At 45.2% G+C, this 72,089-nt stretch overlaps 1 protein-coding gene across 4 annotated transcripts; it reads right to left on the reverse strand.

Annotated features, from left to right (window-relative positions):
• Positions 1–9,225: 9,225 nt before the first annotated feature.
• RASSF2 (Ras association domain family member 2) lies at positions 9,226–58,391 on the reverse strand. Of its 4 annotated transcripts, none has more exons than XM_079944639.1 (11): positions 58,362–58,391; positions 37,222–37,311; positions 34,703–34,778; positions 31,946–32,097; positions 28,771–28,859; positions 19,171–19,331; positions 17,818–17,919; positions 16,306–16,357; positions 15,698–15,819; positions 14,391–14,488; positions 9,226–13,231 (listed from the first exon to the last, which is right to left on the reverse strand). In XM_079944639.1, the coding sequence occupies exons 2-11, from the start codon at positions 37,278–37,280 to the stop codon at positions 13,162–13,164; spliced, it is 981 nt and encodes a 326-aa protein (XP_079800765.1). In that variant the 5' UTR covers positions 37,281–37,311; positions 58,362–58,391; the 3' UTR covers positions 9,226–13,161. The 4 variants fall into 4 exon arrangements, with proteins under 4 accessions (XP_079800765.1, XP_079800764.1, XP_079800766.1 ...); XM_079944638.1 differs by lacking the exon at positions 58,362–58,391 and adding an exon at positions 58,087–58,339; XM_079944640.1 differs by lacking the exon at positions 58,362–58,391 and adding an exon at positions 57,089–57,131.
• Between the last annotated feature and the right edge of the window lie 13,698 nt (positions 58,392–72,089).

Consider the following 72,089-nt stretch of genomic DNA (forward strand, 5'->3'; position numbering starts at 1 on the left):
GCTCATGCAAATAGAAAAGATCAGTCATTAGTTCATTCAGTGCAACAGAGAAGGATGTCTTGACCATGAGGAATAACAGAAGTGAAGGAGACTGAAGAGAGCTCTGTTTTCTGGGAGCTTCCATTTTAGAGGGGGAGACAGACAACATACAAATAAACAAGAAATGTTCTACAGAGCTGAGTGAAGTTGATGAAACAGACAGATAACAAAGCACTGAGGAAAGGTTGTATCTTGATTTGGGATATTGCTACCTGGATGTATACATTTGCCAAAACTCTCTAAGCTGTACATTTAAGATAGGTACATTTCATTGTATGCAGATTTTATCTTAATAAAAAAAACTTTCTTAAATAATGAAAAGAGTGACTGGAGAAGGAAGACATTACTGGGGTGATCAGGATGGCCTCTTTGCAAGGAGACATCTGAGCTGAGACTTGAAAAATGAGAATGAGCTAGAATGAGAATGAGCTAGTTAGCTATGGTAACTATGCAGCCAAGACACTTCAGGAAGAGAAACCCATGTGTTCAAATGGCCCAAGTTGAGAATGTGTTGGTGGCATGAGAAGGAAAGTGTGAGCAAGGGGAGAAGGAGGACAGGTGTGTGAGATGAGCTTAAGGAGGTAGCCAAGGGCTGGTGATGAGGACCTTGAAGACTGTGTAGGAGTTCATTGTAAGTGCAGTTGGAAGCCAGTGGGGGACAGCTTAGAGGAAAGAGAGCTCCCAAGCCTGATGGGCCCCAGGGCCATCTCCAGGCAGAGTCTATGGAAGAAGGAGGAGGAAGCAGCCAAGACGAGAAGCTACCTGAGAACTAATGGTAGGAGTGGCCTGGACAGCAGGTAGGCAACTGGGATCCAAGTTGTCTAGGGTGGGCATTGTGGCCACAGGTGGAAAATACAGCAGGGAACATGCAGGACCTAGACAAGTCAGAAAGATCCAGGTTCACTTGGCGGGCTCTGCGGCCTGGAGTGTTCTACAAGTGGGCACCAATGTATGACCCCTGAAATGAGCCCCAGGAACAATTGAAAAAAGAGTCAGAAGAAAAAGGACAAGGCTGAATGTCACAGCAGGAAGGGCACTGCCCAACCACTGGCCTGAGCTCCCTATATGCCCCCTCCTAGGAGTCCACAAGCCATCTTGTGGACACAGCCTAGGAAGTCCAGTGTTCCAGGAAAGAAAAGCCTGGCTGGTCCCTATGGTGCATAAATTAGTCCCTGAGTCTGCAGAGCAAAGGATTTCTCTAATGTGGTTGGGTGACAGAAAACTCAGCAGTGTGTCCCCAAAATGCCTGCAGTCATTATTTCTGTCTGGCAGATACCTTTGTGTTGTCAGCTGTGTTCTTTGAGGAGAATGAAGGAAATCACCTCAAAGTTGCCCCCGAAAACCTAAATAACCTGGATTACTTAGAGAAAGAAAACCTAAGCTGAATATCTGAGATGGGGCCATCTGTTGTAATCTGAGAATGGAGGCAACCTCACCAGGGTGAAACAAGTTGGAGCTAACTGCTTGGGCCGGAGCAAGAAAATAGAAGGGCAATTTCAGCATTTCATTCAGGCTTGCAAAGAGAAGGGCTCCTCCCCTGGGACACACTGTCTTTCCAGAGATGAAAACACCCTCTTTCTCATCTCTCTGTGTCTGGGGTCTTAATTGATTCTAGTGTTAAATGAATGACAGAGGAAAAGAACCAAAGCTTCCTCAGTTCACTAATTGCTTTGGGAATTACCCATAATTTTTTGGTGGCCTTGAGATGGCCTAGAAGAAGGGAATGAGCTTTGAGACGTGTGGGTGCTGGGAGCTGGGGATCTGGGGTCAGCCTTGCCTTGGTCTTGTTTCTCTTATCTTTGTTTTTCATGGCTGGGCAGTGTTCCAGGCTTCAAAGTTATGCATTTTCTTGTCTGCTAAACAGGGTCATACAACCGACTGTGGGCATCATTTTTTTCTAACTTCACTTTTTCCAAAGCAGTCCAGGCTTTCCATAGTGTAGTAGGTTGAAAATTCCCCCCAAAATATAAGGTCCTGATCCCTGGAACCTATAAATGTTATCTTATATGGAAAAAAGATCTTTGCAAATGTGATTAAGTTAAGGATTTTGAAAGGGGGAAATTATGGTGAAATATTTATGTGGGCCCTAGATAAATTCCTGGAATGGAGGAGAAATGGATGCCCTTTCTATTTAGGGCATCCAGGAAATTGCAAGATGAAGAAATGCAGAAACAAGTTTACAAAAGTGTGGAATAGCTTAAATATTTACATCTAACAAATTGTCACTTTTTTCTTTTTTTTACCTTGAGAATAGGAAGCATGTATTTCTTTTTTTATTGGAGTACAATTGCTTTACAACGTTGTGTTAGTTTCTACTGTACAGTGAACTGAATCAGCTATATGCATACATATATCCCTACAACAACTTCATGTAGCAGACATTGTTCGTATCGCCTGCTATTTCTGTGTACATACACCTGACCACTAACAGCCAGCACCTGTGTCCCTTGGCCACCAGAGTCTGTTCTGCCTGTGTACACTGCAAGCCAGATATGCTGGGGAATTAATGGATCCCCCTCTCCCAAGAGCAGCCCCCTACCAATGCCTGATGAAAGTTGGTGTATAAATACCCCAGCTCTCTCACCCTTCAGTGGGAGAACTCTGAGGTGTGCTCTACCCTGGCTCCCAGAGGTCTGCTGTGGGATTGAGCTGTAGTTGCCCATAGTGGTAACTTAACTGATAACGCACCCTATATTGGCTTCCTTCCCTTCCCCACTCCACTTCCAGTCTTTCTTGGAATCACCTCCCAAATAAACTTCTAGTCCTCAAATCCAGGACTTAGAGTCGCCTTCTGGAGGAACCCAAGCTAAGACATTATTGTATATCATCTAGTGATAGTGTTAAAAGCGTATATTTAAGGCCCTGCATTAATTTGAGCATGAGCCAAATGGCCCTGCTGGTCCTGGTGGAAGCTCCAGATAGGAGGTAGAGCCTTAACTCTGGGTATGACAGGTCAAAGCAGACCCAAGCCATTGGTTTGAAGATACTAGAATGTGTAACCAGTATGGAAAGAGTCACTGGTGTGAAAAGGACCACATGGGCCTCTGGTCAGTCATGTAGCCAGATGCCTACAAGCATCTCTCTACAGATGCCTCTTGTAGAGAAGAGGCACTCCCCTGCTCAGGCCTCAGGAGAGAATGATGTTCTGCTTCCTCCCCACCTTCCAGGGCCCTGGGGCACCCAGGTGCCTAGCTGAGCGGGATGGGTTGTATCCTATTGGATAAGGACTTGCACTTCAGCCACCACAGCTGGAATGGTGGAGATGCAGGTGCAATGATAGTAGCAATGGGATGAATCATAACTTTATTCCAGGGAGGAGGTGAGTCATTGGGACTGGGGTAATCAGAGTCTGGAGAGGCCATCCATAAAGTGTCTGCTCCATTGCCTGTTAGGGTTTAGGATTGCTGACTCATTAATGTCAAGTTTATTAGAGTTGTTAGCATTAATGTCACTGAGACTGGGAAAGTCAGGCTCAATAGATCTAGGCTCCATTGAAACTGTTTCAGGTTAATTTGGGTTTGGGATAATTTTGGGTCAATTAGAATTGTTTAGGGAATCTGGAATTTAAGTGTATTTAGGATTTCTTGGGTTTTTTATGGCCTTTTGGACTGAAAGGGTTTAGAGTCATTTAAAGCAAATTTGGATTTTAAAGGTGCTATAGGGAGGTGTAAGGTTTAAAATCTTTTACAGTCTATTGTGATCCTTAGGGTCATGTAGAGCTGTTTGAGTTAGTTTAGGGTCACATGGGATAATTTGGGGCTTAGGATTTTAAGCATCATTTAAGAAACCTGAGGATGTTTAGTGCTGCTTAGGATTTAGGGTCTAGTTTTGTTTAGGATCTTTGAGGACATTTTAGAATGTAGGGTTGTTTTAGTTTTCTTAGGATCCTTTGGGGCCATCCAGGTTTATGTGACTTCTCTCCTTGTTGTTCAGAGTGTGATTTGTGAACCAGCAACAATGGCATCCCCTGAGAGTTTGATAGTAAGACAGGGTCTCAAGCCCCACCTCAGATCTACAGAATCAACATCTTAACAAGATTCCCTCAAGAAGGCCTCTCTTCTAGCACAGTGCAGGGTCATGTGGGACCATTGCCAGTCATTAGAGCTTTAGGGTTTTTAGACACATTAGCCATTGGGTCATTGAAATTATTGGATTCTTTAAAGTCCTTAGAATTAGGGTCATTTTCATCATTCAGGGTATTTTATGTATTTAGAGTTAGGATCATTTAGGAGGCAAAATATTGAAGGTCTTCTAGATATTTCCAGTGTTTAGCTTCTACTTGGATTGCTTAGAGTTTTGAAGGATGTTTTATATCATTTGGCATCATTTAAAGTCATTGACATTCACTTAGGGCTTAAGTCATTTTGAGTAATTTACTTCTCTTCAGGATCTTCAAGATTATTTGAAGTCTTAGGCCATTTCAGGTATTTAGGATCACCAAGGGTTTAGGATCATTTGCAGTAATTTATGGTCCATTTGCAGTGATTTGTGGCCCATCGGATAGTTTGGGATGTTCCAAAGTCATTTTAGGGAGTTCCCTAGTGGCCTAGTGCTTAGAATTCCAGGCTTTCACTGCCATGGCCATGAGGCACAGCCAGAAGCAAAGAAAAGAAAAGTCATTTTAAGAGGGATTATAGTGATTGTGATAAAGAATTTGGGTCAAGACCTTGAGGTTGTTAACCTTGGTGGTCTTCGCATTTTGAGGTCTTTGTGTTTGGGGTACATCTGGATATTCATTTGTTCATTGCACAAATATTATCAAGGTGCCTACCAAGAGTCATGTCCTACTCTGGGTGTTGAGGTTACCCTCATAGAGTTTGGGTTCTAGTGGAGAAAATAAATAAATCAACGATGCCACCTGAAGTTCAAAACCACTGGCATGGAATTTACAAGGATCTTCAGGATCCTCGAGTTTTTCTAGGGTGGGGAGATTCTAAGGGCATTTTAGGATCACTTAGGATCATTTGAGTTATTTTAGTATTATTTATTGTTGGAAGAGTGTGCATATGTTTTTAGGGTGCTGGTAGATACCTGATTAAATTTATCAATTTGTTTGATAATTATCTGAGTCACTCCAGGAAGAATCTTCAATGCCACTATCCCCAGACATTATCTTCCCTAAAGCCCTTGGGAAAAGTACTTTGAGGGAATGTAGGTCAAACTTCCTGGCTCAGACCTCCAGGTGCATGAGACAGGATCGGGAAATAGGGAGTGTCCTGTGTGCTAGAGTGGGGTGAAGCATACATTTATCCAGAATCTACCATAAAAGGCTTTGATTAGCCAAGCAGGCCTTGCTTCTGGTACCCAATTCTTAATAAAGAGAACTTCAGAATGTGAGAAACTGAAAGCAGAGCAATCTGATGGTATATTCTGGTGAACCTCAGGTTTCCAGAATTCATGATAGGCATTTTTTTTCTCCTTTTGAAAGCTTTTGCTTGTCCAGTTCCTGAAAGGAGCATTGAGAGTACAATTAGAAAGTGAGTTTGGTGTCCAGTGTGACTGAGACTAAACACAGGGAGCTCCTGAGTTTCTCACAAGGAGACTCCATCCTTCAGCACAGTCAAGACATCAGAGTGGCTGGTTTTCTCAAAGACCTTAGAACTATGGATGTGATCTTTCCATTCTGGTGTCTGTATGTGTGTGTGTGTGGTGCGTGTACATCGCACACACACACACACATATATGGTTTTGGCATATAGAGACTGCATTTCAGTTGCACGATGGGCCTCGTGTTACAATGGGATTTTGAAGTCTTGTGCTTAGAGAAAACTGACACTGGCGGGGAGATGAGAGCCTAGCTGGCTTTAATCCTCTGGCCATTGTTTTCATTGTTCTGTGTTTTTACATTTACATGTGCTTTTGGACACACTAAACAGGAAATTTTAATCCAAAAGCCAAAGTAGAGAATTCCCTGGCAGTCCAGTGGTGAGGACTCTGAGCTTCCACTACAGGGGGCACGGGTTGCATCCTTGGTAGGGGAACAGAGATCCCCCAAGCCATGTGCCGTCAAAAAAAAAAAAAAAAATCCAATAAAGAAAACATAATCTCACCACTCCAAGGTAACTTTTTCAATAGGCTTTTATATATAGGCCTGCAATCATACTGAACATGCAATTTTATTCACTTTATGTAATGTTTTCCAATGTTTCTAAATAAATGTATAATTATACTTTTAATGGCTGCATAATACCCATGTTTATGGTTTTTATTTTACCTGCAGCATTATCACAGAAGGAAAGAAGAAAGAAAGAAAAAGTCCTACTCGGCTTTGGCTGTTTTTTGATTGAGGTATACCTACTTGGTTTTTTATTGGGATTAATTAGATCAATTTGAAGAGAGTTGCTATCTTTCCAATTCATAAATGAAGTATACCTTTCCATTTTTAAATTTTATTTTATGATCTTTTATTGCTGATACATAGAAATAAAATTAATTTGTATATAGTCACATTGTTTTAGCAACTTTGTAAAATCAATTTATTGTTTCTAATAACTTCTCTCTAGATTATTATGACCACTTTAAATTCAACTTTTATTTGTTGGTTTCTTTTAATGGGTCATGGATGTTGTAGTTTGCTCTTTTTGCTTAGTTAACTTAAGGGTTTTGGCCAAACTACTTATATTAATTTTTGTGATGACTCATGTTATTGCCAAAATTTGGTGAAGGAACTTTTTAAGTTAAACAATACATTACATTTCTGTAAGTATGTCCCTTGCCTTTAAAAATCTTTCTTTGGGGTCATTTTGGATTCCAGGCTTTTTATGGCCCCAGACATTCAATATTGGCTATGTGTGGGAGTTCTCATCAGCATTTTGTTCCTGAAATTACACTCCAGACATCTCTGAGACATAATTATTCCCATTAGTAAGACAGCCCACGCTGTCCTGTTCCTTCTGATCCAAGCTTTGGCACAAGCTACCCTCCGGGAGCCCAGGTTTCTCTCAGTGGAGGATATTTTAAGAGACCCAAATATAGGTGCTGCTGATCCCTTAGATGGTTCTGCAGACACGGGTAGTGTGACATTCAAAGTCACAAGTTAGTGCTAATGTACCCAGTTTTAAAACTCCAAAAGAAAAATGGATTTTGCTCTAATGCAAGAACATTTAAATCAGCATTATCAAAACAGTGATATATAAAATATCCATATTATATTCTGCCTTCCACCGAAACATCGGTTTAGATTTCAGTTCTAGCCTAAAGCTTAAACTTAACATTTAAATTCCAAATTACAGCTTTTCTTAAAAATCTCACATATTAAAATTGTGATAAGCTGCCTTTTGGCCAATGCATAGAGTGACCATATATATCATCCACAATGGGACATTTTGAGAGCAAAAGGGGGTGCTATTAATAGTTACACTAGAGCAACAGACATAAATTGGAATTGTCCTGAGCAAACCAGGACTTACAGCCCCTACCAATGAGCCCATAGTTTTAAAACTTCTAAACTTATGTACTTAAAAAGTATATATTTATAAGGTATTATTTCTATAAAGTTAATTTACATAGTTATTGTTATATAATTACATACTTAAATAAAAGTAATCATTTTTATTTTGTTTGGTTGGGTTTTTTTCTCCCCTGCATTCCCCCCACCTCCTGTTTTTCTTGGTTTTAAAATGAAAAGAGCAATGTCAATTTTATCCAAGTTCAATTTTCAGTAGGTTTGCTTGCATCTAAAGCATTCCAGCAAAACCTACTCAAATGTATTCAGAACTTTAAAGTCTGGTGCTCACAGCAAACTCCATTCAGTAAGAGCTTCATTACCTAAAATGGATACCAATAAATTATTTCATAAAATCTGTTTTCATAAGGCAAGACAAAAACTGCCGACTCCTTTGGCAGCGGCTATTAGTATTTGTTGGGTGACTTCAGGCACTCTTAAATTCTATAAAGTTTACTGCCTGATTTGGGGTCTTGGTGGGGCCCCAAACAGACCATTTATCTTTTGTTTATGTTGCCTACATCCAAATACTGTACAGTACAAAAACCTCACTGCCTTGGAAGTGTTACCTTGGAAGTGTCTCCTCATCTATTTCACTTAGTTTAGTTAATTCAGCACCTAAAAAGCTACTGCTTGGAGTGAAAACTCTAAATGTAAGAAATCAAAACAACAATTAAAGGGGAACCACCATTATCCAAACTTTTCTCTCTTTTTAAGTACCTATAAGCATTGTTCGGCAGCATTGATAAAAATCTTGTCTTGGTTGCTACCTTTTTCTAGAGGCCAAATTATGTTGGTCACTCTTTATGCTCCATGGCCAGATTTCCTAGAAAGACAACTGTCAATCACATATTTAAATGTTATGAACCAGCCACACAACGTCTCTCTGTGTTTGTTAGAGTTCTCCAGAGAAACAGAACCAATAGGATGGAGAGAGATGATAGATAGATAGATGATAGATAGATAGATAGATAGATAGATGATAGGGATCTACTTTAAGGAACTGGTTCATGCAATTGTGAGAGCTGGGAAGTCCAAAATCTGAAGGGTAGGCTGGCAATCTGGAGGCCCAGAGAAGAGCCAATGTTGCAGCTGAAGACCAAAGGCAGACTGGAGGCAGAATTCCCTCTCCCTCAGGTGAGTCAGTGTTTTTCTGTTACAGCCTTCAATTGATTGGATGAGGCCCACCCACATTATGGAGGGTAATTTGCTTTACTCAAAGTCTATTGACTTAAATGTTACTCTCATCTAAAAACACCATCACAGCAACACCCAGACTAGTGTTTGACCAAATATCTGCGTACCATGACCTAGCCAAGTTGCACATAAAATTAACCATCACGCTTGTCTCACACCATAGCGTGGAACTTGGGCCCTGGTCTAAAGGTCTTAGGTTTGGCAACCCCTGGGGGGTTGTGCCTCCAACAGAGGCAAGCCCAGGTCCCCAAACCCTGACAGTGGCTTGGTCATTTTACAGATGAGGAAACCAAGTCCTAGAAAAAGGTTCAGTGAATTGGCCCCAACGAGCCAAGGGTAGAGTTAGGACAAAAATCCAGCCTCACTGAATAGCTGTCCGCAGCTGTTTCTACAATTCTTGGCTCCACCAGGGCCTGAACTCAAGATTCAAAGGGAATTTTCTCATTTCACTTCCTTTTTGGAACATTAGAACCAAGTCAGAGTGCCAGTCAAACCATAAACTCTGAAAAGAAAATCAAAGCGTCTCCTGGATGCACCTTCACTTTCCCATCCCCAACCCTCCTGTAATGCAGCGGACACGCACACACCTGTCCGCCGGGGACTTCTCTTTGAAAGTGCTTTATTCAACAAGATCTAAGTCAGGTGCTTTAAAACATATCAAAATGTTACAGAAATTCACAGCTCCCTACTGAGGACTTGCCAAGTTACATTAAGATACCTAAACACATCAGTTTATAACTTCAGAACCAAACATTGAACGAGGTCATGTACCATTGCTCGAAAAGCAAGTTATGATTAAGAAGAAAGATACTTCACAAAGCTAAATCAAGTGAGGAAACCCTTAAGAAACACTAGCAGTAACACACCAGGAACCATCAGCCTGGGAAACAGGTCTGCAATCGCCGGGGAGACTCCACAGGAAAACTGAGGCTCTCCTTTCACAGCTTGCCCATGTCTGGTGCCTGGCTATAACACAGGGGGCGCTGTGACCTCCCATGACAGGGTAAACACTGTCAATTCCCTCTGAAAGAAGGGGTGCCACATTTGTCTTTATTTTTACCTCTCTAGGAGATCATTCTTCATCTCATCTGCCTCCAACAAGACTTTGTGTAAAACAATTTTCAGAGGCTTGACTCGAGAATCTGTACTGCTGCAACAGGTGTTCAAGGAGATCTCTGCCTCCTACCTTGGCCCTCACATCATGGTTTTGTCACTATGAGGCACTGGAATTCCTTTGTTCATATAGGAATTTCTCTTGGAGATGTATCTATGGCACCATGTTCTCTGTGCTACAGAGCTTTGAAATAGTTTTATTTTTTAAAGAGAGCTTCTCTTTCCTTAAGAGAGCTTCCTGCTTTTCTCTGGTCCATTTCTCCTTCCAACCTCCTAACACTGAAATAACAGCCCAACTCCAAAGAAAAGAATTCTTGCCAAGACATGTTTGCATCTGAGAACAGAGTTTGTTTCTTGAGTGTTTTTGTTTGTTTGTTTTGGTCTTTATATCCTAAAGTCTTATCTACAGAGATAAAATGTCTTTATCTGGAGGTCCCTAGGACAGAGTATTGTTTTCTTTCTGGTAGAGAGGAGGGAAGGGTGAAAATATTTCTCCTTGAAGTCTCAGACCAAAACCTCAACCTCAGGGCTCAGCATTTGTCACAGGGGTAGGTGGCTAATCCGAGATTCTTCCACCTCAACCTCAACTCACAAAGTCCACAAGTCTGGAGACCAGTGTACACATTCCTCACCAGTTTGCACAGGCAAACCTATTGTTTGTGCTTTTCAATCCCTCCCCAAGGTAACCACTCCCCCCCACCACAAAATTTAACTCCTCACCTTCCCACTAATGTGATGACTAAGAATGTGACCTTGTGCTTAATTCCATCATCACCAGGGGGACTGGATCCCCTTCCCAACGATAAACTCAGGTTTTTCCTTCATTTGATCACCTTGTAACATAAGCCCCTGGAAAAAGACTCAGATGTGGCTATGCCGCTTTTCACAAGTGAGGAAAAACCCTGTAAATTGGCCTTTTTGTTCTTCGCACGATTTCAGGTTCATTGCACACAATTACATAAACCCACACAAATCAGTCCAGGAGTTCAAAGCTGCAAGGCCATGTGATACCAGTGAGAAAATCCAGCTCCACATCACAGCAGAGGGTCTCTATTTCAGTTGCTGCTATTTCAAAGAACCTTTCCAAAATTCCTGACTGGGTCATTAGTACGTGAGAAATGATTTCTAAACAGGGTGAGCCAAAATGGAAAAGTGCGGCCTGCATTAAGTGGAATGTATCATGTAAGATGCGATTTCCCCTCAATTCCATCCCAACCCCCCATCTTTAAAAAGCCAAGTCTACCTCAGTATCACTTTCTGAGAAAGTGATCTGGCAAATCTGACATTTTGCAACACTCCCATATTTACCACTATCATATTGCTAGTGCAAATTAAAGAGAACTTTGATAAACCAAAAATGGCTGTCCAATAAAAGTTAGCCATTAGTAATTTGCTTTGTGGAAAATTTTTTCCCTAGCCACTCAAGGAAGATTACTGGGGCCAACAAAGGCTTTGAACATTCAAAATAAAAATAACCGGAAGAAAATTTTCCAAGTCATTTCTCAAATGCAAAACTCAGGAAGTATGTTTGCATTCACAAAACTGCCCTTTCCCATCTGTAACAAAGGAAGCCTCTCCCCGGGCCCCCATTTTTTTCTGTGCATTTTGCAGAAGCCCACTGAGGTGTATGATTGAGGCTAAGGCCCTCCAGATTTCCAGTCCATCCCCCACAGGGCTGGTGGCTCTCCCCACAGAGGAGGTAAGCTTGCTAAGAGACCCTCAGCAAAATGCCAGGTAGCAGCATGCCATCCTTTTGAAAGTTAACAGTGAGACTACATGGAAGCCACAGGGGCAGGTAGGGGGCAAGGGTGCCTGGGCAGGAACAGCTCTGCTGCAAAGGTCCACTGTCCTTGCAGGCACGGATCAGTGGCTCTTCTTTCCTCAACTGCCCAGCTCTCCAAACCTTCTTTGGAGAAGAGGTGGAGAACAGATGGGGAGCTTCCCTACCACAACAAGGCTCAGTGTTAAGAGCTTCTGGCCTTGCTTGGTTGACCTCCACAGCCAGGCACCTGCTCCAAGCATCTATCTGTTGCTCTTCAAACAGTATCCGTTGTACTGGAGCTGAGCTACCTGGCGATCTTACCAATGGGGGCCCAGAAGGACAGACTCTTCCTGCCCTTCCCCCTCCATTGGAATCTCTCTAAAGATCACCCAGGTGGCTGCTCAGAGAAGCTGAGAGAGAAGCTCCATCCTATCTACACACTCTCATGGGGCAGCCCAAGAAGTATCCCTTAACCCCACACTTGGTCAGTAGCAGGACAAGTCTTCATTCTTAGAGTCCATCTCCACACACGACGTGAGGGCAACTTGCAAAAATCCAGTGGTTGTAAAGTATTAAGCCTTGACTTTGCAAACGCAGGGCCTCAGCTCCAAGTGCAAGAAGACCACTGGATATGAAAATGGGCTGGGTTTACAGGCACCTGTCATTCTGCGAGGAGCCTCCACATTTCTCTAAGGAGGGAAACTTCCCAGCCATACAAGACCAGGCGCCATGTACAAACCAGTGAGGCCTGTTTCATAAGATACTTCTTTCAACTCAGGGAGGCCCCAAAGAGTTGGGGTCATCAGCTTGGCATGCTGAGACAAACATCAGGCTCCCCTGTCTCCTAGAGGTAGCCAGGGAGGTGGGGGCGGAGGCAGAATCCATTCTTTACTGGCATCCACACAGACCATCACATATGTCCTTGTTATTTAAAACAATTGAAGTTTCCAGTGTAAAAACCTGTGGGCTTATTGCATCTACCCCACTGATGGTTTATCTTTTTCTTTCCATCAGAACTGCCCCAAGGGCATGGTTTGTTAATTAATTTGTTAACTGCCAAGGATCTCACACTTGCAGATCCTTCCTAGGGATACAGGGAGAGTATCTATTAACATAAAAATACCCCAAATGGTGAGTTTGCTGGGCCCACTTCCCCTTCTAAACACAAGCAGACATGTATGGCTGCTCCCTGGCACTTGAGGGGAGAAATCTTTTCTTCAACCTAAAACCCCTCAGATCGGTGACTCCTCCGATTTTCCTGCCCACAAGCAGAATATCTGCCAGCCTCATAGCACCTGTGCTGGCTGCTTGGAATTGAATTGCATGTGAATATATCATGTGGGCATGTGGATATGTACCATGTGCACACACACGTGCACACACACATTTTGGGTTCTTCTTATAATAAAAATGGAAAGTCCTCGTGAGTAAAGGAAAGGAGCAGGGAAAAAAGGGTCAGGGAGTTAGTTGTCTGCTGGCTTCTCCATGGTGGTTTGGGAGCTGGAAAGGTTTGCATTTAAACGTTTCCATGGAAGGCGCCCAGCTTCCTGTGAGTCTTCTCAGGTCAACAATGCCCTCCACGGCGTCTGGATCCCCTCCCTGTGGCTCAGATTGTTGCTGGGGTCTCGGCTATCTCCTCCAGCCTCTGCCGAATCATTAGCCGGAGCACGGTGTACCTGGGGACAGAACAGCTTCGGTGGAGAGCAGAAAGCAACACACTCCTTCTCATGACCCTCCCCCATCACTTGGGTCACAGTGTGGGCCAAGTGTCCCAACCCTTTGCTTCTCTCACTGGCCCACTCTTGAACCACTTCGTTACTTGTGTTCATTTCCACAACAGGATGAAAGGGACTGAAGAGGCTCACACCAAGCTAATTATTTTACTATGATTAAAAAGTCTGGGGAAGAAGAATGAGAAGGTGAAATAACAAGAACAGTAATAGGGATTCCCTTTGCTGAGTGTTTACTCTGCTCAAGGCACTATGCATAGAGTATCATATAATCCTCACCTAGGCTGGACCATATGAAATTGCCATTACTTTTACCACTTTGGGGGAGCCTACAAAAATGACAACTTCATAAGGTTCAATCTAATATCAGTATCTGCATTTTGCCAAAGACACTATAGCAACTACCAGGCATGGAGGTCCATGGCTTAGTGGTGAGTATGGTTTTTTCATCCCTTCCCTGAATTATGGTAATTCAGATACTGGAGTGGGCACTGTTAATGCAGGGCTAACGTGGCTTTGCACTGCACAGCAAAACTATTTTTAAAGTTTGGCACATAGTAAGTGTTCAATAAATGTTAACTGCTATCATATTATTATCATCAACACAGAAAATGTAGCATTGACTTTAGAGGCAAAAAAATCAATTTTTCTGCCATATCTATGAAACGCAGCTCTACTTTATGACTAAACATGACCAAAAAATAACAAAATCCTCCCCAGAACGAAGTTTTAGTACTGGACTTTTCAACCCAAATGCAATTTCCAGAAGAGAAATGTTAAAAAGGGAGAAAGGATGTGAGGAAGGGATTTTAGGGTTACTCTGCTTAAATTTCCACTGCCGAGACAACCTTCCTGAAATCCTTGGAACAATTTTATGTCCCACATCAAAATGAGAAGTTGAACGAGAAGCAGAACGACCAACACACCGATGTTTCAAGTCCCCACCTGAGATCTGAGATCTGGCATTGTCAATGGGAAGCCCCCTGAACACAGTCCCAGGCCCAGACGGCAGCTCCTCACAGCCCCTGCAAGGTTCCTGAACAGAGACTCTTCTCACTGAGGCCTCAGGAGAAACCCAACCAGCCACCCCAGGGGCTATGCTTACTTGCGCATCAGCTTCTTTACTTCCCGATCTTCTTCCTCTTGGAGCTTCTGAATGAAGCTTTTAAGGACAGGCATCTCAAACTTTATATACTGAGCCACCTGGGGAGAAAAAAGTAAGTCTGGGGTGCAAGACCCCTCCCAGCACTATTCTAATTTTTTTTGGCATCTCTCTCATATAAGGCACAAAGCCTTGGGAAATCTATTTCTGCACTAATCCGGGATTTCCTTAAAGGCAGGAGCCAAGCCTCATTCTTCTCAAGGCTGGTATAGAGTCTATGATGAAGATCACTTCATTTACATGATAACTTCATCTCATAACTTCTCATTTTTCATCTCATGTATCCAATCCATGAGAGGTGATGTCAAACATAGAAAAGCACTTTCTCTTGTCAGGCATGCGGAGAAGACTAGAACACATAATATTCAATAAACCTCTCTGCTCTCCCCTAAGAGAAATTAAGGAACCACGGCTCAGAATGATGATTTGTGCCTCAAGGCTCAAACAGGCATCCAAATGTGAACTGCCTCCTGAGAGGCTATAAGCCTGGGGGTGGCTCCCAGGTGAGCTGAAGTTAAGCAGCCACTCTTCCTCCCTCACCAGAACCCTCACCCTGTTCTACCAACTCTTCTCTGTGGGAGAAGTATGTTTCTTCACGCTGTTAATGGTGGGCTCAGCTATGTGACTTGCTCTGGCCAATGGAATGGGTGTGTGGATGTGATATACATAAAATCCAGGTGGGGGCTTCAAAGGAGCTTACATGGTTTCTTGCATTCCAGCCATCTGCCATGAGAAGCATACCTAGGTAGCCACTGCCTCTTACCCTCGGTCTCTGAATAAGACATGCAATGTCTACCTGAACTGAACCCATAATCTAAAGCAGAACCGCTGCTACCAGCCTACAGAATCTGGAGCAAGAAAGTAAATGTTTACTGTTGTAAGTGACTAAGACTTGGGGAAGTTTGTTCCTATAGCAAAAGCTATAAAATCACTGCTAACTCTTTGAAGTTGCTTGGAAAAGGTTTGCAGAAACTTTTCAGCCCTCTTAAGTACCCCAGAAAGCCTCAAGAAATTTATTCCTTCTATGGAAATCATTTTGTGCCTGAGCTTTCTTCCAGTTAACCCCCACAGGGCACACCCTCAACCTAGCTTCTGCATTCATTATTGTTTCAAGAAAACCTGGTGTTGAGAAATAGCAACAAAACAGGGCCTGATCATTGGTCAAAAAGCCAAGCTATACCCCAGTTGTAGTTTATCCAACCAAATCCCCCACCCTCCGGGGACAGACATCTGACTGAAAAGGGACTCACATCATAGGTGACTTCCTCCACCTGGTCCTTCTCCATAAGGAACACTTTGGAGACTTGCTCACATGGGCCCTGGAGGATCCGGGCAATCAGGGGGTAATCAGTGTTCTTCAGCTTCTGTTTCTCTGGAACCACACACAGCCAGGAGCAGCCCTGAGTTGCCTGAGGTCTTTCTCACCTTAAGTGGTTGTCAACTCAAGGGCCCAAATGGACCAGGCACCTCAGGAGATGTAGCCATACAAGTCAGGAGACTGATTTGTAAACGAACAATTCAACAGTTCAAAGCAACTGTTACCGCTCCCCTACCCCTCAACAATACTTCCATGCCTCAAGCCCTTTGGAAGATGCTGCATTAGAGAATCTGGTTTTCTCTGTGCTTTGAGAAAATCCAGTTCTTTTTTTAATAGGCAGTTATGTTTCAGGGTTAGTTTACTGACCGTATATGGCATTCCCCGGTGGACTCATCCAGCAAGCTCACCAGCCTTGGAGGCAAACAACATTTGGAAGTTTCCAAAACCCAAGCAACAAGCAAATGAGGCAGAGATTTTTTTTTTAACTTGCTATTTTGAGTTAATTAAAAGTTTTAAGTATACTGTGTTCTTTATACTTACCACCACTGGTATGGACCACATACAAAGCAAACTCTTCCGCTGAGTTCTCGATCTGAATCAGGAAGGAGCAAAAGATACTTGCTGAAAGCATATATTTACATATCCTAACTGTGGCCATTTCTTCTTCTTGAACACTGCAAAGCTAAATAAATGATAGGCTCTTTTGAGGGGAGGGCTATTTATCTACAGCATTTAAATGTGGTGAGGAAATGGGGTGGTAACATTATCAATAATAATAGGTAATAAGAGCTAACATTTATTGCACCATGCCAGGCACAGTTCTAACAAACTCTACATGTTTTAACTCATCTAACATGACAACCCAGTGAGAAATAAAATATTGCTTGCCATATCAGTAAGCAAAGGATGTCACAGTCATCAGCAATTGCAGCCACCTCCGATGGTGAGCTGGTGAGCCCTGAGACGACTCAGGAAAGAAACAAAGAATACCTGCCATCTTGCAGCCATCAGACTGCAGCCACTCCCAACGGTGAGCCCTGAAGAAACTCAGGGTGAGAAAACAGGATACTGGCCCCCAGTAGCTAAGGTGTGTATCAAAGGAATGATTTCAGTGAGCCCAGACTCTTGCATCTTTCCATATGTAGGAAAACGCTAAATTCCTTAACTTGAGATACCTGATTTTCTTTAATTAACAATAATCTTTTGACATTCAGACTACCTGCCCTTTGTGACAAAACTCCTATGTATCCTAGCTTCCCCTTCACCTCCTTGGAGCAGTCCTCTCAGGGTTACTTGAGATGCTGCCTTCTGGGTTTGAAGTCCTAAGAATATTCGCTGAATAAAACATAACTCTCAACTTTTAGGTTGTGCAATTTTTTTTCAGTTGACACCAGTAATGGGGTCCTGTTAACCTTATTTTACAGATGGTGAGGCAGAAGCACAGGGAGCTTAAGTCACTTGTCCAACTCCTCCAACCAGCAGGTGATAGATAGAGATTCAAACCCAGAGCCTATGCTTTAAACCACTAGGACACACTGGCTTCTGTTAGAAATAAGAATACCTGGTTTCCAAAAGACTTAGAAGGGTATTGTGGAAAACATACAGAGCAACAGGACTTCAAAAACACTCATGCACTATAATTTTCACATCTATTGAAGGCTCATCAAAGTAGGTTCCCCAAATGCACAGAAGTCGATATGTGCACGGAGCCCTGAACCAGTCATCAGGTCCAGGGTCCTTCTCTGGATGCCCATAAAGCACCTGAGGGCTTCAGTGGCACCAGAATCCCAGTAAGCCTTGTGGAACAGGTTCCCTGGTCTCATCTCCGAGTTTCCACTTCAGTGGGTCTGATCTGGGGCAGAGGGAGGCCTGAGAACCTACTTTTCTAACAAGCTCCCAGGTGATGCTGATGTCGTGGGGTCTAAAGAACCTAAACCCTCTCTGCCCTGTGCCCCCCTTACCACACACTCTCCATAGCCCCCACCTCTACACTTCTGGGGGCCCCAAGGCACACATGCCACTGTCTGAGGCCAGCCAGCAGAGGGAACTTGCCTTAAATTTGTTGAGCAGCAACTTCAGGACCTGTGGAGTGGTCATGGTGCTGTTGATGCGGACATTGGTGATGGAGCCATAGGCCGGCGTGAACACCGACGTCTGTCAATAGAGGGGTCCAGCTCAGAGTGGGTGTACAGACAAGGATGGGGCACTAAAACCCAGGTGTCCTGGCCCTGTTACCTGGGGTAAAGGGACAGGGACAATGGCACTCAACCTGTGCTCCCTGAGAGTCCTCTGTCCCTTACAACATAGAAGCACTGGGCTTTGATGTCAATAAAGAGCCCTGGGCTTTGCCTAGCTCAGGAGCTCGCGCCCACCCCACTGCAGGAGGCTTGAGGGATCTGAGCTTGCCAAACGGCAGCACTGAGGAGGGAAAGAGGACCAGATAAGGGAGGCACTCCCTCCAAATAAAACATGCACAAAGGCCCTTCTACTACGACTTCAACATGAGGAGGTCTGTGACCACTCTTCCATGATGCACTTGTTTCTGGGGCCAGATTCAAACCAAGCAGCAGGAAGGAAGAAGAGTCAACTAGCTTGGGGTGGGGTGGGTGATCTGAGTTCTGCAGCTCTGTTTCAGGGCAGCCCTTAACTCACAGAGAAGTCAGGCCACATAGCAGCTGGAGGCACATGGTGCAGAAAGAGAGTAACACGTGGATGGGGGGGTTTCTGATGAGGGCTGTTTGTGGGGTCATCTCGCATCTCACCCACTGAGCCAGGAAGAAAGGGGGCAGGGCACAACCATTAAAAGAATGACACAGCCATTAAGAACAGGATACCACAAAAACTGGTTAGAACCTACTAGGCCCAAGATGGCAGAAGATTTGACTTCCAGTAGACCTTCACCTCATTATACACTCATTGTAATACATTAGCATCTAAATGACACACCCACTGGTGCCATGACAGTTCCGAGGTCGACTATAGAAGGCCAAAAAGTGGGTGGTGGCCCAATTCATGGAAATCCCCACCCCTTCTCCAAGACAGAATACTCCTCCCACTTACTAGCCTATGAAATTACCCAGCCCATAAAAACTAATCACCCCCACAGCCCAGGGCTGCTCTCATATTCCCGAACGACCCATTGCCTTGGGGCCACCGGACTCACCTGAGACCTAGGACATGACCATCCTCTTGCACCCCATTTTTTCCTACAACACCATCATTTAGGAGGGCTCCTGATCAGGAGGCCCTTATCGCTCTCAGAGCCAGCAGAGCCTGCAGCCCACTCACGACCCAAAGACTGAGTGGCTTCCCAGGAGTCTGCAGCCCTGAGGTGGCAGCTGCCCAGGAAGGGGTTTTGCCCCCACTGGAGCTGGCGCTTGCCCCCTGCCACCCTATCGCCTCTACCTTGTGGTTGTAGAAATGGCCGTTGATGGAGAAGCGGTGGCGTCTGATTCGCCGCTGGTCGCTGGGTGTCCTCACATTGCCACGACGACGTACCCCAACATCACTGCGTGTGCGCATCAGTTGTGGGGTGTCTTCCTGCAGGGACTTCAGGGCCCTGGAGTCTGGGAAGGAAGGGGAAGATGAGTTCTGTCTGCTTGGACCTGGGATGTGGCAGTGTGCACAGAGTACCCTCTTCCGGACCTATGCTACAGCACCTAGAGCTTCCTCAAAAATATATTGTATAAAAACAGTATTTCCTGCTGGGGGAAAAACATGATGCATAATTTACCAAGAAGCAGTACAGTGACAAAGTTCAGAGCACAGACTCCTAGGTTCAAACCCCAGCTCCACCACTGTCATTGTAGGCGAGCAAAACTTGCTACCCCCGAATGTCTCTGGTATGCTGAAAACAATCAAGCCCCAAAAGACTGATAACTGAAACATAGCCTGCTATATCAGTAAACAAAGGATATCACGGTCATCAGAGATTGCAGCCACAGGCGATGGTGAGCTGGTTAGCTCTAAGGGGACTCAGGACGGAAAAGAACACCTGCCATCTAGCAGCCATTACACTGCAGCCACTCCCCACAGTGACCCCTGAGGAAACTCAGGAGGTGAAAACACAGGATACTGGCCCCAGATAGCTGAGGTTCCTATCAAAGTAATGATTTCAATGAGCCCAGACTCTTGCATCTTCCCATACACAGAAAAGAGCTAAATTCCTTAACCTGGGATACTGGTTTTCTTTAATTAACAATAATCTTTTGACATTCAAACTACCTGCCCTTTGTTGCAAAACTCCTATGTATCCTAGCTCCCCCTTTGCCATCTCAGAGCAGTTCTCTCAGGGTCACTTGAGATCCTACCTTCCAGGCTTGGAGTCCTAAGAATATTCGCTGAATAAAACATAACTCTAAACTTTTAGGTTGTGAACAATTTTTCAGTCAAAAACTCAGGAAGAAACTCTGCCTTTTCCCCTAACTGCCTAAAGAATTTAGATAGCGGGCTTATTACTGGACTAGAGTTATCACCAGAGACATCTGCAAAGAATATGGGCTAAATGTGGCGAGGGAAACTCTTAGAGATCAGAGTCCACCCTGTGTCACACTGTCTTTGCAGGCCCAGCAAACATTTGTTTACCAAACGTTTGTTTTCCATCTCCATGTGAATTGCCTTCCTCCCCTGAAGTCCCAAATCACTACCCCCAACATCCTCTTTTGTCTTTAGCTGAAGATGGCAGTTAAGGTGAGGGCATCATCAATCGGGAAGATGGCGGAAGAGTAAGACGCGGAGATCACCTTCCTCCCCACAGATACACCAGAAATACATCTACACGTGGAAAAACTCCTACAGAACACCTGAACGCTGGCAGAAGACCTCAGACCTCTCAAAAGGCAAGAAATTCCCCACGTACCTGGGTAGGGCAAAAGAAAAAAGAATAAACAGAGACAAAAGAATAGGGACGGGTCCTGCACCAGCTGGAGGGAGCTGTGAAGGAGGAAAGGTTACCACACACGCTAGGAAGCCCCTTCGCGGGCGGAGACTGCGGGTGGCGGAGGGGGAAAGCTTCGGAGCCACGGAGGAGAGCACAGCAACAGGGGTGCGGAGGGCAAAGCGGAGAGATTCCCGTACAGAGGATCGGTGCCGACCGGCACTCACCAGCCCAAGAGGCTTGTCTGCTCACCCCGCGGGGCGGGCGAGGCTGGGAGCTGAGGCTCGGACTTCGGAGGAGCGCAGGGAGAGGACTGGGGTTGGAGGTGTGAACACAGCCTGCAGGGGGTTAGTGCACCATGGATAGCCGGGAGGGAGTCTGGGGGAAAGTCTGGACCTGCCGAAGAGGCAAGAGACTTTTTCTTACCTCTTTGTTTTCCTGGTGCGTGAGGAGAGGGGATTAAGAGCGCTGCTTAAAGGAGCTCCAGAGACAGGAGCGAGCCGCGGCTAACAGCGCGGACCCCAGAAACGGGCATGAGACGCTAAGGCTGCTGCTGCCGCCACCAAGAAGCCTGTGTGCGAGCACAGGTCACTCTCCACACCTCCCTTCCGGGAAGCCTGTGCAGCCCGCCACTGCCTGGGTCCCAGGATCCAGGGACAACTTCCCCGGGAGAACGCACTGCGCACCTCAGGCTGGTGCAACGTCCCGGCAGCCTCTGCCGCCGCAGGCTCGCCCCGCATCCGCACCCCTCCCTCCCCCGGCCTGAGTGAGACAGAGCCCCCGAAGCAGCTGCTCCTTTAACCCCATCCTGTCTGAGCGAAGAACAGACGCCCTCAGGGGCCTACATGCAGAGGCGGGGCCAAATCCAAAGCTGAGCCCCAGGAGCTGTGCGAAGAAAGAAGAGAAAGGGAAATCTCTCCCAGCAACCTCAGAAGCATCAGATTAAAGCTCCACAGTCAACTTGATGTACCCTGCATCTGTGGAATACCTGAATAGACAACGAATCATCCCAAATTGAGGAGGTGGACATTGAGAGCAAGATTTATTATTTTTTCTCCGTTTCCTCTTTTTGTGAGTGTGTATGTGTATGCTTCTGTGTGAGATTTTGTCTGTATAGCTTTGCTGTCACCATTTGTCCTAGGGTTCTATCCGTCCTTTTTGTTTGTTTGTTTTTTCTTTAAAAACATTTTTCTTAATAATTATTTATTTTAATAACTTTATTTTGTTTTATCTTACTTTATTTTATTTTATCCTCTTTCTTGCTTTTCTTCCTTCCTTCCTTCCTTCCTTCTTTCTTTCTACTTTTTCTCCCTTTTATTCAGAGCCGTGTGGATGAAAGTCTCTTGGTGCTGCAGCCAGGAGTCAGTGCTGGGCCTCTGAGTGGGAGAGCCAACTTCAGGACACTGGTCCACAAGAGACCTCCCAGCTCCACATAATATCAAATGGCGAAAATCTCCCAGAGATCTCCATCTCAACACCAGCACCCAGCTTCACTCAACGACCAGCAAGCTTCAGTGCTGGACACCCTATGCCAAACAACTAGCAAGACAGAAACACAACCCCACCCATTAGCACAAAGGTTGCCTAAAATCATAATAAGTCCACAGACACCCCAAAATACACCACCAGACGTGGACCTGCCCACCAGAAAGACAAGATCCAGCCTCATCCACCAGAACACAGGCACTAGTCCCCTCCACCAGGAAGCCTACACAACCCACTGAACCAACCTTACCCACTGGGGACAGACACCAAAAACAACGGGAACTACAAACCTGCAGTCTGCAAAAAGGAGACCCCAAACACAGTAAGATAACCAAAATGAGAAGACAGAAAAACAAACAACAGATGAAGGAGCAAGATAAAAACCCACCAGACCTAACAAATGAAGAGGAAATAGGCAGTCTACCTGAAAAAGAATTCAGAGTAATGATAGTAAAGATGATCCAAAATCTTGGAAATAGAATAGACAAAATGCAAGAAACATTTAACAAGAAGAACTAAAGATGAAACAAGCAACGATGAACAACACAATAAATGAAATTAAAAATACTCTAGATGGGATCAATAGCAGAATAACCGAGGCAGAAGAACGGATCAGTAACCTGGAAGATAAAATAGTGGAAATAACTACTGCAGAGCAGACTAAAGAAAAAAGAATGAAAATAACTGAGGACAGTCTCAGAGACCTCTGGGACAACATTAAATGCACCAACATTCGAATTATAGGGGTTCCAGAAGAAGAAGAGAAAAAGAAAGGAACTGAGAAAATATTTGAAGAGATTATAGTTGAAAACTTCCCTAATATGGAAAAGGAAATAGTTAATCAAGTCCAGAAAGCATAGAGAGTCCCATACAGGGTAAATACAAGGAGAAACATGCCAAGACACATATTAATCAAACTGTCAAAAATTAAATACAGGGCTTCCCTGGTGGGGGCAGTGGTTGAGGGTCCGCCTGCCGATGCAGGGGACACGGGTTCGTGCCCTGGTCCGGGAGGATCCCAAATGCCGCAGAGCAGCCAGGCCTGTGGGCCATGGCCGCTGGGCCTGTGCGTCCGGAGCCTGTGCTCCCCGGTGGGAGAGGCTGCAGCAGTGAGAGGCCCGCATAGCACAAAAAAAAAAAAAAAATTAAAACAAAGAAAACATATTAAAAGCAGCAAGGGAAAAACAACAAATAACACACAAGGGAATCCCCATAAGGTTAACAGCTGATCTTTCAGCAGCAAGTCTGCAAGCCAGAAGGGACTGGCAGGACATATTTAAAGTGATGAAGGAGAAAAAGCTACAACCAAGATTACTCTACCCAGCAAGGATCTCATTCAGATTTGATGGAGAAATTAAAACCTTTACAGACAAGCAAAAGCTGAGAGAGTTCAGCACCACCAAACCAGCTTTACAACAAGTGCTACAGGAACTTCTCTAGGCAAGAAACACAAGAGAAGGAAAAGACCTACAATAACCCAAAACAATTTACAAAATGGGAATAGGAACATACATATCGATAATTACCTTAAATATAAATGAATTAAATGCTCCCACCAAAAGACACAGATTGGCTGAATGGATAGAAAAACAAGACTCATATATATGCTGTCTACAAGAGACCCAATTCAGACCTAGAGACACATACAGACTGAAAGTGAGGGGATGGAAAAAGATATTCCATGAAAATGGAAACCAAAAGAAAGCTGGAGTAGCAATTCTCATATCAGACAAAATAGACTTTAAAATAAAGATTATTAGAAGAGACAAAGAAGGACACTACATAATGATCAAGGGATCGATCCAAGAAGGAAAAATAACGATTGTAAATATTTATGCACCCAACAAAGGAGCACCTCAATACATAAGGCAAATACTAACAGCCATAAAAGGGGGAATCGACAGTAACACATTCATAGTAGGGGACTTTAACACCCCACTTTCACCAATGGACAGATCATCCAAAATGAAAACAAATAAGGAAACACAAGCTTTAAATGATACATTAAATAGACGGATTTAATTGATATTTATAGGACATTCCATCCAAAAACAACAGAATACACTATTTTCTCAAGTGCTCATGGAATATTCTCCAGGATAGATCATATCTTGGGTCATAAATCAAGCCTTGGTAAATTTAAGAAAATTGAAATTGTATCAAGTATCTTTTCCGACCACAACGCTATGAGAGTAGATATCAAATACAGGAAAAGATCTGTAAAAAATACAAACTATGGAGGCTAAACAATACACTACTTAATAACGAAGTGGTCACTGAAGAAATCAAAGAGAAAATAAAAAAATACCTAGAAACAAATGACAATGGACACACGATGACCCAAAACCTATGGGATGCAGCAAAAGCAGTTTAAGAGGGAAGTTTACAGCAATACAATCCTACCTTAAGAAACAGGAAACATCTCGAATGAACAACCTAACCTTGCACCTAAAGCAATTAGAGAAAGAAGAACAAAAAAACGCCAAAGTTAGCAGAAGGAAAGAAATCATAAAGATCAGATCAGAAATAAATGGAAAAGAAATGAAGGAAACGATAGCAAAGATCAATAAAACTAAAAGCTGGTTCTTTGAGAAGATAAACAAAATTGATAAACCATTAGCCAGACTCATCAAAAAAAAACGGGAGAAGACTCATATCAATAGAATTAGAAATGAAAAAGAAGTAACAAATGACACTGCAGAAATACAAAAGATCATGAGAGATTACTACAAGCAACTCTGCCAATAAAATGGACAACCTGGAAGAAATGGACAAATTCTTAGAAATGCACAACCTGCCTAGACTGAATCAGGAAGAAATAGAAAATATGAACAGACCAATCACAAGCACTGAAATTGAAACTGTGATTAAAAATCTTCCAACAAACAAAAGCTCAGGACCAGATGGCTTCACAGGCAAATTCTATCAAACATTTAGAGAAGAGCTAACACCTATCCTTCTCAAACTCTTCCAAAATATGGCAGAGAGAGGAACACTCCCAAACTCATTCTACAAGGCCACCATCACCCTGATACCAAAACCAGACAAATATGTCACAAAGAAAACTATAGGCCAATATCACTGATGAACATAGATGCAAAAATCCTCAACAAAATAGTAGCAAACAGAATCCAACAGCACATTAAAAGGATCATACACCATGATCAAGTGGGGTTTATTCCAGGAATGCAAGGATTCTTCAATATAGGCAAAGCAATCAATGTGATACACCATATTAACAAGTTGAAGGAGAAAAACCATATGATCATCTCAATAGATGCAGAGAAAGCTTTCGACAAAATTCAACACCTATTTATGATAAAAACCCTGCAGAAAGTAGGCATAGAGGGAACTTTCCTCAACATCATAAAGGCCATATATGACAAACCCAGAGCCAATATCATCCTGAATGGTGAAAAACTGAAAGCATTTCCACTAAGATCAGGAATAAGACAAGGTTGCCCACTCTCACCACTCTTATTCAACATAGTTTTGGAAGTTTTAGCCACAGCAATCAGAGAAGAAAAAGAAATAAAAGAATCCAAATCGGAAAAGAGAAGTAAAGCTGTCACTGTTTTGTAGATGACATGATACTGTACATAGAGAATCCTAAAGATGCTACCAGAAAACTCCTAGAGCTAATCAATGAATTTGGTAAAGTAGCAGGATACAAAATTAATGCACAGAAATCTCTTGCGTTCCTATACACTAATGATGAAAAATCTGAAAGTGAAATCAAGAAAGCACTCTCATTTACCATTGCAACAAAAAGAATAAATATCTGGAAATAAACCTACCTAAGGAGACAAAAGACCTGTATGCAGAAAATTATAAGACACTGATGAAAGAAATTAAAGATGATACAAATAGATGGAGAGATATACCATTTTCATGGATTGGAAGAATCAACACTGTGAAAATGACTCTACTACTCAAAGCAATCTACAGATTCAATGCAATCCCTATTAAACTACCACTGGAATGTTTCACAGACCCAGAACAAAAAATTTCACAATCTTTATGGAAACACAAAAGACCCCGAATAGTCAAAGCAATCTTGAGAACGAAAAATGGAGCTGGAGGAATCAGGCTCCCTGACTTCAGACTATACTACAAAGCTACAGTAATCAAGACAGTATAGTACTGGCACAAAAATAGAAATATAGATCAATGGAACAGGATAGAAAGCCCAGAGATAAACCCACGCACATATGGTCACCTTGTCTTTGATAAAGGAGGGAGTAATATGCAGTTGAGAAAGGGCAGCCTCTTCAATAAGTGGTGCTGGGAAAACTGGACAGGTACATATAAAAGTATGAGATTAGAACACTCCCTAACACCATACACAAAAATAAGCTCAAAATGGATTAAAGACCTAAATGTAAGGCTAGATACTATCAAACTCTTAGAGGAAAACATAGGCAGAACACTCTATGACATAAATCACAGCAAGATCCTTTTTGACCCACCTCCCAGAGAAATGGAAGTAAAAACAAAAATAAACAAATGGGACCTAATGAAACTTCAAGGCTTTTGCACAGCCAAGGAAACCATAAACAAGACCAAAAGACAACCCTCAGAATGGGAGAAAATATTTGCAAATGAAGCAACTGACAAAGGATTCATCTCCAAAATTTACAAGCAGCTCATGCAGCTCAGTAACAAAAAAACAAACAACCCAATCCAAAAATGGGCAGAAGACCTAAATAGACATTTCTCCAAAGAAGATATACAGACTGCCAATAAACACATGAAAGAATGCTCAACGTCATTAATCATTAGAGAAATGCAAATCAAAACTACAATGAGATATCATCTCACACCAGTCAGAATGGCAATCATCAAAAAATCTAGAAACAATAACTGCTGGAGAGGGTGTGGAGAAAAGGGAACACTCTTGCACTGCTGGTGGGAATGTGAATTGGTTCAGCCACTATGGAGAACAGTATGGAGGTTCCTTAAAAAACTACAAATAGAACTACCATGTGACCCAGCAATCCCACTACTGGGCATATACCCTGAGAAAACCATAATTCAAAAAGAGTCATGTACCAAAATGTTCATTGCAGCTCTATTTACAATAGCCAGGAGATGGAAACAACCTAAGTGTCCCTCATCGGATGAATGGGTAAAGAAGATGTGGCACATATATACAATGGAATATTACTCAGCCATAAAAAGAAACGAAACTGAGTTATTTGTAGTGAGGTGGATGGACCTAGAGTCTGTCATACAGAGTGAAGTAAGTCAGAAGGAGAAAGACAAATACTGTATGCTAACACATATACATGGAATTTAAGAAAAAAAAAATGTCATGAAGAACCTAGGGGTAAGATGGGAATAAAGACACAGACCTACTAGAGAATGGACTTGAGGATATGGGGAGGGGGAAGAGTAAGCTGTGACAAAGTGAGAGAGTGGCATAGACATATATACACTACCAAACGTAAAATAGCTAGTGGGAAGCAGCCGCATAGCACAGGGAGATCAGCTCGGTGCTTTGTGACCACCTGGATGGGTGGGATAGGGAGGGTGGGAGGGAGGGAGATGCAAGAGGGAGGAGATATGGCAACATATGTATATGTATAACTGATTCACTTTGTTATAAAGCAGAAACTAACACACCATTGTAAAGCAATTATACTCCAATAAAGATGTAAAAAAATAAAATAAATTTCAAACACAGACACAAAAATAGGTGAGGGCATCAGCCATTTTGGTGAGTTACTCAGTTTTTCTGAGTAACTCTCCCAAGTTTACATGTTATTAAACTTTTGTTTGATTTTCTCCTGTTAATCTGTCTCATGTCAATTTAATTCTTAGACCAGCCAGAAGAACCTAGAAGGTAGAGAAAACTGTCTTCCTTCCCAACACCATATATCACTAACTCTCTGTGCCTCAGTTTCCTCATCCATACAATGAGGATAACAATAGCACCCACCTCATGAGATTGTTGTGAGGGTTTAAATAAGTTAATTCATTTAAAGTGCTTAGAACAATGTCTGCACAGGATAAGCACGATATAAGGACTTGCAAGATAATGTCGACCTGACAATATCTAACAAAATTGCAAATGCACATAGCCTCAGATCCAGAAATTCGATTTCAAAGAATCCTACAGACACTGACAAATGTGTGAAATGAGACATGTATAAGGACACTCTACACTTTTGTTTGTCTAAGAGACTAAAGATTACTTAAATGTTTATCAATAGGGAGCAATTAAATTATCATTTTTTTCATACAATGTAATACAGCAGAGCTGTAAAGAATGCAGAAGTTCTCCATGGGTTTGTATGGAACAATCCTCAAGACAAACTAATAGAAAAGGGATGTGCAAAATGCAGCCACTTACATTAAAATGGGAAGAAAAGAAATGACATCCAACCATTAAGCTTTGTTGGTGTGTATTTCCTTGTGCTTGCAAAGAGTATCTTGGGAAGAATGCCTTCAGTTTGCTTCTAGGGAGGGAAACTCAGTGGGTGGATGAGATGGGAAACTTTCAATTCTTTTTTTAAATAAGTTTTGAATATTGAACCATGTGAATTTTGTTTTCAAAACATAAGTAACAGTGTACAACATTCATCACATCAGTCTTCACACAGTCGGCCCCAAACTAGAGGATCCTCCCACCATGCATGTACCTGTGGGACTTGATGTCTGATCATTCTCAGGCAGGGCATCCACCTCTGAGATTGGAATGTTGGGCATGGTGAGGGGCTTCAGGATAGTGCTGGTGAGCAGAAAACAAACAAAAGGTTCAGCCCCTGCAGAAGAACGCCCCCAGTCCCACCCCACCCCACTCGTACAAAGGGAGCACTTGGCCTGTGCAAGGCTGGGTACCAGCACACAGCAGGTGACAAAGGACATGGTAGGCTGTGCTGAGTGTCTCATGAGGCTGGTCCAGTTCCTGGGCTAAGCACTGGGCAGGGAAGGGGAGTTCTGGAGGGAGAAAATGCTTGTTCCCAGTATTTGCAGCAACATGAAGTCCAGGACAGAGAACAACAAAGAACACTTGTGTGGTGCCTGTGCTGAGTTTCTAAGCACGTACAAATTCTATAGCTTATTTAGAAAACCCTAATAATGGTCATTTACTTCTAGGGACAAGATTCTAGTTCAGACCAACTTCTGTTGGAGGAATAACTCAGAAATTGCTTCTACCATCTAGCAGGAATGGAAAGTAATAGGTTGGCTGCTACAAGAGTCAGGGCAGCTTTGGAAGTGGCCCTGATGGCAGTGTTCTCAGGGTTGCTGGAGAAAGGGTCACAAGCAGGCAATCTGAGTTGAGACCTGGTATTGCTATGATAGCTGGAAAATACTCCTCAAAGCCTAAAAGTACAGTGGCAGTTCAGAGAAACACATCGAAAATCAACAGAGGATTTGGCCAGAAAGGAGAATAATATTTAACCAATTAGGACCATCCCATGTTGAGAAGAATGCAGGTGCCCTGGTGAAACAAAGCAGGACCCTGTGGGGGCTTCCCAGGAACAGACCCCTGTATCCCGCTCCTCTTGTTTGTAAAAAAGCTTTAGCCTCCTAGGCCTTCCCTGAGTTCCAAAGAACAAATTTAATCAGAGAAGTGAGAAAATGCAGAAACTAAGGAAAACAGTCAAGCAAGACAAAATATTGATAATAACAGTTTAGCCAAAAAACAAAGTCAAGGACCTTTAGTTCCTCCTCAAGGGCTATAGATAGTATCCTGAGCCATGTCCATGAGTTGCTTTGCAAATATTAAAAGTATCTTCTTATACCAGGTGTAAGAAGTTAACTGCATTCTGACCACAAGCAGGTAAACCCCAAACCCCTTGGAACCAGATGATGTTGACTCCTGAAATACCACCCAATCACCTCACCAGCAATTAATCAGAAGAGCATCTACCACCCTGCGACCCTCTCCCCTCACCTTGCCTTTAAAAACTCTCCGATGAAAGCCATCGGAGAGTTCGGGATTTTGAGCATTAACTGCATGGACTCCTTGCTTGGACCTGCAATAAACGCAGCACTTTCCTTCACCACAACCTGGTGTCACTAAATTGGCTTTACTGCACGTAGATGAGCAGACCCAAGTGTGGTTTGGTAACACTGGGACTCAGCAGAGATAGGATAATTTTTTTTTTTTTTTGGTCACATCATGTGGCTTGTGGGATCTTAGTTCTGAGACCAGGGATTGAACCTGGGCCCTCTGCAATGAGAATGCAGAGTCCTAATCACTGGACACCAGGGAAATCCCAAGGGATGCTAATTTTAAGTGAAGACAATTTAAAATTGAAAATCTGAAAGAACTGCCTATTGTATTATAACCAGTGGGCTTCTGAGCCCCAGAATGAAACTGAGCAGAGCCTCTCAGGAATGGTGAACTTTTGGCACCCATAGCAGCCCCTTCCCACTCCCTTGTCCAAAGCACTCTTTATTGCCAAAGCAGAAACTGGTCTCAGCATGCTTCTTAACACAGTGGTTCAGGCATTCACTTTATTATAGCAGGCACTGGGACAACATTATTTACCATTCCTGAAAACTCTCTCAAAGTATTTGCAGGTTTCAAGAACCAACCAAGACCAGCTTGATGCCACACGGAATGGAAAAGAAATAAGTGTATAGCATGAAAGACCCCTTAGTAGGCCAGCCAAAGGCCACATGGTCAAGTGGAATTTTAAAAATCATTTCACTTAGGAAACAGAATGTAACACCCCAGGGCCTGGGCTGGCGCTGTGGAAAGGGTTTGGCCCACTCGAAACCAAATACAGTGAAAGTGCTGAAAACAAAGCAGAGTATAAAACCGTCAAAGTTAGATGAAACCAGAGAACCTTGACTGGACGCCCTGGCGCTGATGGGACAGGCAAAGATTTTCCTCCTTAAATTCCCTTGGAAAGAAACCAGATCAGTAATAGGCTTTGGCCACATTGTAGGTTTCTCTCAACTTTAGCAAAGAATAGATTTGGCTGTGGAGTTTAACAAAATGTTCAATGGGGTCAACAGAAAGGGCTTGGTTCTTATTTAAAACAGAAAAAACATCACTGTGGTTTGGCTGAACGGTTGGCGCACTCCACCCACGCTCTGGCCCCAAGGCATTCAGTATCAGCAAATTTTAGGATGGAACAAGGGATAGTCACTTGGTCCTAAAAACTGAAGCCCCAGAAAGACAGTAAAGAGGGTGTGCCTTACTAGAGGCATTGAACTACTCATTTGGCTACAGGGAGGAACAGGCTTAGTCTTCACAGACCTTCCAGTGGGAACCAAGGAGAGGGAACCTCTCAAGACCATCACGCCACCACCCAACTCCAGGTGTGGCCTGAAGCAGACCTTGCTTGGCTGGCTTGGACAGGGCCTGACATTCTTTTTCCTCTTCCAGGTTCCCCTCAGACACAGAGAGCTTTGCACAGAAGTTTTGAGCCCTAAATGTCTCTGGGGTGGGGTTGTTCTATAAGGAGTGGTCCCAGTGGGGAGGATGCTGGGGCATCAGGTGTCCTTTCAGAAATCTGCAGACTGGGCCTGGCTGGCCACTACGATACCCCTCAGAGACTAGGGGTCTCCACGCTGGGGAAGGCATGCTGCTCACCCAGGCCTTAGTGCTTCTCCTCTCTGACTCAGCATCTCCCCTCATCACTCTGACTCTCACTCAGTGATTGTGGTGACAGGCATGGAAGCCCAATAACACCAACATACACCCCTTTCTCCTCATCCCAAGTCGAAGGCAGGGGGCAGTGGGAATAGGAGCTGGGATCAAGGCTTGCTGGAAGAAGGTGGAATTTACCTGCTTGAGAATAGATGGAACCCCCAGATACCCCTGGTCACCCCCCAGTCCCATCTCTCTTCACTCACCCCTGAGCTCCTAAGTTACAGCCGGAGTGCCAAGAGGAAGAGGATGGAGGAGGGCGAATGCGTTCATTGTCATCCTGCATTTGTAGACGAATGGGCCGGCGCAGCCCCCAGGAGATGTTCAGCAGCCCCTCCACGATGAACTCATCTTCTTCCTGCCACAAAACAATTGGCAGGGTGAGCCCAGAAAAGCCTCAAGGAAGCCAGCACCATGTTGTTGGGGGTAACTGACAGCATCCATGATGTGTCCAGCTGGGTGCACCCAAGTTACAGTCACACCCCAGCTCCAAGACACTCTCTCCACTTGTAAACTACCCCTGAGGCTCTGAAGCTGACCTCAGAGGTCAGGGCAAAGTTGCCTCAAAATTCATAGACATGTGCAAATTATAACAATGTTTTTTTGTTGTTTTTATACTAATGACTTTAAAGAAATTAACTACATTTTTTTTTCTTTTTTAATTTATTTTTAGCTGTGTTGGGTCTTCGTTCCTGTGTGCGGGCTTTCTCTAGTTGCGGCGAGTGGGGGCTACTCTTCATTATGATGCATGGGCTTTTCATTGCGGTGGCTTCTCTTGTTGTGCAGCATGGGCTCTAGGCTTTAGTAGATGTGGCACACAGGCTCAGTAGTTGTGGCTCGCGGGCTCTAGAGCGCAGGCTCAGTAGTTGTGGCGCATGGACTTAGTTGCTCTGCAGCATGTGGGATCTTCCTAGACCAGGGCTTGAACCCGTGTCCCCTGCATTGGCAGGCAGATTCTGAACCACTGTGCCATCAGGGAAGTCCAATTACATTTCTTAAAGTATGTGAGACTAACCCTGCTAACAGAAGCAAGAGCTAAAACCTTAAACTAGCTACTTTCCCCTCCCCTACTATGGAAAGTGATGTGTCTTTAGCTATAACATGTTATATGTTAATCTGACCCACTGGTTGAAGGAGATTTAAAGTAATATTTCCTCAAGTTTGTTTAACAGAATACTAGCTCCTCTACCAGATCAATTGTTACCTTAAAAAGAGTATCGTGTGATCATGAGTTGGGAGATGATGTGTTAATCAGATTTCTTAACAGCAGAACTTCCCAGGCCAATAATTAGCTAATGTGCTACATAACAACTCTCCAAGAGGTGAATAAATCCTGTAAGAATTCCAACTTTATACTCAAGGGTTGTTGACTGATAAGAATTTAAATGTGAAACCCTTCTAAAAACATTTGCATGTTTTATCCCAAAGAAGTGGATCTCACTAATCACCATAAAACCTTTTAATCACCTATAGGACACCTCAGAAAAGCTGTTTAACGACCTTGCTAATGGTCCAGCCACTAATTAGTAGAGGGTTTGAGGACAATGCCTAAAGGGTCAGGTTTTCTTTCTAGAGTTTCAGAAAAACCTTTCTGAACCCATGTTTTTTTGTTTTTGTTTATTTATTTATTTATTTATTTATTTATTTATTTATGGCTGTGTTGGGTCTTTGTTTCTGTGTGAGGGCTTTCTCTAGTTGCAGCAAGCGGGGGCCACTCTTCATCGTGGTGCGCGGGCCTCTCACTGTCGCGGCCTCTCTTGTTATGGAGCACAGGCTCCAGACGCACAGGCTCAGTAATTGTGGCTCACGGGCCCAGTTGCTCCATGGCATGTGGGATCTTCCCAGACCAGGGCTCGAACCCGTGTCCCCTGCATGAACCCATATTTTATAAGCAGGGCCAAGACCTGATATCTGGGCTATGGTCACATCTTCAGGACAAGCCACATAAACGAAGATGATACTTGTTCACTGAACAACTAACCCGGGCCCCAGGATCATCCTTAGAGAGGGAGGGGGTAATAAAGAAGTTAGAAGAGTGCAGCAACTTTAGGGCATTTGGGGATCTTAGGGAGAAAAGCTTTATTGAAGCACAGGTCATATATGGCCTTCTAGCTGGTCAAGGTTGGCATCATTAGTTTATATCACATGATTGTAGGGCAGAATTTAACCCAAAGTAGGACTTTGCCTATGTGGTGTGGTTTGAGGCACATACAAAAAGCCACTACATAGTATTCCCAACCAGCCTGCCTTAGTAGCTGAAATTCTGCCATCTGGATATCCGTTTGTTTCTATGAATTAAATCCCCATGGCTTGACAACCTGAAAATATGTTTAGAAGGGTATTACACACAATTTCTTATCGGTCAAGGACATTTGAGTATATATTACTCCACCATCTATCTGAAACAGGCTTTACAGAAATGGATACAGTATGAATAAGCTTAGATTCAGGATGGGGGCTGGGGAAAGACAGATGGATAACAAAGAACACTCCAAGAAGGCACTCGAGGAAGGCTGCTGCAGTTGTGGGGAAGGGCCAAGAGTTACCACCCAGAGCTTATGTAACTTGTCCAGGTTGCTTCAGCAATAGGACATGGGCCCAGATGTGTCAACGTAGAGGACTGTGTGAAGTTCCTGAATTGCCCCAAAGGAGGAAGGCTGCTTGAGAGTTAGCTGAAAGAGTCATTTCATGAAAGGGAGGGTTCTTTTTTTGAGGCTGGCGCTAGCCCAGCCACACAGCCGCAGCAATGTCTCCAGAACAGAAAAGCTCATCCTTTTTAGAACAAATTTGGGCCTGGGGTCTCCTTCTGAAGAACTCTAGGGACTCCCAATAACATCACTAGCATCGAGAGGCTCCTCACTGTGGCAGGAGAGGCAGGGACTCTCAGACCAGGAGACATGGAGACAAAGACTGGGCTGGCCACCAGGGAAGGAGCCTCACAGATCTTCCTTGGGACTCCTTACCTCACGATGTCGGAGCTGCAAATTCTGGCCTTCATAGTACAAGTTGTAGGTCTTCAGATGCAGAAGAAGTTCGTTCCTTAAGGGAAAAATAAAAGAGGTGTCACAATCTCAGGTGAAGCCACTTATAATGCAGTTATTCCCTCTTTTTCTCACCTCTAAGCTGGCCTTCAGTCATTCCAGTCTGGGTGTTTGTCTACATGTGTACATATACACATACACACACCCAGAGTTCAAGGTCAAGGTCAAGAGTAAATACTACCTAGAACAGACTGGATGTAAAGAGCAACTCCAGAAAACCAACGCAGGTTTGGTCTGCTGACAAAGGTTGGCATCTCTCACAACACTCCCCAAACCCAAGCTAAATATGCAGGCCTTAATAAATCACAGATTCATAGAGGCAAACACACTTCAAAAGCCCATAGACAGGATTTCTCCAGCCTCTCCACAGCATTTCCTCCCTCACACATGCTGTGAGTGAGGAGGGGACAATCACTACAAACCTTCACAAGACTCAGAAACTCCTAGAATTTCAGAAAGTTAAAGGGACAGGCCTGGGTCCCACTGACTTATGCTTCATTGACATGACCTTATCATGTGTTTAAAAATTTACTGACTCCCGGGCTTCCCTGGTGGCGCAGTGGTTGAGAGTCCGCCTGCCGATGCAGGGGACATGGGTTCGTGCCCCGGTCTGGGAAGATCCCACATGCCGCGGAGCAGCTGGGCCCGTGAGCCATGGCTGCTGAGCCTGCGCTCCGCAACAGGAGAGACCACAACAGTGAGATGCCCGCGTAAAGCAAAAAAAAAAAAAAAAAAAAAAAAAAAAAAATTTACTGACTCCCATCAAGAGTGGAACAGATGAATAAAGGCAGCTATGGCCACACAATGGAGCAGCAATGAGAATATGAATGAACTACACATAACACGGATGAATCTCAAAGATATTACGCTGAGTGAAAGAAGCCAGACACAAAAGAGCACATATTGTATGATTCCATTTATATGAATTCAGAATTCAGACAGTGGTTCACCTTTGGGAGTGGTGACTAGAAGTGGGCATGAGGGGGCTTCTGAATCCTAGCAATGTACCCTTCTAGGTGCTTTTATCTTTTTAATCTATTCTAGGTGCTTTTAGTTTATAAAAATATTTTTTAAAAACCTTACAAGGCCTCTAAATACTGGTTTCCAAGTGGCCCCCCTGGGAGCACAGCTCTACTAAATGTGAGAGAGCATGTCACACCCTTTGTGATCAGAGTGAGAGCTGTCAAACCTGAAAATGCTGTGATCAAGTTTTATCTGAAAGTGAATGAGGGGAGGCCTGGGAAGGGCTTGAGGAGGCTGAGGTGTGTTCTTTTGCCTATACTCAGGCAAGAGGCAAGGGAGTTCAGTCCCTCTAAGTCCAGCCATTCAATGGAGAGATTTGGGGCCACACAGGAGGTCAAAACTGGCTGGAAACTCCAAGAAGTTCCAGACAAGTTAAACCTAGATAAGCTGGAGTGAATTAGCAAAAAATGTGACTCCAAATAACCTAAAACAAAAGCTGTTTGATACTTTTGAACACAAGGATCTGAAACTAGGATTTAAAAGTACTGGTCAGTAGAAGCCCCAGGGGAAATCCATCAGTGAAGAGATAAGTATGATCTACAGCTCACACAACGGTGTGCCTGTGTATGGCCAAGTGTGTCTAAAGGAATTCAAACAATTTGGTCTCAAATAAATTAAACATTTCATTAAGATAGAGAAAAATATGTACAAATCCCTGTGCTGAATGTAAAAATATATCTGCAAACTTATAATTTAAAAAAGTCTATTTTGGCTTAGGCCCTGCCATATCAGCAAAAATCTGAGTTCAAAAGACTTTAGTGCATATAAAGCAATGAAACTGTCTCCTGCTATTCAGGGGGCACCTGTGCCCATTTTAGCCAGAACCCCAGCAGCACAGGGACACAACCCAGCCAGGACTTCCCTGGGGTATACCACAGACAAGACAGTGAGCAGCCAGCGCCAACTCCTCCTCCTGGAAGCCCTCCAGGACATCATCTCTTTTGAACCCCTAAGGGTACCATGTCCTAAAGACCTCCTTAACTTCACTCTCTATGGCCAGGCTCTGGGGGCATGTTTTTTTTTGTTTTTTGTGTTTTTTTTGCGGTACGCAGGCCTCTCACTGCTGTGGTCTCTCCCGTTGCGGAGCACAGGCTCCAGACGCGCAGGCTCAGCGGCCATGGCTCACGGGCCCAGCCGCTCCGCGGCATGTGGGATCCTCCCGGACCGGGGCACAAACCCGCGTCCCCTGCATCGGCAAGCGGACTCTCAACCACTGCGCCACCAGGGAAGCCCCATGGGGGCATGTTTTTTATCTATAGCAGCAACCTTGCTGATGCTCTCACTAGTCCACACTCAGTTGCTTTCTCCTTCTCACACACATGAGCTCCTCTCATGCACAGAGGAGGCTCCTCTGCCAGTGGCTTCCATTGACATGGGACTGGCCACTGCAAACACAATACCATAGCAAAAAATCTTACTTGGAAATGTATTTATCTTGTCCACATGGGACTAGGGAAGTTTGGTGACTGTAGTCCATTCTTCCTTTCTCTTTTCATCAGACGAGAGGCCTATATTTGAAAGGTGAAGACAGAGGTTAAAGTCAGGTTGTGTCCTTAGGAACTCAGCAGACCATGTACCAGAGGTGGGGAGCACATGGCTCTCTGTCCCTGCCCCAGATCCACAGCTCGAGCAGCCCAACACTGACCCAGGGCCAGGGAAATGCCACACTGCTGGCTGCTGCCACTGCTTGCCACAGCCTCTGAGAAAAATCCCACTTGATCATGGTGTATGATCCTTTTAATGCACTGTTGAAATTCAGTTTGCCAGTATTTTGTTGAGAATTTTTATATTTTCTTTCATCTAGTATTTCAGCCTGCAGTGTTTTTTTTTCGTTTTTTTTTAAATTGTAATGTCCTTATCTGGCTTTGGGATCTGGCATTGTAAAATGAGTTTGGGAGTGTTCCATCTTCTTCAATTTTTTGGTAAGAGTTTGAGAAGGATCAGTATTAACTCTTCTTTAGATGTTTGGTAGAATTCATTAATGAAACCATCCGGTCTTGGGGCTTTTCTTTGTTGGGAGGCTTTAGATTGCAGATGTTCAATATCACTAATCATCAGGGAAACGTAAGTCTTGCAAACTATTATATAAAAGATGGATAAACAACAACGTCCTACTGTATAGCACTGGGAACTATATTCAACATCGTGTGATAAACCATAATGGAAAAAATATGAAAAAGAATACATATGTGTATAACGGAGTCACTTTGCTGTACAGTGGAAATTAAATACATTATAAATCAACTATACTTCAATAAAATTTTTTGAAAAAACCACAATGAGATATCACCTCACATTTTGATGAATGGCTATCATCAAAAAGACATGAGACAACAAGTGTTGGTGAGGATGCAGAGAAACTGAAACACTTGTGCACTATTGGTGGGAATTCGTAAAATGGTGCAGCGCTGTGGAAATCAGTATGGCAGTTTCTCAAAAACTTAAAAATAGAACTGCCATATGATCCAGCAATTCTACTTCTGGGTACATACCTAAAGGAACTGAAAGTAGGACCTTGAAGAGATATCTGTACACCCATGTTCTTCACAGAATTAATCACAACAGCCAAAAGGTGAAAGCCACTCAAATATCCATCAGTGGATGAATGGATTAACAATGTGGGGGGTATATATATATATATATATATATATATATATATATATACACACACACACACACACATATATATGTGGGGGGCATATGTGTGTGTGTGTATATATATATATATATATATATATAAATATATATAAAATGTAATATTATTCAGCCTTAAAAAGGAAGGAAACCCTGTCACACATTACAACATGAATGAACCATGAGGACATTATGCCAAGTGAAGTAATCTAGTCACCAAAGGACAAGTACTGTATGATTTTACTTACATGAGGTACCTAGGTCAAATCCATAGAGACAAGAAAGTAGAATGGTGGTTGCCAGGGGCTAGGGAAGGTGGAATGGCAAGTTACTATTTAATGGGTATAGAGTTTCAGTTTTGCAAGATGAAAACAGTTCTGTGGCTGGATGACAGTGACGGCTGCACAACAATGTGAATGTACTTAATGCCATTGAACTGTACACTTAAAATGGTTATGATGGCAAATTTTATGTGTGTTTTGCCACAAATTTTTTAAATGGAAAAAGCAGGCAGAAAATCAGTGTTATAGTGACACAATGCGAAAAGGATTCAACCCACTGTTGCTGGCTTTGAAGTTGGGGGAATCGGGTGCTAGCCAAGGAATGTGGGTGGCCTCTGGAAGCTGGAAAGGACAAGGAAATGGATTCTCCCCTAGATCCTCTAGAAAAGAACACAGGCCCTGCCAAAACCTTGATTCTAGTCCAGGAAGACCCATGTCAGACGTCTGGCCTACAGAACCAGAAGATAATAAATTTGTATTGTTTTAAGCCACTAAGTTTTGGTAATTTGTTACAAGAACAACAGGAAACTAATACAAAGGCTCCCTAAGGAAGGGGTATAAGTGGGAGGAGGGGAGTGGAGGGCAGAGTTCCATTCAGAAAATTCATACCCCACCTGTATACCCAAAAGTGGTACCCCAAGAACACAACTGTTCTCTCTAAATTTTAATTTTTCAATTCTTCAAAAAAGGAAAAAAAAAATCATAAAATTTGGAGTATATATGTACTGCAAAAAAAGGAAAAGGAAAGAAAGTCAGACTACTGAGAAAGTTTTTCTTTTTTTCTTAAGTGACAATTACCGTAACTAGTGAATACCCATTTTTTTTAAAGCACCTCTTCTATGCATATGTAAATGTATACGTTCATTTATTGTGTGCCTAAGATGTGTCAAAGCTTTGCGTTTACTGATGGCAGTTCAACAGCAAGTAAACTGGCACAGACCTGCCTTCAAGTGTACATAGTCCAGCAGGAGGGGATATGAGGGGAAAGACAATTCTATCGAGGAGGGCAGGTGCCACAGCAGCACACGGGAAAGGCACCTGATCTGGACTTGGGTGGGGTCCCAGGAGCTTTCTGGAGGAAGTGAACTCTAAACTGAGACCTCAGTGATGAGACAGAGCTGGCAAAGGTGAGGGGCAGAGTGGTCCAGGCAGGAGCATGCACCAGGATGGGGTGGTGTGTGTGCTGGACCTTGACCATATGGAGGAGTTTGGACTTTGCAGTACAATGGGGGGTGTGGTAGGCTGAATAATGGACTCCAAAGATATCCAGGTCCTAATCCCTGGAACCTGTCACTGTCACCTTATATGGTGACAGGGACTTTGCAGATGTGATTAAATTAAGGATCTTGAAATGGGAAGACTAACCTAGATTACCTGGGTGGGCCCTAAATGTAAACACAAGTGCCCTAATAAGAAAGGCAGAGGGAGATTCTACAGACAACCTCAGCAGAGAAAGATATTTGAAGATGCTACGCTGTGGATGAAAGGTGGAGAAAGGGACCATGAGCCAAGGAACACAGCCAGAAAAGGCAAGCAAATGAAATTACCCCCACAGCCTCTAGAGGGAGCGCAGCCCTACTGACACCTTAGTTTTGGTCCACTGAAACCAATGTCAGACTTCTGGCCTCCAGAATGTAAGTGAGTATATTTTTGTTGTTTCAAACCACCAAGTCTGTGATGATTTTTTTATAGTGGCAATAGGAAAACAAGGGGAGTTATAAGGGAAGGGTGTGATCTGAGTTGAATTTTGGAATGATTATCACACTCTGCTGTCTACTTTGAGAAAGGATTGGGGAAGAAAACAGAGGTAGGGGGACCAATTGAGAGGCCTGTCCCAGGGAAGCAGGCAGTGGGGATGGAGTAACAGAGTCTAAAGAGTTTAAAGAGGTAGAGAAAAAGTCATGATCCATCAATAAAAAGATTTGGAAAGGGCCAGATTCGACATGAGGGTAAAGGCAGAGTCCAGCACGATGCCTGGCTACTGGTGAGGATAGCGATGAAGGTGGCCATGCACAGTCACAAGCACTGGTGTGAGGAACACGGGCTGAGTCTGAGGCAGGGCCATGGAACCCCGTGATGCAGATGACAAGAAGCACAGCCAGCCCTGCGGCCCAGGAGAGTGACAGTGTGGAGCTCCCAGGGAGGGAATCCTGGCTTGGCTGAAGGAAGGGAGGTCAGGAGAGTGGCAAGATTACCAGGGAGAGAGCAGGGAGGGCTGAAGGGGCAGGGCCAAGGGCAGGGATTCAAAGGACCCAGTAGGTCAGGGATGGGCAGAGAAAAGATGAGTCCCTATAAGGGGAGGGAAAACAGGAGACGCAGTATCCTGGAAGCCAAGAGAACAGGGGGCCCTGAGAAGAAGGCCAAGATCAGCAGAGCCAGGAGCTGGTGGTGGGAGCCCAAGGGAAACCCAGAGGGGTCTCTGATTTACCACACAGAATCATGGGGGACCTCGGTCAGAGCCAATGCCAAAGCTTGGATGGAGTAGAAATCAGATTAGTAGTGCCTGGCCATTGACAGACCTCATCCTGAACATTCAGGTCTTTCTCCAGCCAGGGAAATATCCTATACTTGCTTTGATTCCTGCTTCTCTTCCTTCCATTCTTGTTTTTTCTTCTGCAATGTCTCTATCCCCTCTCTCCAGCACTATACATACATACATACATACTTACATACATCCCTGCAGTTATCCTCCAAGTCTCGTATAATTTTTACTCACAGTCTCCACCTCCTTATTTTCCCCAGAATTCTACAGATAATTTTCTAAATCACTGATTGGATTTTCTGCAGGACTCTCATTCACTGCCTCCATAATAACCTATAATTTGGTAATTTTGTTTTGGATCTGAAAGCAATCTGTCCTGCTCCCAAGACAAATCCCTTTTGACACTACATCCTCTTAAATCTACTGAAAGTACCAATTAGAGAAATTAAGTCTTCTCTGCAGTTACTAAAACTATTTGGTACTTGAGGAAAACAGGCAGATTAATGAAACAATATCACATACAGAAATAGACCCAAACATATTTGGGAACATAGAATGTGTGCTACCTTTCTAAATATCAGGGAAAAGATAGATTAATAAAACAAAATGTTGCCAGAGAATTGACTGGCCTTTGGAAAGGGGGAGATGCGGAATCTAAATCCCTACCTTACTCTTCCACCAAAAGGAATCATAAATGAATTAAAAACTTAAACATTAAAAACATAAAATGCTAGAAGGAAATGTAGGGAAATTTGAACTGGGGAAAACTTTCTTGACCCAAAACCCAGAAGGCATGATGAAAAAAGAAAACTAGATACCAATTTGTAAAAATTTTAAGCTTCTGTTTAGAAAAAAAGTTTACCCTATCCTGAGTCAAAAGGCAAATGACAAATTGGGGGAAAATATTTACAATACATATTATGAAATGTTAATCTCAATATGTAAAAGTCTTTAATAATTCAATAAGAAAAAGACTACACTCAATAGAAAATTTGTCAAAGCACATGAACAGATAGTTCACAGAAAAATAAATACAAATAGTTAATAAAGATGTTCAATCTCCCTTATCACTATTTTTTACTTACCAGGTTGATATAAATCATCAAGTAGTCTGATGGCCCAAATGTGGGAATTCTCTAAAGCTCTGTCTACATATTGAGTGACTTCACCAAGGCCATTGTTATAAATCTGACCTATAGACTCACTTGGCCCAATCTTTGTCTTCAGCCTGACTTCTCCCCACCTTTTTTCTTACTTTTACGTTTCTTGGGTTAGGAATGTTAGGAAAATACTTACACAGCCGACCACATTGTTGAACTGAAATTACAGGTAGCTGATTCTAGGACCCAACCCCTCCTTTGTCTATCTCAAGGACAACAACTGCATCTGTCTTCATAAACTTTCCAACCATCACCACAAATCACTGGCTACCTCCAGCCAGCTGGAGAGGAAAAAAAAGCCAGCTACATTTACATACACTTTAAGGCAAACACAGTAGCAGAGCAAACAAAAGGCCGGAAATTTAGAGTTCAGTCCAATATTGCTTAAGCAGAGTATTGTTCTCACACAAGGAAGAGTCAGAGGAAGAAGGTTGATGGGGCTGGGATCCACATTCAATTGGACACTTCTACCAAGGGTGCCTGCCAAATATCTACAGTCTCGAAGAGAGGGATTTGCTCAGCTAGCTGGCTGCAATTCTTCTGCCTTCTCTGTTATTATCAAGAATTTATGAAGCCCTCCTGGACTCCACAATGCCTTGTAAGGATCATTTCCAAGCATCACTTCCACATTGCCTTGAGAATATAGAACCAATCTTCACCATCTCTTTGAAGAGGGGAAAGCAAGACAGAGAGGAAGGAGGGTGCTTCCCACATCAGCCAGCATCTCAGGCACAGAACGGAGACAGCTCACTGCTTCCCATACAGAGAAAGGAGGAGAGAGACAGAATGGGACAGGAATGAAAGGGCAGATTTGACACAAATAATCTTTGATGTGGAGTCACTCTTTAGAAGTCTAAAACATATTTAAACCTACTGAACCCCTGTGAACGTGGCCATTTAGCCCTCAAGACTTCTAGATCAGTACAACTTCTCTTTAGAAAAACTTTAAAAGATAAAATGTATATTGAATGTCTACTAACTACAAAGCATGTCTGCTAACATGTCTGGAGATGTGAATACCATTGGGCTTGCCAAGTCAGGACATGAGCCTCCTAGTCAACTAGTTACAGTGGAGACCTGTTGAGGCCACTAACCAGTCAGTCCTCTCTTCTGGCACCATTTCATGCCCTGGCATGTTCTGGGTTCTCCTCAGCTCCATTAAATGCCTGGGCAATGCCATGCAGCCTGTCAGCAGAACCTAGCACTTCCCATGTGAAGACCCATCCACTACTTCCTGCCTGTTCCCAGGACAACTTGAGGGCACAACCATCCCTAAGATCCAAGAGAATGTCTTGACAAAGGGAAGGTTCCTAAGCTATTGAAGATGATGACATCCCAGCTACAAAGAACTTTCTACGCCTGTTTTTCATGCTCTGTGAGTGTGCCCATGCTTTTCAGACCCAAACAAACGCACATGTTCCCTAGACCCGGATCCAAAACTTACCTCCTCCTACAAACTGTTCTCGCTGTCCCTGGGCAGTGTTGGGGGGATAGGCACCCACACCTCAGCCTGTCCTTCATCACAGCACTTATACCACCACACAGAAACCATTCATTTGGTGTTTCTTTCCTCTCCTAGGCCTACAGCTTTCTCTCTTTGGACCCTCAGCTCTTACACTGTGCCTCTCTCCTGCAAATATTCCCATTCTCATTATTAATTCTTCAGCGGAGACAGTGGATTCAACAGTCAGCCCAAAGAAAGCTAACCTGCTGTCTTAGGTTAGGGAATTCCTAGAGGCAGAGGTCAAAATGAGGATTCTTGTGCACATGAGTTATTAAGGAATTGATTTCAGGAGAAACCTGTAAGGGAGTGAGGGAAGAAGGACTGGGCTGGGGAAGGAACTGGAGCCCAGCCACAGCCTGATCCCATGGGAGCTCTAGGGCGTGAACAACTCCACCGAATTGTCCCACCCTAAGACAGGCAGGCCAGGCCTTTGTACCCCATGCTAGTCAGTCGCTGGTTGAGAGCCACCTCTGGGAGGAGGGGGTGAGCACCCAGGCATTATCCTGCAAGAGAAATTCTCAAGACTAGGGAGCAACTGAGACCTGTCGGCAGTCCACACCCATAACAGGCAGTAGATAAAGGGGGGGCTTCCCTGGTGGCGCAATGGTTAAGAATCCGCCTGCCAATGCAGGGGACACAGGTTCAATCTCTAGCCTGGGAAGATCCCACATGCCGCGGAAGCCCGTGTGCCACAACTACTGAGCCTGCGGTCTAGAGCCCACAAGCCACAGCTACTGAAGCCCGTGTGCCTAGAGCCTGTGCTCTGCAACAAGAGTAGCCACAACAAGAGAAGCCCACGCACTGCAACAAAGAGTAGCCCCCACCTGCTGCAACTAGAGAAAGCCTGCACACAGCAACAAAGACCCAACGCAGCCAAAAATAGAAACAAATAAATAAATAAGTTTATTAAAAAAAAAAAAGAATCCGCCTGCTAATGCAAGGGACATGGGTTCGAGCCCTGGTCCGGGAAGATCCCACATGCCACAGAGCAGCTAGGCCCGTAAGCCACAACTACTGAGCCTGCGCTCTAGAGCCCGCTAACCACAACTACTGAAACCCGCATGCCTAGAGCCCGTGCTCCACAACAAGAGAAGCCTGCGCACGTAACGAAGCGTAGCCCCCACTTGCCACAACTAGAGAAAGCCCGCATGCAGCAACGAAAACCCAATGCAGCCAAAAACAAATAAATTTATTTTTAAAAAAATAGGTAAAGGGGATCTGGGTGGGTACCAGTAGCGGCCACGACACCTGCTCCACGTTAGAGCTTGAAGCTCCTGGCTCTATCACCTTCCTCTACCCACTCTCAAGCTGGGACAAAACAGCTGCCTGCACAGGATCTCCAGGTGCAGTCGGTACAAGACTGAGCTGCAGGAATGGGGACAGACTTGCCCAAGTTCTAGACCAGCCAAAATCCTGTAGCTACCCTGTAGCTGTTGCACAAAGGATCCTTTCCTCTTTCATTTCACAGAACCACTCCCCCCGCCCCCCCCCCACTCACAGGTGTTTCCAGCCTCCCCAAGAATAAATGAGAGGCCAGCCAGGCTCTTGAAATTAACCAGCTCAGTTTCCTGTGATGAGGGCAAGCATTAAGTCCTCAGGAAGCTTGAGGAGGTGGGAAAGGCATCAAAGCTCTGTTCAAAGAGAGCAGAAGCTCCTCTGTTCTTAGCTCTTGGTTCCTCCAGACTCCTGTGCCCTCACTCGCTTTCTGTCAGGGAGCCCAGAGAACACACTGAAGTTATCTGGTCGCAGAGCATCCCCAGGAGGCTAGCTAATCCCTACACAGTTTCTGTTCCAGCCTAGAGACCAAGTGTCTCTCATCTTATTGATCAACTGGAAAGTCCCCAGCAGGCAAATACAGAACAGAAAGGGGGGCCACCCCTGGCTGGAAAGTCCAGAGTGAGATGAAGAACCCCTGTGGTGTTTTGTTTGTTTTCTGTTTCCTAAAGGGTCTTTCTGATTGCATAACAGGAGCCAGGCCCCACCCCACTCCCACCTCAGCTCCAGGGTAGGATGGGGGGTGCCAGAGCAACAATGAATTTATAGGACCCAGGCAGTCCCAGTCTCTAAGAAAATATAACTAGGAGAGAGAGAGACAGGATGGGAAAGGGGAGGGCTTATTCCATGAAGCATTCCCAGTGGGGCAAACCCCACAGAGCCACCCCCTGACCAGCGAGAGGGACATGCACTTGGCAAGCCTCAGCTGAAACCAAAGTGGGAAGGAGTAACAGCTGAACTCAGGACACACATCTCAGAGGTTCTAATTCTGGGTGCTCATTAGACTCTCTTGGAGGGGGAATGGGGTAGGGGGTTAATTTGAAATTCCTGATGTCAGGGCTGCAACTCAGACCAATTTCATCAGACCCTCCGGGAGGAGGTCCAGCCACAAGCATTTTTAAAACCTCCCCAGGTCATGACAATGTACAACCAGGGCTGAGAACCACTATGAAATCTGATGGGGATAGAGCTGTGTAAACTGAGGACACTCCCAAATGCATCTCAACGAAGCCTTTCAAGAATGGAAGGAACAGAATTTTCTGAAAGCAAACTGAGTTGAGTCTTTAGTGCCCCCCTTCCCATTACTAATATTTCAAAGGGGAGAGGGGACAGTGCAGAGCATCCCCGAGGATCAGTGTGTACAGGCACAGAGCTGATGCAAGGGGCCCCATCACCAAACCAGGGCACCACACCCCAGAAGCCAGGGAGCCAGCTGCAGGCCCCAGATGCAAAGGAAACACCAGCTGGGGGCCTGCAGCTTCCCCTTTTGGGGCCTCTCCCCACCTCTTCTCTGAACCCTGGTCGGCCCTGCCCTCTGGGGACGATCTGGAGCTCTAGGGCTGGAGAAGAAAGTTATCTGACACGGTGCTTCACACTATCCATGGCTTCATGCTATCCGAGGCAGCATCGAAGACCGCCTCATCAGGTCTCCTGAGGGCCTGCTTTGTAACCAAGCAGTGGGAGAGGAGATAGTGCTGGCCCCTCCGCACTTCAGCCTCCTCGTGTGGGGGCAGGAAGAAGTGTTGATGGCAAACAGGAAACCCCAGCCCTACTGCGCCACACAAGGAAGGAGACTTGAGCTGCGACCTGGGGCGCTGCCAAGATCTAGAGATTACAAGAGATTCCACCTGAGCCTGCCCTAAACATGGGCAAAATTCGTGCTGCCTAGGAAGGAAACAGCATACTTTGCCTTCCATCTACATGGTTTCTTCAATAAAAGGCCCACTTACTGGTCAAACTCATGTGCCTCCTCCATCCCTTTCCCACCCCGTGTCCAGGCCCCCAGGGAACCACCCACATGGTTCTCAGTCACTCTGCTCAGGAAAAGAACATCAAACAGCACCAAAGGGAGAGATAAGGTCAAGTGTACTGGGTATATGTACTCTACTTCCTCAGCTTTATTGTGAATGTGAATACAAAGCTTTGCCCCTCCACACCCCAAAAGGACGTTAGAGGTTAGGGAAAAGGGAGGCGAAGGTATTTGGGAAGAGGTTGGCTTGTCCTGCCTGAGGAGGGAGGGCACTTAACGTGGAGGCAGGTAGCAAAGAGAACTAACAGGAGACTAGTCAAAGGAGGCCCTGGTCTCCTGTTTCCCTCACAAATAGGAAACAGAACAATCACAACAGTATTACTATGTTAATAATAAAACAACAAGTGTGAATAATAGACAACTACCAGAAATGCAAGCTTACTACAAGCTAGATAATACCTGCTTCGACTCATTTAATCCCCGTAACAACCCCATGAAGAAAGAAACAATAATATTCCCATTTTGTAGATGAAGCAACTGAGGCACAAAGAAGTGAAGTAACTTGTCCAAAGACACACAGCCAGGAAGAGGCAGAGCTAGAGTTCAAACCCAGGACTGTCTGATGCAAAGCAGAAGCCTTATTTAGTACAGCTTCTCTTGAGGTGAATGGGAAGAAAGAGTTTTCAGCTAAAAGTCACCTGACCTGGCCATATTCTAGAGAAGTGTATATCAGAATCCCCCAGAGGGCTCATTGAATACAGATTCCTGTCCGCCTCCTCCCAATTTCTGATTCAGTACCTCTAGAGTGGGGCCTGAGAATGTGCATTCCTAGCAAGCTCCCAAGGGATGCTGGTGCTGCTGGTGACAAGACTCTAGAAGCCTTCTCCTGTTCCTTACAAGAACCCACAGGGAAGGCTTTATTTTTATCACTTTAAAGATGAGGAAACAGAAGGTCCCGGAGGTCAGGTGAATTGTCCCAGGTCACAGAGCTGACATGATGAGGCCAGTGCTCCTTCTGTGGTGCCCTGGCTGGACATGAGGGTCTCCGAGTAGGACAGGCAGCTGGAGGCTGGCTTCAGCTGCTGGCCACAGCCCTGGGGAAGGCAGGTGAGTCAGTGACTGGCCTGGCAGACAAGCTGAAGGGAAAGCAGACCTTGCAGGAGCCTGGGATGGAGATCCCATCCATGGACCCAGGTATTTGCAATGTTACAGAGCCACGAATCCCCAGACACATCTCACCCTCTGTCTAAAGAACAAGCTACCCCCTACACTCATGGGCCCCAAAAACAGCCTGCCCCCCTCCTTCTGGAAAAAACCTGGGTGCCTGACTGACAACAGGTACGAGACCCCTGCTGACAGGCAACCTCACTTCTATCTCAGGAGGCAGTCTCTGTCTGGTCCACCTGCCAGATGAGGACCTGAGATTCAGCAGGACAGGTGGCCAAGCTGGGCGCCCTCCTGCCAGCAGCAAGGTCTGCAAAGTCCCAGCTCCTTCCACTGACAGCTGGGTCCTTGACCCTTCTTGCTTAGGCCTTCCTCACACAGGTGTGAGTCCCTCAGTGTGGCTGGGGAAGATCTGAGGGAATGGTCTCGGGATGCCTGCCGGGAAGGCCTGCCTCCTACTCTCACGCCAGCGGGCAGGTGGCCAGGCGAGTGACCCCGAGAGTCACAACAGTCACCCCCCGCCAAACGATCATTTCGCGGGCCCAGATGAGCAACTACTTGTTTATAGGGAAGTCCCGTCAACATCCACAAGCTTTTGACTTCAGGACGGATATTTAGAAGGAAACCTTAGCCTCACAGGGGATGAGCAGGGTGTTGGAATGGGGCCAAAAAAGGCATAAAGGAAGCAAAAACTCCAGACAGAAGAAGCGGTATGTGTGTGGATGTGTAGGTGTGGATGTGAGTAAATGTATAGATGTAGATATGTAAGGGAGAGTGTGTGTGTAAATGTGTCCGTATGGGTGTGAGAGAGCGTGCAAGTGCACATATGAATGTGTGGTATGGGTGTGTGAGGGAGTGTGTGTGTGTGCAAAGAACTTAGACTCCAGCTCAGAGAACACAAAGACCCAGAAAGCGAACCCTCCAGTATCTGTAGGCCCCAGGGAATGTCCTGGCCACCTCTGCCTCCCTGATGGAAGGGAAGCAGCGCCTCTGTCATCTTCAGCCAGAGGGACCCTGCCCAGATGGCCCCTCACAGGATAAAACTCAACAAAGTGCAAAACTCCATGTAACTGACTTGGCATGAGGAAAGAGTGGGAAGTTAGTGGAGGCATACAAGACACATAAGACTAAGCATTCCTTCACCTGCATTTCTCAAAACCGAGGGCTATTTTATGGGGTATTTAAAGTCCTGCCTTCAGAAGGGCAAATTAAGCTTTCCTCCAGCCCAATAACTGCAAGGTTTAAGTGGAGCCCTGTCCCACAGGGAGGGCCCAAGTTCTGTGTCACTCTTCATGCTCTGAGCCCCCACTCGCCGTCAGCTCCAGGCACTGCTGGCTTATCCTGGCAGGTGAGGAGGCCGTCTCCAGTTCCCCACTTCCTACAAGCACAGGTTTCTTTCTGGCCATGCTTCCTGTTTACTAAGTGCTTCTCTGAAACTCATCTCTGACCTCACATCCCCTTCCTAAGGGAACCCCAGCAGCTTCCCTTTTTTGGTGTTATAGGCTGAGACTATGAGCTTTGTGTGCAGAGATCTTAGGGTTTCCTCTCCTTGCTACCCAGGGCCAGGATTGGAAACCCAAAAGCCCAAAGCGCTGGCCTCCTCCACCGCCAGAGACAGGCAGGTTCCTCGCCCTTGAAAGCTGTAAGGAAGGCGAGCGGAGGAAGGGTCAGTGTGTGCTGAGCCCTCCCCTGGGGTAGCCACTGTGGGGCATCTCACATCCACCCTTTTTTAACCTCATTAATGCCCTACAACAGGTGTGGGGAAAGCTTCACATAGCAGATCTCAGACCCAGGAGAAACAGCTCATCCAGGGGTTTCCAGAACATTTCCAGGAGGCTGAGGGGAAGTTTTCCACAAAACCACACTCACACCCTCCTCTGCCTGTCCTGCAACCAGCTGACTAACCCTAAAGAAAAATCAGCACCACGAAAAACCAAACTTTTCAAAATGGACTTCAAAGACTGTTTCCGTAAAATCTTTATACTTCCCCCACTGTCTGGGATTAAAAGAGCAGCCTTCTGCTGGGCGGGAAGAAAACAGGCAGAGCCAGGTGAAGAAATTTCCAGAGAACACAGTAGGCACATCTGTCCTCCCAGACCTACATTCTTTCACCAGCTCGCTGGAGGATTGGGGCAGGCTCTTCTGGGAGATTGCTTAATGAGAAACTTAACAACATTTTCCACAGAACAAGACATCCCAGAGTAAAGCCGCTTGACCCACTCCCATGACCCCTGAATAGAGCCACACAACCTACTATCCAGTTTCTGGGTACCAAAGCTTCCTGACCTCCTCTCACCTCAGGCCGGACTGAAACACACATACATACCACCTCCCCTGCCCCCACCCCTCTGCACCATGTTCCCAATTATCCTGTCATATACACAACCCACCACATGCACAAGAGATCAATCCTTGCCCCAGATATCTGTATAATCAACCGTAAGAGCCTATGTGGAGCCTTAGGAAGAGGGCACTGACTATCTGAGGCCACTACCCATCTCCCCAGAGTTCTTAGGATCTCATGGATTCCACCAGTTAAAGTCCTCCCTGCATCCTGGCAGGCTGACCCTGCCTGTGGACAAAGGATTCAGCAGCCATACCCACAGCTGCCATTGGTGGGTATTTAGTAGGTTGAGTTGAGCCACAGGGTCAGAAATACACAAAGGATGCTTAAAATAGAAAGGCTGAGGCTCTCCTTCTCAATCTTTAAGAAAGATGGTCTCAGCAACATGACTTCCACCTGGTTTGGACCTCACTGCATGACAGCTGTTAGGTTTGAGGCACAGTGAACCCCAAGCACACCCTTTCAATCCCACCACCACACACAGAAAACCCTGGGATAAGATGATTTGCCAGCAACCAGCAAGCCCCAAACGTGATTAGTTCTGAGGCCCACTGGTCATCCACCTTTGTCCTGCCAGGCTGAGATGGAGGTCAGACGCTGACCCCCACCCCAGGTAATGGCGGCGGAGGCAGCAAGGATGGCCAGGACCTTGTGGCCCAGCCTGAAATGACAGTACCAGAGACCAAGCACCACAATTCTCTCCCAGGTCTTTCTTGTTCCTTTCCTTTTTATTACATAAGTAAAACAGACTTTTTTAATTTTAAAAATATAGATAGGCAAAAAGATTAGGATCCACAAAAGGACAACTACTGTGCAATTGCACTTTTATAAGAAACCTAGAATAGGGAAATTCATGAAGACAGTAAGTATAATAGAGGTTACCAGGGGCTGGGGTGCGGTGAGGGAATGGGGAGTTAATGTTCAATGGGTACAGTCTCTGTTTGGGATGATGGAAAAGTTCTGGAAATGAATAACGGCGATGGTCATACAACACTGTGAATGCACTTAATGCCACTGCTATGGTCTGAATATTTGTATCCTCCCCGAATTCATATGTTGAAATCCTATGATGGTATTAGGAGGTGGGGCCTTTGGGAGGTAATTAGGTCATAAGGGTGGAGCCACGAATGGGATTAAAGGAGACCCTTCCAAGCCCCTTCTGCCATGTGAGGATATAATGAGAAGTCTGCATTCTGGAAGAGGAACCTCACCTGACCACGCTCACACCCTGACGACTCCCAGACTCCAGAACTGTGAGAAATAAATTTCTGTTGTTTGTAAGTCATTCAATCTGTGGGATTTGTTATATAGTATAGCTCAAACAGACTAAGACAGACACTGAACTGTATACTTAAAAATGGTTAAAAAGGTAAATTTTATATTGTGTATATTTTACCATAATAAAAAATCGAAAATATTTTAAAAAGTTAAGATCAAAATTCCACCACTCAGAGACAACCACTATTAACATTTTTCTATATATCATTCCAGAGGCAAATAAGTGGATGATATGATATATCTTACAAAAATAGCACATTGTTTGGTAACCTACTTTTTAGAAATGTATCCTCTTTTCCCATGTTAACAGATACACATCTGTATCCTAAATTTTTTGTAGTCACATGGTATTTTAATGTATAAATACACCATGATTAACAATTTTACTATTTGGGGGCATTTAGTCTCCGTTATTGTTGTTGTTATTATTATTATTATTATAAAAAACGCTGCATGGGACATCCCTTATGCACATATTTTTCTTCATGTGTCCAATTATATCCTTAGGATAAGAATTCCTATGGGTGGAATTGCTGAGTCAGGGACTCCCTCAGGAGGATTATCAATGGAGCACTCTGAGTAAAACCCAACTAGGAATGCTGAATTCTGTCATATAGAAGTCTCTTCTTCCACATGGACTTTTCTTGGTTTCCACTTGGGTGTCTACAGCATTGCATAGTGGTTCAGGAAAGTAGGGCATATCCTTTCCATATCCTCCTTACCCACTCCTCAGGCCTCCTCTGGGGACACATCATGCCTACGTCATTAAGTGAAACTGGTACACAAGGAAGGCAAACATTTTACTGGGATAATTCTACTAAAATCCCTTGTGCCAGCAGAAAAGACTAAAACTTTAGGATGGCCCAGTGCTGGGTGCCCCATGGTGGGCAACCTAATTGTAGACATATGAAAGGTTTTCTTTTGTTAAATGTTGTTTTGTATTGACAGAAGGAGAATGCAATAGACTCTTCCTGAGGAGACCAAGGGCCAGAAGGGACCTGTGGAATCATCTAAGCCCTGGCTTTGGAGATGGGGAAACCAAGGCCCCCAAAGACTCAGAGCACTCACTTCAATAATCTTTAACTGAACCTCAGAAGTGTCTCATACACAGTGATTCAGCCAGTTCAGGGCACAGTTGAACATACCGTAAATATTGACACCTAGTACAATTGGCTGCACAGCGCGGCTTGTGGGATCTTAGTTCCCTGACCAGGAATCGAACCCGCGCCCCCTGCAGTGGAAGCACTGGAAGCCTGTAGTCTTAACCACTGGACCGCCAGGGAAGCCCCCCACCTAGTACAATTCGTATCCTCCTCACCCTGTGTACAAACTCGGAAATTAAGATCACTGATCACATCCCAGCCCAGTCAAGGCCAGGTGTGTGCTAGAGCTGGCTCCTACTGGCTCTCAAGCCTCTCTCTCCAAAGTATTATAATTCTCTATGGTCCACCAAAACACCCATTCCCAAATCCATCATAGCCCCGTCGGTACTACTCAAAGAGCCAGCAAATGTTTGCCTGAATGCTTGCTGTGTGCCAGGCCCCTGTCTGAGCACGTATCACAGTGAGATAGTTATCATTTCCATCATACAGCTGAGGAAACTGAGACTCAGAGACTTTATTTTTTTTTCTTCTCATTTTTTATTCAGTCAACAATATTTAAGAGGAATCCAAGATATAAAAGGCACTTTGCAGGATGCTACCAAGGTGAGTCAGTCAAGGACTCTGCTCTCAAATTTCACAAGGTGAGAGATAGAGAACAATGAAACAAGAAGGAAAGGGATGGGCAAAATGTGGGATGAGAAGGCAAAAGATGGGGCTGTACTCCCATGGGGCATAGTCAGGGAACAATTCCTGGACGCAGTGACATTGGAAGTAGCTGGAAATGTGGCCCCAAGCTTTTCAGCCCTGAGTAGGTCCTGCTGGGTGGTAGGAGTGTTCTACTTTATCAGAACCAGGGTTTATCTTTTTTTTTCCATTATGGTATATTACAGAATATGGAATATAGTTCCCTGTGCTGTACAATAGGACCTTGTTGTTTATCCATTCTATGTACAATAGTTTGCATCTGCTAGTCCCAAACTCCCAGTCCAATCCTCCCCCTTGACAAGGTCTATTCTCTTTGGAGACTCAAAGACTTAAAATGACTTTTTAACTACAGACTAAAGCCTTAGGTTGGTTTCCCCCAGAAGTTGACCATAAGACAAGGATTTGAGGACTTCCCTGGTGGCACAGTGGTTAAGAATCTGCCTGCCAATGCAGGGGACACAGGTTCAATCCCTGGTCTGGGAAGATCCCACATGCCGCAGAGCAACTAAGCCTGTGTGCCACAACTACTGAAGCCCGTGTGCCTAGAGCCCGTGCTCTGCAACCAGAGAAGCCACTGCAATGAGAAGCCCGCACACCACAACGAAGAGTCATCCCCGCTCACCACAACTAGAGAAAGCATGCATGCAGCAATGAAGACCCAATGCAGCCAAAAATAAATATAAAATAATAAATAAATTTATTTAAAAAACATAAGAGAAAAGTATTTAAAAAAAAAAGACAAGGATTAGAGTGCAAGCTGAAAGGGAGTGGGAAAGTGAAAGAGGGAAGGGAAGGCAGCCAATGAAGGGAGACAGTTATTACTGTTAGCAACTGGGATATGGTTCTACAAGGCAACTCTGAAAGACAGCATGGAATATGCCTCAAAGTTACCCCAACAGAGAGGTGAGGGAGTTGGAGTATTTATACACTTTCTCCCATCACTCACTGGTTGAGGTCAAGGGAACACAGGAAGGATGTTGACAGCATCTATTACATTGCCCAATATCATGCTGCTAGAAATTCTGAATGCCATTCAAACTCCAAATCCAACAGTTCTTTCATTTCTCTATAGAAAGGAGCAGTTAATCAAACTAACACTATGGATAAAGTGTTATGCTGGTAAAAGTAAACCTATTTGCCAAATCACTTCGGATTAACATGTCCAAGGAAATATAAGGTATCTTTTTGCTAATTTTTATCAATATAAGGAATAGAAAAAGCCATTCTAAGTCACTTTGCTCATCTCACGGGAATTAACCAAATGCCCTTCCCTGCCCGCTTCTTCAGTGAGAGGTTGCCTTCTTTAGTTCAGTCACAGCTGCCTTGGGCAATTCTACAGCCTCAAGCTGTCATCCCCGAGCAGCTGCATCAACCTCTGATTACAGGCTCCAGAGTCTACCATCCAAGGGATGATTAAAAAATGACCCTCTGGCCACCTAGCCAATGGAGTCTGGAAGATGTTCCTGTTTACTGTGCCCTGCTCCCCCACTGCCTCCTGCCCCATCCCCTCTCCCACCACATCCTCCATGGGAATCCACAAATAGCCAAATAAATGAAGCCTTCAGTCATGGGCCTGTGGTAGCTTATGCAGCCTCAAAGATTTATTTAGAATTCTTCTGGAGAGGCAGGGAGGTGTTTAAATAGCACAGTGTGTCATTGGGATAAATAACGACCAAATTGTGAAGAGTGGTGGGAGGGGCGGGGAAGTGTAGAAGGAGACCACTGCCCTAGTTTTACAAACCCAGCTGTAGCAGCTCTCCGCAACTAGAGCTTGAAGACAGAGACTGTACGTCTTCTTCCATTCTAAGAACACTACTGAGACCTGCCCAGTTTCTCACTCTGGGCAGAGGAAAATGAATGTGGACAAATCCTGAGACTGCTCTTGGGATCATCCAGTCTCTCAAGTTCTCCAAGGGATTCTCTGACAATCTGGTCCCCCCTCCACACCTCACCTCCCAGTGAGGACACTTCCTGCCAAAAGTATCCTAGAGAAGACTGAAGGACATAATTAGGCCAAGGTCCTTTTGTACTTTGGTGACAGGACCCCCTTCTGGCAAGGCCCGCAGTCCAGCTCTAGCATAGGTGCCAGAATACTTGGTCCTGGACACCTCTCCAGCCAAACGCTGTTGGCCACTCCTAAGGCGCTCATGCACAGAAGGCAGACAGAAAGCTTGGCTCCAGGAAACAGACCAAGAAATCAAAGCAAAACTCGGTAACTGAGTGGTCCCAGGTAGGCCAGTGCATCCAAGAGTGACGAGGAGAACTGAGGGGCTGAAAACGAGGTGTAGGGTTGTCAACCATCCTGGACCGACTCCTAGGATAACACAAACTGGAGAGAGGGCCTGAACCCAGAACAGAAGCCATGCAGAGATGCAGAGAAGTGGACTCTGGGGCAGAGTGAGACCACCCTCAGGAAGGCGGGGGTGCTGCCAGCCAGAGGTACAGCAGGGACAGAATACTGCACAGGCCCTGGCCCACTCAGCCAGGTGCAAAGGGCACATCTTCTACCTTCCCCTGGAAGAGGGTATGACTAGGGGCCCCAGATCCCCTGGCCTTCTCTCAGCCAAGCTCCCCAAAAGTATCCCTCATCATTCTAACCAGATTTCACCAGCATAAAAAACTAGGACAGAGGAACATAGGATATGCCTAGGTTGCACTCCAAAGATTATCCTATCCCCCCTGCACTCCACCTCTGCTCTCCCTTCTCCTGAAGGAGGAGCAGGATTCACCTTCCAGCCTTCTCAGCACAGGGAATCCTGAATCGAACCAGCCCAGACTCCCAGGTGCCTGGGCAGGTTGCATGCTCTATCTCCACCTCCTTGTCCCAAGGCAAGAACTACCCTCTTTCCAAAGCTACTGTCCCTTTCCGAGCACAGGCATCATTTGAGGTCCTCTTCTGTCCCCCTGAGGCCCACCCGACTGCAGCAGCTCCCAGGCATCAGGCTGACCTGTTCAGAGGAGAAAGCACAGCTGGGGCCCACACTCATGGCCATACTCCAGGGTCTCTGATCCCAAATGGGCACCTCACAGGCAGACTCCACATTCTCTGAGACACTGCATTTGGACACAAGTTTGAAAACAAAAAAGCAAAACAAAACTCCTCAAACTACCCAATATAGCCACTGAGAAGTTTCTTTAATTCTTCAGACCACCTGCAGAAAAATTTCCCAGTAAGGAAATGTGGATTGGTGAATAGAATAAATCCAACCCCAGATTCCTCAACCAGATGCTTGGGAAAGAAGGCCCCTGGCTCTGTCTCACAGCTGTTTAAAAGAATCATTGTTTCTAATTCTTTCCTCCCATTGTACCAAGATCAACTGTGGCAGGAATTGTTATTTGTCGGCTCATTGGTTCATACATTCATTCATCACATGTAAAGTACTTACTATAAATTTGGCCAGTTCTAGACATGGCCTCTGTTCTCTGGGAGAACAAGTTTTAGGGATCCAGATTCCACACACCTAGAAATAAAGTGCATCGCAGCGTTCAGAAGCCTGGCGCTCAGCTCCTCCTGTCACTGAGGCGCAGAGGTGCGGTGGACAACCCAGGACCCACGGAGCGCCCCAGGGTAAGATGGAACCCTATATCTCCCTGTCAGGCCACCGTGCCTCTCTGCTGTCCCCAGGGATCTCCCAGCTTAGGAACTGAGTGCAGTGCAGGCACTCGAAATGCAGAAGTGGCCGAGGTCGGCCCAAGGCACTTGCCTCTCTGGCGAGAGAGGATGCAAAGCCGAGAACCAGCGACCTCCGGTATCAGCTCCGGAGACGGGCCGCGAGCCGGCAAAGGGGAAGTACAACGAGGACCCAGGGCCCCCGCGCATCCGGCGCCCTTCTGAAGGCCAAGGGAGGCTCGGGCGCCGGAGGTTGGAACCCGCCTCCAGGGAATCGTCGGTTGAGCCGGGAAGAACAGGACCAGATTAGGATCGGACACCCCCCAGGACACCCCCCGATAAGGGTCGGGGCCTGCCATCCCTGCACCTGCCCGCCCGGCACCTTCTAGCCAGGGCATCCCGGGGACCCCGGGGATAGGGTGGGGGCGCCTTCCTGCAGCCGCCCTCGGCGTGGAGAGAAGGAAGGACGCCCCAGGAATCGGAGGGGGAGGACGAGCCTAGAGCCACAACTTTCTCCCGCGGAAGGCGGGCAGGCTGGGGTTCCTCACCTACGCGGCCCCTGCGGAGTCCACACGCCCGGGAACCCCCAGTGTCTGGGGAAGAAGGGAGGAGAACAGGAGCAGACGAGGACTGAGGGGCTGACTTGGACGGGGCAAGGGACACTGCAGGAAAACTTTCGGCAAGGGGAGAGAGGACCGCCCAGTGCACCACACCTTGCGCCCCGCAAATCGGGCCCGGAGCCTCGCTCCCCGCGGCCCGCGGCCCGCGCCTTGCCTGCGTCCGGAGCCGGCTGCACCTCTCGCGCGCTGCGGGGACCTTGGAGTTGGAAAGTGGGGGTGTTGCGGCCGGGGACGGCTCCAGCCAGCGTCTCGGTCAGCGGTCGGCGGGCCCGGCTCCCTTACAGCCCTGCTGAGCTTGAGGCAGCCGCGCGATTGGGGGTCGGGCGCCCAGTCCCCCTCCGCCCCTCCTCGCCCTCTCTTCCGCCCCTCTGCCTTTATCTACCCCAATCGGATCTGACCGCCCTCCCTCCCCCTCTTTCTTTAGCTCACCATCTCTCCCTCCACCCCTCTTCCCTGGCCTTTCTTCTTCCCCCTCCTCTCCCGCCCTCCCTCCCCCCCGGGGGGGCGGGGCTTCTCCCCTCCCTCCCAGACAAAGCTGTAGCTGCTCATCCCCTGCGAGTCCGGGCTCAGGCTGCCAGCGCCTCTTCCGGCCTGGGGTGGAGGGGTAGAAGTGAGGGGGTGGGGAGGATGAGCTGGCTCACTCACCCCATTCTCCGCGGCCTTCTCCAAAAGGGATATAGTCTTGGCCCGAGCCCCTTGGTTTGCTCCGGGCGGTGACAGCCACTCCCAGAGAACAGTCACGCTGCCCCGCGGAGCCCACGTCGAGCGCCCTGGATTCCCCAGGCAGAGGATACGGGATTTTTTGATATGGGATTTTTTTCTAACACCTGCTTATTCCAAAAAGGGTTTGAGCTGAGCAAGGCCCCTTGGACTTCGCGGGCTGGCAGACGTGACAGAAATGTGAAGGAGGCCAAGTTTCTTTGTCCTCCTCTCACCTCCCCCTCTTAGCCATCCCTGGACCTCCAGGGCCTCTCAGTATACACGGAGCCCTAGAGCACTCCAGATTTGGGGCGCCCTATTTGTTCCCTCGCTCTTATCACAACTGTCCCCCAACATACATACTCCAACCCTGCAGGGTCGGTCCCCATGCCTTTCAGCGTGGAAGGGGGACTAAGGATTAATGGGTAGACAACCCTCAGGGTACAGCTGGGTCAGCTCATCCCTCCTGGAAGCGAAACATTCTTTACAAATTCATTGTTTGGATCGTGGAATGTGTTTCCCTTAGAAACAATGTTGTAAATGGTGACCTGCTTCCCAGACTGGCCACAGAAGTTTTTTGAACCCAAAATGCAGCTGAAGTTTGGTGGTGAAAACTGTGTCAGCTACTGGGGGAGACCACTGATCAACTATAGAAAAAAAAAAATTATCTTCTGGTGCTTTCTGGAGCTATAAACAGAAAGGTCAATTATTAATTCCCCCTCCCCCACCCCAAATTTTGGAGTTACTACTCTGTATTAGTAAGCTTCTTTGCTTTGCAGGTAATAAGAGCACACTCAGGGGAACGTATTATGAGGACATGGGGATTTCCCTACAACCTCAGGGTCAGAACTGCAGGGAGAGCTTGGTAAGAAGCAAACCTAGAACTTGAAGGGCTTCCAGTAACCCAGAAAGTCTTCTCTGAGAAGCCAACTTTTCTCTTTCACCATAGACTGGCGTTCGCTGCACCCCAGACACATGGCAAAGGGTGGCCATCACTTCCATCACTGGGGCTTAGAGCTCCCTGTTGAAGAAGGCAGCCAGGTGGAACTAGAATCCCTTAGTCTCTACTCCAGTTTCCCAGGACAGCAACTCATTGGCCCAGTTTAGGTCAGGTGACCATCCATCGTCCAAATGAGGCTGCCAGGAGTCCTGACCTGTTTAAAACAAAATCCATTCCTCTCCACTTAGAGTCTCCATCTTGGTGAATAAATTGATTGATTAGTTCAAGACACCAGAAAACATCTTTCTTTTCATCAATTTCCCCATACAGAAAGCACAAGAGAGAAAGGAATATGCCTTTATCCTTCAAGGCAGTGTAGGGCCAATACTTCTGTAACAGGGGTAATATATTGCAAATATTAAACTGCTATATTAAAGCCTCCTTAAACCATGTTTTCTTGTAGACTTCCACCCCCATGGACTAAACCAGGAGGCACATGGCCCCAAAGAAGCAGCAGAAAAGTATTTCTAGAGCCATCCTCTAGTAGAAATACAATGCATGCCACAGTTGCAATTTAAAACTTTCTAGCCACATTAAAAATAATTTTAAAAAGTGAAATTAATTTTAATAATATATTTTATTTAACCCAACATAACCAAAATATTACCATTTCAATGTGTAGACAATATAAAAAAATATTCATGAAGTATTTTATATTCTATTTTTGTACCAAGGCTAAAATCAGGTGTGTATTTACACTTCAAAACATCTCAATATGGATGTTAAATTTTGAAATAAAATTTCAAAAATTTAAAAATACTTGATCTGTATTTAGGTTTTATAAAATCTTCACTTGAAAAAGTATATTCACATACCCAAGTTGTTCCAACATGCTTAAAAGTTTCCCAATAACTGAATTATCAGTTTTTAAATTTAAGTTTTAATTAATTAAGTTTACATAAACTTAATACTCAGTTCCACTAATCACATTTCAAGTGCATAAGAGCGACATGTGGCTAATAGCCACCATATTGGGACAGCACAAGTTTAAGAGCAAAGAGGTCACTGATGAACTTGAGTCTCAAAGCCAACTTCCCAAAGTTCCCTGGTGGTCCAGTGGTTAAGAGTCTGTGCTTCTAGTCCAGGGGGTGCCAGTCGGGGAACAAAGATCCCACATGCCAGGTGGTGCAGCCAAAGAAAAAAAAAAGCCAACTTCCCTTTTCTCTTTAGCAAAACAGTGACAGAAATATCAAGCATGGTCAGAGAAAATGATTTTCCACATTCTTTTATGTCCCCCTATAACATCTCAAGAGGCAGACTTTGCCTACCTAGATCAGAGTTCTACTTTATGCCTGGGAAGAAGCAGGAGATGCAGAGAAGTGGGGAGGCCAAAAGCCTACCCTTAAGTACCCAGGGGATTCTGGGAGAAGGGAGGAAGAAGTGGGGGACATAGTAGGAAATGCACCTTCTTCATTTGTGACTTCGACCAGAGTGAGAAGATATGTTGATGGACTGAAGGGAGTTCTGGGGATAAAATAGAGGAGATTGCCACACTGGCTGCCTACCTCTTTCTCCCCAGTTCTCAGACACTCACCTGGGGTTGGAGGGCAGCCTCATTAAGGTCAACTTAGTGGATCGCTTATGTTACATAAAGGGAGGGCCTGGGTTTTTTTCTGGGGTCACCCACAGTTCCTGCATGGCCTAGACCCGATGCAGAGTTCCCCCCTGCTCCCAAGGACCAGAGGCCTCAGAAGAAAGCTAAATTGTGAGCCAAAGCCCTTCTATAGGGCCTTAGTTTGAGCTCCCTCAAAAGCAGAACATGAGACAAGAACTTGGGTGCAGGTCGTTTACTTAGGAGTTGATCCCAGGAAGCAAGAGAAGACAGGGAAGGAGGAGAAGCTAATAAAGGATATACAACTGGCACTCCATTCCTCTGGGGACCCTCTAAGCACCTGTGTAAAATGCCCCTCAGAATTGTTCACTCTGAATGTCAGGGAGCTGGGGATTTATCAGCTGACTCTCATTCCCCACTAGTTGAGGATTATTCCCAGGAGAGTTTACCTCTTCTTACTTCCTGGTTGTGTGGATATCTTTGGCTTTGAGGAAACATCTGAGGCAGAAAAGCTGGAGCCACTGCCATTGGCACTTGAGGTGGGACGAGTTACTGTGCATGGAGCTGCCCACCACAGCTAAGCCAGGGTGAGAATTGGGCTGAGGGGAGGCGACACAGGACACACAAATCATCTGCTCTAAGACCCAGCATGAAGAGGGCAAGTTGACCCTGGCGGCTGGCAGGACAACATGACGGGGACTCAGAGGGAGCAATTGGTGAGGGCTGAGTTATGGTTAGGGAGGACAGGGAACACTACAGAGCTCCGAAGGAGCATGGATCACCCAAACCATGAGGTACACAGGCTGCAGGCATCAGCAGAGTATGCCAGCCAAACACTCATGAATGGGGCCACCACCCCTCAGCATGCTGCTTTCAAAGGTATGGTACAAAGCAAGCCCTATTCAGGGGAGCCAAGAGAACTGAGGCACCAGTCTCAAATGCCACTGCAAGAGAAGGTAAGACAGAATCTCCCCCAAAGATCTATCTTGGAGAGAACTGGGAAGGGAGGAAGAACTTGAGAGAGTTTTTAACCTAATGAGACCAGCAGGACTTTTAAATTATTGCGTCATACTCCACTTTGTCCCTCTGCTATGTAGGAGGTGAGAACCTGCAAAGGAAGATCCAATGAGTTAATAGAGAAATAAGGAAGCCTAGGTGAGGTCTGTCCCTGGGACCTGAATACACCTGGACATGTCTGGCACACTAGCATAGTGGTCTAGCTGGAAATATATTTGTTGGAGAGGTGAAAAAGGCCCCCCTTGGAGATAATTTTCATTCTAGAGAAAGAAGAAACCAAGTTCGGCCCAGTAACAAAGCTTTAGTTGAAAGAAGGGAGATGAGAGATTGTCTCTCAGCTCTGCCTCCAACCTGAGTCCCTGGACACATAGTGAGGGGAGGGGTTGAGAAGATAGAAGAGACTCTAAGTTATAACTTAGAGGAAAAGACTGTTTCATGATATTCAGGGATATTCTGGGGCCTAAGCAGCCATGCTTGGTGACCCTGCTGCTAAGTAACATTTAAGGGACCAACACTCCAACACTCAGCTTCTCTACTTCAAGGGCCTGGTATGTTGACAACATTACCCAGAAAGTGGTAGATGGATTGCCAGAATGGTTACAATTATCCCCTTCCCTGCATACACTTTGCAGTTCCTCTCACAAAGAGGTGGAGTCTACTTCCCCACCTTGAATCTGGGTTGACATTGCTGCTTGCTTTGGCCAGTACAGTAGAATGCGGCAGAAGTCATACCATGCTTTTTCAGAACCTGGGCCTCAAGAAGCCTTGCATTCTTCTACTCTTTCTATTGGAACATTTCTCTGCCATGTGAATAAGCCTGCGCTAGCCGGCTGGAGGATGGCCCAGAGCCAAGGCAGTCCAGATGTTCCATCCAAGGCCCCAGACATGTGGGAGAGTCCAAACAAGATCAGTAAAGTCCCCTACCCAACCTAGAGTTGACCACTGATGCATGAGGGAGCGCAGCTGAGTCTAGCCCAAATAGCCAACCAATAAAAGCATAAGATAAATAGATGGTTGTTATTTTAAGCCACTAAATTTGGGATAGTTTGTTATATAGCAGTAGCTAACTGTTAAAGAACTTAACAGGATTTTAAAAATAGTAACTATATGAGGTGATAGATTTGTTAACTAACCTTATTGGCGTAATTCTTTTATAATATATATGTACATCAAATCATCACCCTTAAACCTACAAAATGTTATGTGTAAATTATATCTCAATAAAGCTGGAAAAAAAGAAACACAAAAAATGAAAACCTTTAATGCAAAGAAAAAAAAAAAGAACAGGATGAAGTGTCCATGGCTGACATGACTGGGCTATTGGTCGACACCAGTCTGGAGACCTCTGGATTGTTTATGAGCTTGTGAGAGAGATGCATCTGGGGAACTCTCCTCCCACATACACCCCACCTTCCCAAAGCAATATTTTGGGAAAGCAATACGCTTTCAAAACTGTATTGATAGATATTTAGTAGACATCAATGGTATGCAAGGTGCTATGCTAAGCATGATAAAAAATAAGAAAAATAAGAATAATGAAGCTAAGAAAAATATTAGGCAGCATTTAGTTTAATAACATCACTTGGCAGGCTCAGAAATTGAGACTTAGATAAATCAACTCACTACATCATCTGGTTGCAAGAAACAGAAGCCATTTGAGCCAGCCTAGGTAGAGTAAGACTGTTTTTAAAGAACCAAGAGTTTCTTGCAGAACTCATGGGAAAGAAGTGAACCAGGTCCAAGATGAACTAGAATATGACCTACAGGGTTCAATCTGTGTGTGTGTGTGTGTGTGTGTGTGTGTGTGTGTGTGTGTGTGTGTGTGTGTGTCTGTCTGTCTGTCTGTCTCTCTCTCTCTCCCTGCTTCCTCCCTCTCTTCCTCCTTGTTTCTTGTATTGCTATCTCTCCACATATGTGCTCTAACTTCTGCCCAAATGGCTGCCTTTATCCCAAAGTCTACATGCACTTAGATCCAGCAACCACCATCAACATACTCTCTCTGTGGCCAGCAGCAGGGTAGGGCCAGGATGTGAGATGGGTCAGTGTTCTCAAAATGGGGAGGGGTGGGCAGAGGGGAAAATATTTGAAGTCTCTACTGAGTAGTCACATCTTCTGTTCATCTCCCACCTGTTGACGCTTACATGTCTGGCAGCCCAGGTTCGTGGCAAGGCTTGAGGGCCCATCTCCATGAAGGCCCCACTCACCCCATCACTTACTCAGTGGTCTCACTGTACTGTTTCAAAATGCATCTACAAGGACCACTTTCTTGGGTCAACCAGCCCAAGAACAAAGTTGTCTTATTTATCAGTTCATCTCCTTCTCCATCTGCCACAATACATATCTGATGAATGAAAAAAATGAGTACTCAATACATATCTGATGAATGAAAAAAATGAATCCCATCTCCTTGTTTGCCAAGTTACAAGCATTAACTCATTTAATTCTCATCTAACTCTAGGAGGAGGTACAATTTTTATCTTCATTTTATAGATGAGGAAACTGAGGTAACTAGGTAACTTTCCTAAGATTACAGTCAGCAGGTGCCAGAGCTGGAATATGAACCTGGGAAATGTATCTCAAGTCCCTCTCTGAATCCTTGTGTTTTCTTCCTCCTCAGCCAAGCCAGTCCAGGCATGGAGGTGACACCCGCTGATCCTCCCCCAGATTGCTAGCCTTGATGGTGTCATAGGTGGTACAAGATTGTCTTCTCACTTTGAATGTTGCTGTGCTGAAGTTTGTAGCCAGCCTGATTTTGGGGGCTGGGAGGATAGAATGACCTTTTTGCTGGGTAACCAAAGGAAACTTTATCTTTGAAATATAATAACATTAATAGGATATGTTTGTATTAGTTGGTCTATTCCTTTAGCAATTAACTCATTGAATGTTTACAGGGGGCTCCCAGGTGCCAGACATTATTTTAAACACTGGGGACATAGCAGTAAATAAAAAGGACAAAAATCCCTGTCCTTATACCTCATGGAATTTACATTTTAGTGAAATACTTAAAAGGCAAAAAAAAAAAAAAAAAAAACCCAAAAAACCCTATATCCATTTCTTCAGAATATAGTATGGCCTTTTAATCTACAAATTTGATTTTTTAATTTAGGAAATTTTTCTTAATTTTTATGTTTGAATGCCAATTAAAACCTGAAACCAGATGGGGAACCTGAGGCTGGCATATGTCGTGGGGTGGGGGTAGAGAGAAGGTTATTGTTTCTTTGCAATCTCTACAGTGATGGGCACTGATAGCCTTGGGAGCATCACCTTGTAGTCCCTGGAGTGAGAGTACTCTATTTCAACTATTAGGATTATGTTTACAAAACAAAACATAAATGTTATAAACCATTATGACGTAAAAACTATAAAACTAGTGAAAGTAAGAATTTAAGTATCCTGATTTGTTCATTTTATATAAAAAGGAAATGAAAAGATGTTTAAAGTAGATAGTCCAAATAATAGAGATGTAAATGAATTAAAATTGTCTGGTACTCACTAGATAGCAGTTTGCAGCCAGAGTAGGGTCTGCGTCTTTGGTGGTACTCTGAGCTTGAGCAGCACTGATATCAGTTAGTGTGCTGGGATCAAACATAATGAGCAACCTGCCAAGGGCTCAACTGTCTTGCACAAAGAAGATTTGTTTCATATAAACACATTCATTCATCCTCATGGAGAAATTATGCATTAGAAGTAATACTAGTAATGACCTATCAAAACTGAGGAAAGGAGAGAAAAGAGGTGGAGTAAAGTAGAAGCACGCTGATTTCATCATCACTTGTGGAGATTCAGTTGATATTGTCCTAAGGCAGGAAGATTAAATAAATTATATAAAAATTTGAGTACTCTTTTGTACTATTTGAATTATTTGTTCCATATGCGTATATTAACTAGTCAAAAAATTAAAAGGAAAAGCAGTTTTATGGGATGCAGGGAGTGGGGAGGGGAGAGAGGGAGTGGGGTGACCTGCTGGTTATGCAAGTCATTTAGTTGCTGGTAGAGATTGCTGAGGTGTCTGAGATGCTGCCTCCTCTCTAGGTTTATATCCAGAAAGATGGAGGTAGACAGTAAGACCCTCAGATGTCAGACCAGTTTGGGATCTGAAAGTGGAGAGGAACTGTGCCACTTTTTATCAGGCACATGGAGTATCCTGGTACCCATGGCACGGTGGCTGCTTAAGCCATCTTCAGGAGTAGAGGGACCTAGTCAGATCCAGAAAGCACCTGGGGATTACAGGGAGTGTGGGAGACAGCCAACATTTTCCACACCCCAGAGACGGCTGTGCAAGCCAGATGGGAGAAAACTGAGGGACAGGAGAGTATCTCACATTTGGGACAAGAGGACCCACAGAAAGACAGTGGTCTGGTCCATGCCAGGGACCCCAAGGGAACTCAGACATCTTGTGGGAGCCAGGATGGAAAGATGCTGCACCCAAAACCAGCAGTATACTCACTTAGGCACAGATGTCGCCTCCCACCCCCAGTTGCCAAGATGTTCCATAAGCCCACCACCACAAGCAAAACTGAGATGAAAGCCTACGGAGAAAGAGAGGCATGGAGCAGGCAGGAAGGAAATTTTCAGAATTAGCTGAATTTAACCTGTAATGACCAAGTTTATCAGAAATTAACCAACATGTTTTCTGCTATTAGTCAACTAGGAGTTCAAAGTAGAGATTAAGTTATACTTTTTAAAATGTTTCATGTGTTTGACCAAAAAATCCAGGTGAGAGAATGAGATAAATGTTTTCAATCTTCACCTCTCCAAGTATGGTTCGTGGACCAGCAGCACTAACATCATCTAGGATTTGGGTTAAAAATATAGAACCAGGCCTCAGGCCATGTTCAAGTTTAACAATAAGGCCAGGTGGAGGGCTACCCTAGCGGCACAGTGGTTAAGAATCCACCTGCCAATGCAGGGGACACTCGTTCGAGCCCTGGTCCAGGAAGATCCTGCATGCCGTGGAGCAACTAAGCCTGTGCACCACAACTACTGAGCCTGCGCTCTAGAGCCCGTGAGCCATAACTACTGAGCCCACGTGCCACAACTACTGAAGCCTGCACACCTAGAGCCCATGCTCCGCAACAAGAGAAGCCACCACAATGAGAAGCCCGCACACTGCAACGAAGAGTAGCCCCCGCTTGCCGCAACTAGAGAAAGCCCGCATGCAGCAACGAAGACCCAACGCAGCCAAAAATAAGATAAATAAAATAAATAAATTTAAAAACAAAACAAAAACAATAAGGCCAGGTGCTCTGTGTGCATGCTAATGGTGGAGACCCCTTGCTTTAATAGTCTCGGGTGTTATACGGAAGTGCCTAGGAAGGCAGGACTACATGTGTAAGAGTAGACATTCCAGCATGGAGAAGGACATTCCAGGCAGAGCCATGAACAGACTGGGCGGGTCAGAGAACAGTGTGTGGTCCAGTGTGGCTGGAACAGAAGGTGGGAGGTGAGAAGTACTTTAAGTTCTGCTTATTCAGCCAAGAAACAAAATTCAAGACGACCCTGGTTCCTGTGGTGTTTCAGTAGCACAGTTCCCTTTTCCCTATGTGTGAAAGTTCTCCAAACTGCAGGGCCGGAGGGTGAGCCAATGCCACCTCTCTCATGGAGATGTACAGTGACTAGGAGGAGCTTGCTGGGGGAAGTTTCTTGGAGAACAGACATGCTCTCTTGGCCTTTCAAGATACCTCTGGAAAGCCAAGGAGGGGAGGGCAGGACAGCCCGGCCATTGGCCTGTGTGAGAGGCTGACCCTCTGCCCAGAGCTGGACAAATCTCTGCAGTAGAAAGCCAACTGTCAGGGCTTTCACCACTTTGAGGCATTGATTGCCGCTCTTTCCCAGCCCTGGACCACCCCACCTTCCTCAATGCACAGGGATGCACAGAGAGCAGCATGCAGCACATCCTCTTCCACACTCTACCTAATTGCTTTGCTAGGAGACTTCCTGATGCAGCAAGGATACCCAGGCCTTCCTGCTGTGCCCCTGATGGAGACCAGGCCGGGGCTGTCCAGGCTTTCCGACAACCTTAACCTCTTCCTCCCCAGACCCAGACCATCAGGGAAGGGGTGGGAGGAGGGTCTTGAAGGAGCTAAATGACTGGACAGAGAATGTTACTTCTGACATACAGCCAGTTGGCTCTTGTCCTGAGGGAATGGTGAAAACAGTGCCCAGGCAAGCAGGGAGGAGGGTGCAGGGAGATGGGCACAAGATGAAGCAGGAGAGGCCAAGTCATGCCCTCTTGTATTGCAGGCCACAGTGAGGAGTTTGGGGTTTCATTCATATTGTAATGTGATGCCCTTAAATAATGGATTTATTTTAGAGATTAGCCCTTGCATCTTTATGGGAGAAGCTGGTGAGGTAACATCTGTAAGAAGACCACTGGAAGATTAGAAAAAAGTCACAAACCAGGAACCACAAAGCAAGGGAAGTGAAGAAATCTACAAAAGGCTGTGCCTCTGTGCTCAGTGGTAAACCTAGGTCAGCCAGTGCAGGCTGAAAAGAAAAGCTGGACACAAAGTGGGGGACAGGAAGGACAAATGGGAACCGCAAAAGATGTACCAGAATATGTGAGGACAAACCGGAAGCTGTATTTGTCTTTCACAATCTGTGGGTGACCTGCAGAAGCTGGTACGCTAGCCTCAGAGCTGCATTTGTCATGTGTTGGGACAGTTGGGACAGCTCTACTTCATGCTAAAGAACTGACCCTCTGTTCTACATTCTCTCATCTTCCAGAGACCAGTGGGCTAACCAGGGCATGTTCCTCTCCTGGTGATGGCTGAGGCACAAGAGAGCAAGCCTCACTACACAAGCACATCTCAAGTCTTTGTCACGTTCCACTGGCCAAAGTAAGTCACATGGCCAAGCCCAAATCCAAGGCATGAGAAGTACACTCCACCTCTAGTGGGAGGAACTAGAGTCACATATCAAATGATGCGAACTCAGGGTGGGTGAATAATTGAGAAAAGTGATATAACAAGTTTTCAATTCTACCAGTGGCAATACTAGGTAACACTAATCAGTGTGACCAGAGGTAACAGTAGATATACAGAGAAGAGAATAGATTCAGGGGATGGTTGCAAGCCAGGACCAGTGGGATTTGGTGAAAGATTGGATATGGGAGATGACAGAATAGGAGGAATCATAAGTGAGTGCAGTGGGGCTGGAGGAGATGTGTATTTCATGGACATACCAGTTTGAGAGGTACCTATGGTTGTGTCAAGTAAGCAGTTGGCTTTAGGGGCTGGAACTTGGAGACAAGGTCTGGGTAAAGGTTTAGAATGGCCAGTCATCAGCTTATCAAACCTACCAGAGGGCTTTGTGAAGTATTTGCTTGTGGCCAAAACCTGAGATACCATGCAAGATCTGTCCTCATTTCCCCAACCTGACTCCTTCAGATTTCATGTGACTAAGTTCAAGGGGCACCATACTGCCATGTGAGATGACAATTCTCTCTCAGGTTCAAAGAAGCTGAAAGGAGGATATAAACTCTGCATTTGGCAGGAAAGAGGAAATTTGTTCTAGTTTGTTTGTTTGTTTTGAGAAAATCATTTGTAAAAACTTCAGAGTACTATACAACCTCTCCCTTTTCCCACCTCTAGGCAGAGGCACCTGTGAAGTTCAGTGATAGCTGTGAGACTTTGCCTTCCCTCAAATGCAGACCCCAAGACATAGATTCAAGTGCAAGTTGCTTAGACAAGAGTGGGGAGTGGGGAAGTGAAGGAGCCCAGACTAAGGTATATGGAAATGGTTGTACCTGTAGCAGGTTCAGAGGCCCTTTTCAGAGACAAAAGACAACCTGGATATCATCAGCTCTGCAGGAAGAGTAGCCAGAAGTCTGAGCACATGCTCAGACTAGGACATGGACCCCCCAGGCACTGTGCTGTGGCCCTTCACCCTGTGGAAGCTGGGGGCAACTCAGAGTGTGGGAGCCTGCAGAGGAGCTGTGCTGAACAGGTCCTAAGCAGGACGGAAAAGTCACCTACAGGACTGCTTGTACTGGAGAGGACTGATGAAAAATTTTAATAGTTTCTCAGAGTCAAGAAAAGAACAGTTGGGCTTGCCTGGTGGAGCAGTGGTTAAGAATCCACCTGCCAATGCAGGTGACATGGGTTCCAGCACTGGTCCAGGAAGATCCCATATGCCGTGCAGAAACTAGGCCTGTGTGCCACAACTACTGAGCCTGCACTCCAGAGCCCATGCACCACAAGTGCTGAAGCCCACGTGACTAGAGCCCATGGTCTGCAACAAAAGAAGCCACCACAATAAGAAGCCCGTGCACTGCAACAAAGAGTAGCCCCTACTCGCCTCAACTAGAGAAAGCCTGCACACAGAAACAAAGACCCAATGCAGCCCAAAATAAATAAATAATATTTAAGAAAAGAAAAGAACAGTCACTCATAGACAAAATGTTTCATTTTTGCATATATTCAATTTGCATGTGCCACCTTAGATGTTGATACAAGCCATGGCCATGGTGAGAATGCGCATTCTGAAGAGAGAATAGTCCCAAGATGGGGTCTGTTAGTTGGAGGTACGAGCTTCTCCCTTAAAATCCTTTTGTAACTTCCCACACCTATAAAATTACGTCCTGAAGCCTCCTATGTCTTTGTTTGGCTTCACCAAAGAGCCGATTCTGTGTATTAATTAACTACTGCTACATAACAAATGAAGGCTGGACTGGGGCTGGAGAATCCATTTCTAAGAAGGCTCACAGGCATGACTGTTGGCAGGAGACCTGAGTTCTGCCTCATAACATGGACCTCTTGATAAGGCTGCTTGAGTGTCCTCACAAAATGGTGGCTAGCTTCCCCCAGGGTGAATGGTCCAAGAGAAAAAGGTGGAAGTTGTAATGTTTTTAATGACCTAGCCTCAAAAACACACACTGTCATTACTATTGCATTGTTTAGGAATAAGTAATGAAATCCACCCACACTCAAGAGGAGGGAAATTAGCTCTACTTTTTTCCTGATTACCTATTATTTTTCTTACATCTTTATAGGAGTATAATTGCTTTACACTGTTGTGTTAGTTTCTGCTGTATAACAAAGTGAATCAGCTATATGTATACATATATCCCCATATCCCCTCCCTCTTGAGCCTCCCTCCCACCCTCCCTATCCCACTCCTCTAGGTGGTCACAGAGCACTGAGTTGATCTCCTTGTGCTATGCAGCTGCTTCCCACTAGCTATCTATTTTACATTTGGTAGTGTATATATGTCAATGCTACTCTCTCACTTTGTCACAGCTTCCCTTCCCCACCTGCCCCCCATGTCCTCAGGTCCATTCTCTACATCTGCCTCTTTATTCCTGTCCTGCCCCTACGTTCTTCAGAACCACTTTTTTTTTTTTTAGATTCCATATATAGGTGTTAGCCTACAGTATTTGTTTTTCTCTTTCTGACTTATTTCACTCTGTATGACAGACTCTAGGTCCATCCACCTAACTCCAAATAAATCAGTTTCGTTTCATTTTATCGCTGAGTAATATTCCATTGTTTTTTGTGCCACATCTTCTTTATCCATTCACCTGTCGATGGACACTTAGGTTGCTTCCATGCCCTGGCAATTGTAAATAGAGCTGCAATGAATATTGTGGTACATGCCTCTTTTTGAATTATGGTTTTCTCAGTGTATATGCCCAGTAGTGGGATTGCTGGGTCATATGGTAGTTCTACTTTTAGTTTTTTAAGAAACCTCCATACTGTTCTCCATAGTGGCTGTATCAATTTACATTCCCACCAACAGTGCCAGAGGGTTCCCTTTTCTCCACACCCTCTCCAACATTTATTGTTTGTAGATTTCTTGATGATGGCCATTCTGCCCCGTGTGAGGTGCTACCTCATTGTGGTTTTAATTTGCATTTCTCTAATGATTAGTGATATTGAGCATCCTTTCA

This window comes from Stenella coeruleoalba (genome assembly GCF_951394435.1).
Source record: "Stenella coeruleoalba genome assembly, chromosome: 15".
Taxonomy (NCBI): domain Eukaryota; kingdom Metazoa; phylum Chordata; class Mammalia; order Artiodactyla; family Delphinidae; genus Stenella; species Stenella coeruleoalba.

What these genes read in the sequence shown, in the direction of transcription:
- RASSF2 (XM_079944639.1), bottom strand. Translation starts at nt 37,280, where the DNA reads ATGGACTACAGTCACCAAACTTCCCTAGTCCCATGTGGACAAGATAAA. An exon ending in TCAGACATCAAGTCCCACAG is followed by an intron (nt 19,332 to 28,770) that starts GTACATGCATGG and finishes CTTCCTTCCCAG; the next exon opens with ACTCCAGGGCCCTGAAGTCC. An exon ending in TGTGGTCCATACCAGTGGTG is followed by an intron (nt 15,820 to 16,305) that starts GTAAGTATAAAG and finishes GTGTGGTTCCAG; the next exon opens with AGAAACAGAAGCTGAAGAAC.